Genomic DNA, 62,203 nt, shown 5'->3' with positions numbered 1-62,203 from the left:
AAAGGGATAGCATTAGTGAAAAATTACAGATCTGATATCTAAGCAAGATATGCTGATTCATACAAGAACTCCAAAGAATTACCAGAAATCTTTTTATTTGTTTTCCTAGTTGCTTTCTAGTATGTTAGCTTTACATATATCCCCAACTTTCAGTGCAAGCATTGCTTCCTTTGCTGTGTCGTAGAATCTCTTGCAATTCTTGAGGTCGACAAGGGAGAGTAAGAACCCCTTTCTGATGGAATCCATATTCTTCCCGAGCTTGATCCAGTAGACTTAGAAATTCAGGGTTTGTTAGGTGGTCTAATTCAATAAGAAACCTCTGTGTTTCTTCTCCCTTCACTGCAAAGACAGTTAAAAAATCCTTCCTTAACATCAGCTGGCACGGCTTTACCAACACTCATGTCTTCATCGAATTTGGAATGGTTGAGCGCCGGAGATGCGCTGTATGCTGAACTCGAGAATCCCTTTCGTAGTTTTTGAAAGAAAGGCCTGAACATCATTAACCCTCTTCTGTTTTTTGCCATGTTCTTGATTAACAACTTCTCACTGAACTTATGAGTTGTTGGTTTTTAACTTAGCAACAAGGTTCAAAAACAATCAAAACAATTGTTTAAGTGTTTGAAAGCTTAAAAATAGAAGCAAAACAAGCTGAAAAATGAATGAACAAAGTGTTTTCTTCATTACCCGAATAAGAACATAGTTGCTTACATAAATAGATCAAAACACATAGAAAGAAAACAAAGCTTGCTTGTGCAAGTAACTAAAGGTTTACATCAACAAAAGACAACCTAAATTGACTATTAAATCAACTAAGCACACATTTAACCTTAGCTGATCAAAGCAAATAATGATTACACCATAGGCTAACAAAAGTCAACTGGATAAACAAAGCTACTGTCGAATTACACCATGGACTTTAGCATGCTTCTGCTGAGTTCCTGGTTCCATGCATGCAACGTGAGTTTTGCATGGTTTCTTGCATGTTGCTGCTGTAGTTGCCACCTTTGAACACTCCTCCTTGGCTACAAAGCAGCAAACTCCTATTTCATTCTTCAAATGCTCAAGTCTTTGAGCAGCCAGTGGTTTGGTCAATAAATCAGCAAGCTGATCTTTTGAGCAGCAGTGAACCAAGCTAACTTCTTTTGACATTTCAGCCTCCCTCACAAAGTGATATTTGATTTTAAAATGCTTGGTCTTTCCATGAAAAACCGGATTTTTAGCAATGGCAACAGCAGATTGATTGTCAACCTTAATCACTGTGGCCTTCTTTTGATCAGCATTCAAGTCGCACAACATTTTTCTAAGCCAAATGACTCGATTTACTGCAGAGGCAGCAGGAATATATTCAGCCTCAGCAGTGGATTGAGCCACTGTCTGTTGCTTCTTCGAGCTCTAGCAAAAAACACCTGAACCAAGAGTGAAGAAATAACCTGATGTACTCTTCATGTCATCAGAACCAGCCCAGTCACTGTCTGAATATCCCACCAGCTTCAATTCTTTAGTTCTTTCAAACTTCACTCCATAATTCAAAGTCCCTTTGACATACCTTAGGACTCTTTTTGCTGCTTTAAAGTGAGCAATAGTGCAGCAGTGCATGAATCTCGACAGAAGACCAACAACATACATGATGTCTGGCCTAGTTGCAGTTAGGTAGAGTAGGCAACCAACTAGACTTCTATAATTCCTTTCACCCACTCGATCTTCATCACCATGGCTTGAGAGTTTTTCTCCTAGTGCCACAGGAGTGCTAGCAGGTTTGCAATTTGACATGCAAAACTTGCTCAAAACCTTTGATGCGAATGCTTTCTGACTTATGAAAAAACCTTGCTCATTCTGGTTCACCTCTATGCCTAGGAAGTAAGTCATCAAACCAAGATCAGTCATCTCGAACACACTTTGCATTTGCTTCTTGAAGGTTTCAATTAGTTCACTTTTGCAACCAGTGACTAACAAATCATCCACATACAGAGACACGATCAGCATGGTCTCTTCTTCATTCTTTTTGACATAGAGAGTAGGTTCACTAGTGCTCTTGGTGAACCCAAGCTTTGTCAAGTAGGCATCTATTCGATCATACCAAGCTCTTAGAGCCTGTTTCAAACCATACAAGGCCTTCTCGAGCTTGTAGACCTTTTGTTCCTCTCCATGAACCTCGAAGCCTTCAGGTTGCTCTACAAAGATTTCCTCCATGAGGAATCCATTCAAAAAAGCTGATTTAACATCCAATTGATACCTGCCATTGTTTTTGAGCTGCTAAGGCAAATAACAGCCTTATGGTATCCAACCTTGCAACAGGAGCAAAGGTTTCAAAGAAATCGACTCATTGCTGTTGACTGTACCCTTTCACAATTAATCTGGCTTTGTGTTTGTTTAGTGACCCATCTGCATTGTTTTTAATTCTGAACACCCACTTGACTCCAATGATCTTTCTATTTTCTGGCCTATCAACCAGCTCCCAGGTGTCATTCTTTTGAATCATCTTTAGTTCTGCTTCCATAGCTTCTTGCCAGCATCTTTCTTTTGCAGCCTCATTGTAGCAGGATGGCTCAACCATGGTTACAGCACATCTCTCATAGATGTCTGCCAATGTCCTGGTGCCTCTGACAGGCATATCATCATAATCATCCATAGCTTCACCTTCAGATTCAGCATGCAGTAGATTAAGGTCCTGCAAGTCTTCTTCAACTAAGCTTGCATCTGTCCTATTCCACTTCCAACAGCTTCCTTCATTGAATTTGACATCTCTACTCACAATCACCTTCTTGGTAGATGGATCATAGATCCTATAACCCTTCTTCACACTACTGTAGCCAACAAACACTCCTGGCATGGACTTTTTCTCCAGCTTAGTTCTTTTCTCTGCTGGCACTAATGCATAGCACAAGCACCCAAACACCTTCAAGTGTGACACAACTGGTTTCTACCCAAACCAAGCTTCAAAGGGTGTTTTACCCTTAACTGCTTTAGTTGGCAATCTATTTAGCAAGTAAACAGATGTGCTTCTGCCAGAAATTGTTTGGCATTTTAGCCTCAAACAGAAGGCATCTGGCCATATCGAGGACAGTCCTGTTTCTCCTATCACAAACACCATTCTGCTGTGGTGTGTAGACAGTAGTCAGTTGGTGTAGGATGCCAGCATCATCACAGATTTTCTGGAACTTCTGGGACACATACTCAACTCCATTATCTGACCTTAGGCTTTTAAGCTTGCAGTTGGCTTGGTTTTCTGCCAAAGCTTTGAACTTGCAAAAAAAAATCAGTAACATTTGACTTTTGTTTCAGGAAGTTTACCCAGCAAAACCTGGTGCAGTCATCAATGAACAGGGCAAAATACTTACAACCATTCAGTGAGCTGGTCTTCATTGGTCCACAGATGTCTGTGTGAACCAGCTGAAGTTTCTCTTGGGCTTTCCATGCTTTGTTGACTGGAAAAGGCAGTCTGGTCTACTTGACAAGTTGACAAACTTCACATACTTCTTTCTTTGGCTCAAACTTGGACAATTCTTCCACCAAATTTAGTTTTTGCAACTGCTCGAGTGAATTGTAGTTCACATGCCCCATTCTTCTATGCCACAGACTTGCTTCATCAGCCTGAGTTGCATATGCTTTGGCTTGCAACTGATTTACATCATCATTAAATGTTCTATCTTGCATGGCTACTGCTATCAACACTTGATTAGCAGCATCCTTGATCACACAGGTTTTGCCTTCAAACAAGAGGGAGTAACCCCTTTCCAGCAGCTGACCAACACTCAACAAGTTTTGATCAATGTCATGCACATAAAGAACTTCAGGGATAGTTTTAATACCTGACTTGGTGCAGATTACAGCCTTGCCTTTGCCTTTGGCTTTGAGAAGCTCACAATTTCCAATTCTGACTTGGGACTCAAAGGAGGTGTCGAGCTCCTTGAAAATGCTTTCATCTGAGGCCATATGATGAGTGCATCCACTATCAATCAGCCAAATCTTGCTGACTTTGCTAGAGCTAGCAAAGCAGGAGGCTGTGAAGACATTTTCTTCCTATGCCTCAGTGTCCTCAGCAGCTTGAGCTTGATTTTGATGCTGTAACTGAGCTTTTGGCTTGTTTTTGCACACTTTTTTCAATGTGTCCAAGCTGTTTACAGCCTCTACATTGAATGTCAGGCCTGTACCAGCAATATTTTTCAAGGTGAGTTATTTTTTTGCAATGAGCACAGGGTGGAAATTTCTTCTTGGCAGCTTCCTTCTTCCCTCTTTCTTTCTTTTCTGACCAAGGCTTCCTTTGTAATTTGAGCTCGAGCTTAAGCTCTCTCTGCTCTTGGCTTGAAAGGCACCCTCAGAATACTCCTCCATTCTGTTTGCTCTTCTTTGCTCTTGTGCATAGAGAGCATTTATCATCTCTGTCAAAGGAATGGTTGATAAGTCCCTCGAATCCTCCAGGGAAGATATTTTTTATTCATACTTCTCTGGCAGGGTTGTTATGACTTTCTCAACTACCCTCTGATCACTAAAATCATCCCCAAGCAGTCTTATGTTATTGACAGTAGCCATAATTTTGTCAGCATACTGCTTGATGGTTTCTGAGTCTTTCCTTCTCAGATTCTCAAAATCCCTTCTCAAGTTGATCTGTCTGGTCTTGTCTGAACCTTGAAACTCCACCTTGAGTTTATCCCAGGCCTCCTTTGGTGTGTCACAAGCCATTATCCTTGTGAAGATGACATCTGAAACTCCACTTTGAAGGCATGACATAGCCTTATACTTCTTTGCACAGTCTTCATTGTGCTGCCTTATTTGAGCTATCGTTGGATTAGCTCTCAAAGGTGGTAGTTCTGCATCATTTTGAAGAACATTCCACAGGTCATGTGCCTGTAGATATGTTTTCATTTTTACAGCCCATATGTTGTAGTTTTCACCAGCAAACACAGGTGGAGGTGGTGGTGAAAAGCTCATCTTTATGCAGCTTCTAAAGACTAAGTAGCAAAGGTAGCTCATGTTTCTTTTCTTTCAAGCAGTTGACTTCAACAACCTCAGTCACAACAAGAGGCCCTCAAAGACAGTAGGCTCTCGATACCATTTGTTGGTTTTTAACTTAGCAACAAGGTTCAAAAACAATCAAAACAATTGTTTAAGTGTTTGAAAGCTTAAAAACAGAAGCAAAACAAGCTGAAAAATGAATGAACAAAGTGTTTTCTTCATTACCCGAATAAGAACATAGTTGCTTACATAAATTGATCAAAATACATAGAAAGAAAACAAAGCTTGCTTGTGCAAGTAACTAAAGGTTTTCATCAACAAAAGACAACCTAAATTGACTACTAAATCAACTAAGCACACATTTAACCTTAGCTGATCAAAGCAAATAATGATTACACCATAGGCTAACAAAAGTCAACTGGATAAACAAAGCTACTGTCGAATTACACCATGGACTTTAGCATGCTTCTGCTGAGTTCCTGGTTCCATGCATGCAACGGAAGTTTTGCATGGTTTCTTGCATGTTGCTGCTGTAGTTGCCACCTTTGAACATGAGTTTCTTTGAAATCTATGCTCCTTAATGCCAGACTTGGAGGGTATTTATATTTTTTTTGCCAATAGATGATTGAAATAAAGTAATGCTGTGGAGCCATCTGTTACAGCCTTAATGCATCAATAGACACGGCATCATGTTGGTTATTTTATGAAGAATGGATTGAGATAGAAAGCAAAAAACAAGTTTACACGTACAACAATGCTTAAATAAGCTGAAATATTAAATAATTATAATTTGGAAAGTCTTACAACTTATACGGTAAAACATTTTGTCAAAATTTTATTGTTCCACAAGAAGTTGACAACTTATAGAGTAAGGGTTCGCCTAACAAAGCTCGCACCTTTAGTGACTTTGCAACTTAGGTAAACTCGTACATTTGATGAGCTTGCATCTTTGGGTGAACTCACAAATGTGCGATCTGTGTTCGCCAGTGCATGGATGGTCACTTAGCAACACTCTTCCTTGGCCTCCATGCAGTGAACTCCAATATCATAATGCAACTTCTCAAACTTCATCTTCCTAAGAAGTTTTGTTAAAATGCCCTTTAATTGATCTTGCGAACTGCAGTGAACTAGAGTTACTTCCTTAGCTTGTTCCACTTCTCTCACAAAATGATACTTGATTTTGAAATGTTTTGTTCTTTCATGAAACATTGGATTTTTTGCAATTGCGACAACAAACTGATTATCACACTTTATCATAATACTAAATTAACATAACTTTTGGTTAGTTATAACTTTTCATTTGTAACTATTGAAACACTATATATATTTTGAAAATATTCTAAGATAAGCCTCTTCATTTCTCCACGTTTGGCTGTAATTACTGCAAAATGCCCTTCCTATAGATGAACTTTCCAAGGGAGAGTAAGCTGGGGGAGTAAGCTGGGGGGGGGGGGATTTCGTATGGTTTGCAACTTTCTACCAAGCATCATTTAATGAAATCATTGAAAGTCCTTCTAGACACGGAAATTAATGGAGGTACATGATTTCTTAGCTGGTATTAATGTTTGACTAATTTCAGACAGTTTTTCCAGCCAAGCGTGTAATGAGATGTGATAACCATTGAAAACATACAGATTAATATGAAGGAATCCAGATCTCATCTTTTCACAGGATGACACATATTTACACATTTTCTTTTCTTGATGAAGCCAAGAATAGCAAGAATGCAGCCACGTGAGTACTTTATAGAAGCTAACTGATGATCTGTAGTGTTTATTATACCAAAACTTGGTCTTGTAGATTCTAGAATATGAATTGAAGTAGTAGTTACCTATGAGTTTTTGCCACTCTACTTTTTCTTTTATGATGTAAATAAGTCGAAGAGAAAGAAAACCCAGAATGGCCACCTAGTTTAGATTAAGTTATCTCTTTTCAACTGCCCCACTTGATACAGATCAGTCCAATAATTTCTGAGGCTGGAAGACAAAGTTATTCACATGCATAAACGAAGTAATGCAGGAAGCAATAGACGTTCCTTGTTATTTGCAATTTTCAAGTAAATGAGATCAATAATTTGTTGGAACAGAGTGGTTTTTGCAGCTTTTGCAAACCCTTTAGATTTTTTTCCCAACGCTGGTCAAGATTTGAGAGAAGTCAGAGAATCCAATAATTGCCTTACACAAAAAATAATATATAAAAGTGGAAATTTTCACCGTGTTGTATACTTTATACAATTTGCTACGGTTGTCTGCTGGTTAGGACACAAATAAATGAATTTTGTTAGGACATGGGACCATAAAACAGTAGCATCTGAACCATCCAAAATAGAGAGAAAAGTAGCGTCTGGTTTGTAGGTTTGAAATGACTAGAGCTTTGTATCTATGGTCTTTTCATACATGATATATTCCATAGTTTTTGCAAACATACCTAGACAGTTTTGGTCTTTCTGGTATAACACTGCAGTTTGCGAACATTCCAAATGATTTTCCAAACTATTCTGGAGGCAATCTAATGACGTGTTTCCTTAAAATTTCAGACAACAACGACTTTCAGTATCTGCTTAAGTTTATTTCTTGTAGTGTTAAAGTAGTTGAGGTTTCAGGTGTTGTGAGGTGGAGTTTCTCACATAAGTGATAATCCTGTTGGTTTTGCATCATCCATGGCATCCCAACTGTTAAAACAGTCGAATAGGATTAAGCTCTGATTTAAACACTTGTGGTTGTTCTTCCTTGGAGTTCAAGTTGGCTCAGGTCTAGAAAAAAAAACACAAATTCTGGTTCAAGCCTGAAGGTACAGCAAAAGATTGAGGGCTTCATAGGATATAATATGCATGTAACCAGTAATTACCAGCTTTTCCAAAAACTTTAAGGCAATGAGACACGAGGGGATTGTAGAAAACCAGATACGATTCATGGAGAAGGCAAAGTTAAAGGAACAAAGCTCACATATTGATTTGCATGAGCTAAACCTTTTTATTCAACTTACAAAAGTTTGACATTGCTTGACATTGCACACTAAACCACAAGGATTACATTAATAAGACAAGATAACGTAGCTTGACATTGCACGCTAAAGCCTTAAAAGTTTGCCAACCAAGCAAGACATTAGGGTGCAAATGGATTCGACAGCAAAAATATCACGACTACACACAGCGGGATAGCAATAGTGAAATTTTACAAATCTGACATCCAAGCAAGACACGTTCACTGGTACAAGAACTTGAAAGATTACAACCAATATTTTATTTATCATCCTAGTAGCTTCCCGTTAAGGTAGCATTACCATATCCTGACTTTCAACGCAGACATTGTTTTCTTTGCTGTGTTCAAGAATCTCCTCTAATTCATGAGGCTGACAAGGGAGAGAAAGGACCCCCGTTTGATGGGATCCATATACTTCCCGAGCTTCATCGAGTAGGCTTAGGAATTCAGGGTTTGTTAAGTGGTCCAATTCAATAACAAACCTCTGTGTTTCTTTTCCATTCGCTGCAGAGACAGCAAAAAATCCTTCCTTAACATCGCCTGGCACTGCTTTACCGACGCTCATGTCTTCATCGAATTTGTCATGGTTGAGTTCTGGAGATGTGCTGTATGCTGAACTCGAGAACCTCTTTCGTAGTTTCTGAAAGAAAGGCCTGAACATCATTAACCCTCTTTTGCTTTCTGCCATGTTCTTGATTGACAATTATCGCAGTGAGTTTATGAGTTTCTTTGAAAATCTACATGCCATTCTGCCAGACTTGGAGGTATTTATATTGGTTTGTGAATCAAAGTTTGAAACTATTTTCAAGTAATGCTGTGGAGCCACACGGTATTCTACTGTTCTCAACACGAATATTCATGTTAATATCTTTTTCTTGATTTCGCCTTATCTTTCCACAGGATACTGCAGTAAAGTGGGACTAAATTCAGTGTTTGTTTATGATAAAACCCTTTACTTGATTTGGAAATTGGTTCTTAAGAGAGGGGGGAAGTTACTAGAAGTTAATCATAAATTGATTGATGTAATATTAGGCCATTTGCATTATAGTTTGATTGTTTTCTTAAATAGTAGCCCCTCCAGTACATCTACCATGAATCTGCAGTCACTTGGATTTTAAGCACTGTTACGGATGAGAGTAACTGGCTAAGAATGCCGGTCTTAAGAGGCCTGCGCCGTTAAACGGTCTCTTTCATGCATGCCATTTTCATTTTAATCAGAGACAAAGACCAGTGATTTGAATTTTCAGCTTTCACTACATGATCCTACTCTATTTGAAACAGGACCGCACATTGATTGGGTGTGCATGGAGAAAATATCTGTGTCCGTACATTGAATGGCTATGGCTTATACAATGTCGGCAATGAGGTACAAACAATGCCTTTAGGTCATCTTCAAAAATCGATCAACCTTGGAAGAAAAACACAACATCTCACTGGTATAAAAAAGCTAAAGAAATTAAAAGTAAAGGTGAATTCAATTTGCTGATAATCAAGAAGTTTTTCTACTGCTAGACTGTTAAGGGCCAAACTTGATCATCAAGAAGCTAAGTTTCTTCCTACTTATGATTCTACAGATCTGAATCCAGTGGTTTTGCATCAATTCTACTTCTGGTTTTCTTCCCTAGCCTAGTCTTAAAAGTTGTATAGCCTAATAATATCATTATTACTTAGAAATATGCAAAAATATGAAGAAGCACCATGTTGTCCTTACGCTTGTCTGATGGGAAACAAAGAAATAATTGAATTATGTCGAATACATGGGACCGTATAAGATAGGGTATGGTTTTGGTTCTAAAATGACAGGAGATAAGAATTTCTTGATTTATCTACACCATCATATTCCCAACTTTTTGCATCACTTATCTTGTCACCTATCTCTATCCATGTTTGCAGAATCTGAGTGTAAAATAGGAAAACCACGATGTAGTTCCAACTGATGTGGACGTTTATGAGATTAAGAATTTGAGAAGAAAAGAAGGAAGAACGAGAAGGGAAAAGAGGAACAGAGAGGAAGAAGGGAATTTTCTTGAATTTGGGTGACTGAAATCCACGCCCTCATTCCCTCCTTTATTAACCGCTTTAACCCACAATCAAAACAAGACGCACCGGTTCAAAAATTCACAAAATTGAAAACTAAATGACAAAATATAACCCGTCAATCTTTTTATTTTCAACAATTACTACCTCCCACACTCGATCCTCGTCCTCAAGGATCAAAGGAAGGAAACTGTTGTTGCAGGTCGTAGAGCAGCTCCCACGTAGCATCCTCGGGAAAGGCATTGGACCATTGAACCAGCACTTCAGTCACTGCCCGGTTCCCTCGCTTAGTCATGCAGCGCTCTAGAATTCGCACCGGTTCCTTGACAATAGTCCCATCAGACCCAACCACTGGAAGCTTTGCCTGCACTGGTTCAATTATGACACATGAAAGGTAGGATGGACGCGGAACCCACAGGCAGCTGGAGCGTGTATGCAACCTTGGCAATCTTGGCCAGCACAAGGAACGGACCAAAAAACTTGGGAGCTAACTTGCGATTGAACCTCCTACAGTTTGTTGCCTATAAGGCTGCAGTTTCAAATATACAAGATACTGCGCCTTAAATTCGTGCTCACCCCGCTTTCGATCCACCATCACTTTCATTCGATCTTGCGCCCGTTGAAGATAAAATTTCAGCATGTTCGTGGCAGCTTCCCGTTGCTGTAAGCTTTTATCGACTAGTGCCACTGATTAAATGCTAAAGTTACATATTTTATATAATTAATTTGGTTAATTTATGAGAATGCACCATTAATTTTGCCATATTTATTGAATTTTGTGCAGGAATACAATTTGAGGCTAAATAAAAGAAAAAGGAAACAATTGGGCTAGATTGAAGAAAGAAGCAAAAAAGGAGGGCCAAAGAAGAATTTTTCCAAGATTAATTAGCTGAAATTTTTGACTTAGTGAGAGATTATTTTGCGATTTATTTTATTATGGGATATTTTTCCTTAATTTTCTATGACTAGTTGGCTCCTAATTTAGTAAATCCCCTAGTATAAATAGAGCTTGTATTGTTCATCAATTCATCAATCAAAAATATTAAGTTCTTGTCTTTCAATACATTCTCTCTTTTCTCACGTAGCATTGTTGTTTCTTTAGTTTCCTTTCCTTCAATTTTTAATTTCCAGTAGCTAATCACCAAATCAAGCCATTTGCAATTCCTTTTTCAATTTTTTTCCAAATAGTCAATCACCGCACTTTAATATATTCCAACCCCCATACTCAATCACATCACCCATCTTTTCATCTTTTCTACCTTATTTAATTTATCAAATACCAACATGCCCCAAACCTTAGCCAACTAAATCCATTTTCAGCTTTAGGCTGAAATTAGCCTCGTCAAAACTCGTGAGTTACGAACCTGAGCCATTTAACTCCTAAAATTCCAGTACTTATTACTTCTCCGGATTAAGAGTATGATTTTGTCAACTCATAAAATCAGATCAACATTAAGTCAAAAAAGACGTCGTTTGATTTAGTGTGGTTAGACGTATAGTTGGAATTCCGAAATGAACGTTTCTAATCGGTTTTCTGTGAACACATTGGCGTGCCAAGTGGAGATTGCTGTTTGGTTCCGTCAAGGGAAGTAGTAACCGGATTTAAATGTCACATGCGGTTGAAGGCATTGGTTCGAGCTAGGCTCTTCTAGAACGCAAAGCTGCCGGAGTTCTAAATCACGAACGTTTCGTGGTTGTTCAATCGGTAAGAATTAGTTATTGGACGTTCCATAACTAATTTACACAAGGAAGAGTTGGTGTCCGAGGCGTCCTTGGTAGCTATAACTAGCTTATTGGAAAAGAGGAGTTCATCCAATTTCGAGGATCGGTTCAAAGACGAGGAAAATTCGTGTCTAAAGCTGAGCTCATTCTAATTAATTTTCCTTAATATTTATTTCACGGTTTTTATTATTCTGTTTTCAACTTTTACTTTTGACGTTATTTTTCTGTTAATTTCAGGTTTTCAAATTTTTATCCCCTCGAACGTCTTGGGCACGACAATTGCCCAGACAAAAATCTGGTCAAGCGAGCAACAGTTTACAGTAAACCAGTCTCTGAGGGATCGACTTTACTCCCTATACTGCATAATTTGCAAACTAAGGCGTAGGTTTATATTGGTGGATTCGACACCCATCTGTTTTGGCGCCGTTACCGGGGACTGGCAACACTTATAATTGTTTAAATCATCTTCATGACTAGATCTTCATCCGGATATCTCGAATACGACCCAGAGATCGAAAAATCAGCTCGAGCACGACGTAAAGAGATGAAAGTTCTTTAACGTGTAGAAGCAATTGAACGTGGAAAACAAGTCGAAGTGGTTGAACCTGAGACTAAACCACTTCCTGAAACAAAAGGAGTAGAAGACAACCTCGGTGAACCAGAAAGGATGGCAAACCGAACCATTCGTCAACTAGCCGCTGCTCCCAACGAGCAAACACCGTTATGCATCAACTATCCAGCCGGAGAAACCCTGTTCGAGTTGAAGTCAGGCCTGATCCACCTTTGCCCACTTTTCGAGGCTTGAAGAACGAAAATCCACATACCCACTTGAGAGAATTCCACATGGTCTACTCAAGCATGAAACCACAGGGAGTAACCAAAGATGAAATTAAACTTCGGGCCTTTCCTTTTTCTTTAGTTGATACAACAAGAGAATGGTTATTTTACTTACCCCCTGGTTCTATTACAACGTGGGATGACTTATCTCGTGTTTTTCTTGATAGATTTTTCCCAGCATCGCGAGCAGCTGAACTTAGGAGAGACATAGTGGGAATTCGACAAATGGAGAGTGAATCGCTCTACGACTATTGGGAGCGATACAAAAAACTGTGTGCAAGTTGTCCTCAACACGGTTTGACCGAGCAATCACTTCTTCAGTATTTCTACGAGGGTTTGCTCCCTATGGAAATGAAAATGATTGACGCAGCTAGTGGAGGGGCGCTTGTCAATATGACTCCTCAAAGGGCAAGAGAACTGATATCCACTATGGCGGAAAATTCTCAACAGTATCGACCGAATTCAGAACCCACAAGACGGGTTAATGGGGTAAACGTTTCATCCCTAGAAGATAAATTGGATAAACTTACTAATATTGTTCAATCTATGCTTATAGAAAAGAAGAATCAGACCCAACTGTGTGGAATTTGTACTACATCTGAACATCCGACAGATTTGTGCCCAATCCTTAACGAAAATTCAACGGCACATATTGATGCTGTCGGAGGCTTTCCGGGACCTCCACAAAGACGATATGATCTTTTTTCTAACACCTATAATCCCGGGTAGAAGGATCATCCCAACTTAAATCACGGAGCTAATCCCCGATATAATCCATCGTACCAACCAAGACCTCCGCAACCGCCACCCAAGCTTAGCACATATCTAGAAGCTGTTATGGAAAGACTTGCCGTCGATGTTGCGAAGTACCCACAGAGGACAAACGCATCAATACAAGAGATAACTAATCAAGTTAGTAAACTCTCGATGGCGGTTAATCGTTTGGAATCTCAAGGTAAATTACCTTATCAGACAGAGCCGAATCCTCGGCAGAATGCAAGTGCAATAACTTTTCATAGCAGAAAAGTTCTGGAAACAGTTCCAGACAAAAGTCATGGGCAAGACAACGAACGAGAAAAATAGATCTCTGATCCAAAAGCCAGACCGGAATCAGAAATTCAGAAACCAGTTGTGGTGCCACCTCCTTTTCCAGGGAGACTCGCGAAGGATAAGAAAGAAAATGAGGAAAAAGAAATCCTCGAAACGTTCAGGAAGGTGGAGGTAAATATCCCTTTGCTCGATGCTATCAAACAAATCCCTCGCTATGCAAAATTTCTCAAAGAATTATGTACTAGCAAGAGGAGGTTACTAGGTAACGAAAAAGTAAATGTAGGAGAAAATGTCTCCGCAGTACTGCAAAAGAAAGTTCCGCCCAAATACAATGACCAAGTTATGTTTGCTATTTCTTGTGATATAGGTAATGTAGGCATTAAGAAAGCCATGTGTGATTTAGGGGCTTCCATTAATGTTATGCCTTATCCTATTTATAAGTTGATTAACGCGGGTCCTTTGAAAAAGACAGGAGTAATAATCCAGTTGGCGGACAGGTCAGTCATTTATCCCGAAGGGTTGCTTGAAGACATCCTTGTTAAAGTTAACGAATTAGTTTTCCCTGCAGATTTCTACATTATTAATATGGAGGATGATAACACAACTAATTCGTCTGACATCTTACTTGGAAGACCGTTCCTAAGTACCGCAAGCGCAAAAATTGATGTTCAGAGTGGAACATTGACAATGGAGTTTGATGGCGACATCGTGAAATTCAATGTCTATGAAGCCATGAGTCATCCTAACTCGTTATCAAATATTTCCAGTATCGATAGTATAGATTGTTTAACTCAAAATTATTCTGAATATCATGACTTTGATGAGTTGGAAACTGTCTTTTATAGAAGCATTGACATGGATGTTTTAAGTCGTCTCGAGGAGTTAGCAGTTATAGAAGATCCGTTGCGCGAAATTGTCAAACACTTGGAGACGCAACCATCGTTGACAAGTCAAGGTAACCAATTTGAACTATTACCTTCCCAAACTAAAATGTTGCCTTTGATTTTACAGCCACCAACCTTGGAACTTAAAGCATTACCGACCACCTCAAGTACGTCTTTTTAGGAGAGAAAGACACCTTGCTGGTAATAGTGTCAAACAAACTAACCAAAGACGAGGAGGAAAGTCTAGTTCGAGTTCTAAGAGATTATAAAGAGGCTATTGGTTGGACAATAGCCGACATAAAAGGGCTAAGTCCATCCACCTGTATGCACAGAATTTCCATCGAAGATAACACAAAACCAAAAAGAGATGCTTAGAGGCGCCTTAATCCACCCATGATGGAGGTAGTGAAGAAGGAAATCCAGAAATTGTTGGATGCTGGAATGATATACCTGATCTTCGACAGTGATTGGGTTAGCCCGGTTCATGTCGTGCCCAAGAAAACTGGCATGACAGTGGTGAAAAATTCGTCTGGAGAGCTGGTTCCTACCCGAGTCCAGAATGGATGGAGGGTTTGCATCGATTACAGAAAGTTAAATGCAGCTACCCGGAAGGACCATTTACCACTACCCTTCATTGATCAAATGCTCGAGCGATTAGTTGGTAAGACTCATTATTGTTGTCTCGATGGATATTCAGGATTTTTCCAAATTCCGGTGGCCCTAGAGGATCAAGATAAAACAATTTTCACGTGTCCCTTTGGAATGTTTGCGTATAGACGAATGCCGTTTGGAATCTGTAATGCTCTGGCCACTTTTCAGTGATGTATGGTGAGCATATTCTCCGATTATGTCGAGAAAATCATTGAAGTCTTCATGGATGATTTCACGGTGTATGGTAACTCTTTTAACGAATGTCTCGATAATCTTGCTAAGATATTACAAAGATGCCTAGAATTTAATCTTGTTTTAAATTATGAAAAATGCCACTTCATGGTTGACAAAGGGTTAATTTTGGGTCATATAGTTTCCTTAGAAGGTATTGAGGTCGATAAAGCAAAAACGAATATTATCAACTCATTACCTTACCCCACATTTGTGAGGGAAATTTGTTCGTTTCTTGGCCATGCAGGATTTTACAGACGATTCATAAAAGACTTCTCGACGATGGCACAACCGCTTTGCAGTCTGTTATAGAAGGATAAAGAATTTAAATTTGACCAGACTTGTAAAGATGCATTTGACATATTGAAGCAGAAATTGGCCTCAGCCCCCATAGTGCAACCACCAAATTGGAACTTCCCGTTTGAAATCATGTGTGATGCAAGTGATCGAAGTGTGGGAGCTGTTCTTGGGCAAAGAATAGGGAAAGAGCCTCATGTTATCTACTATGCTTCGAAGACACTAGATGTCGCCCAAAGCAATTACACAACCACTGAGAAAGAATTATTAGCTGTTGTGTTTGCTTTAGATAAATTTAGATCTTACCTGTTGGGAACTAAAGTGATTATTTTTTCTGATCATGCAGCTTTGAAATATTTGATAGGCAAGAAGGAGGCAAAACCTCGACTAATTAGGTGGATTCTACTTCTGCAAGAATTTGATTTTGAAATCCGGGATAAGAAGGGATGCGAAAACTTAGTAGCTGACCATCTGAGTCGATTACCGATTCCAGCAGATGACACACCATTGAAAGACAACTTCCCAGATGAAAACCTATTTTGAGCAAATGTGGTTCATCCTTGGTACGTAGACATAGTAAATTATCTCGTTACAGGTATTATACCTTCAGAATTACCTAAGTTCAGAAAAGATAAGATTAAAAAGGATGCTCGATATTACATTTGGGATGATCCTTACCTATGGAAGCATTGCTCCGATCAGGTAATTTGACGGTGTGTAGTAGAAACAGGGGTACAGTCTATCTTAACTTTTCGTCATTCTTATGCATGTGGAGGACACTTTGGACCTAAACGCACCGCACATAAAATTCTCGAGTGTGGACTATTTTGGCCAAGTATATTTCGTGGTGCATTCTTATTCTGTAAAACCTGTGAAAGATGCCAAAAAGTCGGTAATCTTAGCCGTCGAAATGAGATGCCCCTTACTCCCATCCATATTTGCGAATTTTTTGATGTGTGGGGCATCGATTTTATGGGTCCTTTTATTTATTCTTTCAGTAATTTCTATATACTCTTAGCTGTTGATTACGTTTCTAAGTGGATAAAAGCAAAGACTACTCGCAATGATAATGCTAAGACTGTGGTTGACTTTCTTAAAAGTTCTATCTTTTCCAGGTATGGCACCCCACGAGCATTAATCAGCGACAGAGGAACTCATTTTTGCAATAAACTCATAAGTGCATTTATGGAAAAATATGGAGTGACTCAACGAATTGCCACTGCTTACCATCCACAAACAAACGGACAAGCTGAAGTGTCAAATCGAGAAATTAAGTCCATATTGGAGAAGACTGTTAAACCTAACAGAAAGGATTGGAGCTTGAGACTAAATGACGCACTTTGGGCTTATAGGACAGCTTACAAGGGACCAATAGGCATGTCACCTTATCAACTTGTTTTGGTAAACTGTGCCATTTCCTGGTCGAATTAGAGCACAAAGCATTTTGGGCAGTTAAGCAGTGTAATATGGAGATGGAGACCTTAGGAAGAGCTCGAAAGTTGGACATTCAGGAACTCGAGGAAATTAGAAACGATGCATATGAAAGTGCTCGAGTTTATAAAGAAAAGACGAAGGCATTCCACGATAAGATGATCACTAGGAAGCAGTTTTCAATAGGACAAAAAGTTCTCCTATACGACTCCACCTTAAAAATTTTCGCTGGTAAGCTTCGATCCAAATGGATAGGTCCATTTACTATTACTAAGTTATTTTCAAATGGTGCAGTGGAAATTCAAAGCGAAGAAATCTGTAAGTGCTTTAAGGTGAATGGTCAACAACTGAAACCCTTCTACGAGAATTTCCAAACGCAAACGGTTGAGGAGATTGTTCTCGAGGAGCCCAGAATTTGAATAACAGGTCGTCGAGCTAACGACGTTAAATAGAGCGCTGTTGGGAGGCAACCCAAACTTTCTTTTCCTTTATGCAAATAAATTTTTGGTTAAATGGAAAATGAAAATGCATGTCGAGGATTAGTTCTGTCCAAGGAAAGACTTGGTACTTAAGTATGTCCATTGTGACTCACCTCTCTTTCCTGGGAACTTACTTGGTGCATTTTTCACGACTATTTTACCGAATCTCGTAATCTTGATTTGTTTTTAATAATTTATTTCTTGAGATTATTACTTAGCTATTAAATTTGAAAAAATAAAAATTTTTAATTTTCCTATTATTGTTATTATTTATTTTTACTATTTTATTTTATTTTATTTTCATTTTTATTTTTGCAGGAAAACATTCCAAGACAAAATTAAATTCCACATGTCAACCCACAAAATTCTTTTTATTTCAGCCAAGGCCCACTCTATCTACGAGACCACCCTCCACGACGTTGAAATACATGGGGAGTTTCTTTTTCTCTCTTTCTCCTACTTATCTTTACTTTTATTCTTTAAATTACATTGGGACAATGTAAAATAAGTAGGGGGAGGGAAACATAAATTGGTTCTAATTTGCTTATCTGTCATCGCTATTTTTGCATGTTTTTGGTAAAAGGTAAAATTATTCTTTTAAATTGGGATGGTACACTTATGGTTTGACTTATTTAGCTATTTAATTCTTTACACATGAAACTTTTCAATAACCTAGACTTAGTGGGTAAGAAATTTTTGGGAATTATAAGTTTGATTGACTTCTACTTTTTATCATATGTCAAATTTTTGAATGCAAAAAAAAAAACAAAAAAATGAATAATAATACTCCTCTGATACGAATGTTAAGAGTGAAAAATTGGGGTTGTACATCGGGCTGAGTAACTGGAACTTAGTGCTTGGGTTGTCATTACATCTCGCGTAAAAAGGTTCGTGTGGCTACCCAATTTCTTTGCACTCACTCCGCTAACAAGTTATCATGAATAAGGCGAAATAACCCTCTTAGAGACGTCCGAATTGAGTAACCGAAACATGGTGCTTGGGTTGTCATCATGTCTCGCGTCAAATAATTCGCAAATGCCCTAAGTACAAAAATAATAAAATGAAAGGTAAGCCTATCAAGCTCTCATAAATTCTGAAATATATTTACTTACTTATTAGGCTAGGTTATTTGAGATGTTAATGTGCTATGATTAAATTATTGAATTGTGCAATCTATGAGGGTCAAGTCCTATTTTGGAGGAAATTTTTCCTTTTGTAGAAACATACAAAATGCTCGAGGACTAGCATAAGCTAAGTAGGGGGATTTGATTAAATGCTAAAGTTACATATTTTATATAATTAATTTGGTTAATTTATGAGAATGCACCACTAATTTTGCTATATTTATTGAATTTTGTGCAGGAATACAATTTGGGGCTAAATAGAAGAAAAAGGAAACAATTGGGCTAGATTGAAGAAAGAAGCAAAAAAAAAGGGCCAAAGAAGAATTTTTCCAAGATTAATTAGCTGAAATTTTTGACTTAGTGGGAGATTATTTTGGGATTTATTTTATTATGGGATATTTTTCCTTAATTTCCTATGACTAGTTGGTTCCTAATTTAGTAAATCCCCTAGTATAAATAGAGCTTGTATTGTTCATCAATTCATCAATCAAAAATATTAAATTCTTGTCTTTCAATACATTCTCTCTTTTCTCACGTAGCATTGTTGTTTCTTTAGTTTCCTTTCCTTCAATTTTTAATTTCTAGTAGCTAATCACCAAATCAAGCCATTTGCAATTCCTTTTTCAATTTTTTTCCAAATAGTCAATCACCGCACTTTAATATATTCCAACCCCCATACTCAATCACATCACCCATCTTTTCACCTTTTCTATCTTATTTAATTTGTCAAATACCAACATGCCCCAAACCTTAGCCAACTAAACCCATTTTCAGCTTTAGGCCGAAATTAGCCTCGTCAAAACTCGTGAGTTACGAACCCGAGCCATTTAACTCCTAAAATTCCAGTACTTATTACTTCTCCGGATTAAGAGTATGATTTTGTCAACTCATAAAGTCAGATCAACACTAAGCCAAAAAAGACGTCGTTTGATTTAGTGTGGTTAGATGTACAGTTGGAATTCCGAAAGGAACGTTTCTAATCGGTTTTCTGTGAACACATTGGCGTGCCAAGTGGAGATTGTTGTTTGGTTCCGTCAAGGGAAGTAGTAACCGGATTTAAATGTCCCACGCGGTTGAGGGCATTAGTTTGAGCTAGGCTCTTCTAGAACGCAAAGCTGCCGGAGTTCTAAATCACGAACGTTTCGTGGTTGTTCGATCGGTAAGAATTAGTTATTGGACGTTCTATAACTAATTTACACAAGGAAGAGTTGGTGTCTGAGGCGTCCTTGGTAGCTATAACTAGCTTATTGGAAAAGAGGAGTTCATCCAATTTCGAAGATCGGTTCAAAGACGAGGAAAATTCGTGTCTAAAGCTGAGCTCATTCTAATTAATTTTCCTTAATATTTATTTCACGGCTTTTATTATTCTGTTTTCAACTTTTACTTTTGACGTTATTTTTCTATTAATTTCAGGTTTTCAAATTTTTATCCCCCCGAACGTCTTGGGCACGACAGCTGCCCCGACATAAATCTGGTCAAGCGAGCAACAGTTTACAGTAAACCAGTCTCTGAGGGCTCGACCTTACTCCCTATACTGCATAATTTGCAAACTAAGGCGTAGGTTTATATTGGTGGATTCGACACCCATCAGCCACCCTTGAATCACTAGCCAAATAAGGAGAGTGGAGAAGAGGGTCCTGACCATATAATGCGCAATAGGAGGAAATCCGAATGGAAGAGTGATAAGTTGTTGGTGTTAGAAACAAAGAGCAAACAAGTTTAGCTTGTAGCTTGAGTTACAAGACACGATGCTTGCTGAAGAAACAATAAAACTCGAGAAAGAATGAAAAAGAAAAGAAAGGAAAGCAACGATAAGTGAAGAGCATTGGAACAAAAACTGATAGATTTCATCCAATTTGGACAATGGCATAATGCCAAAACATAAACCAAGCAATTTGGTTGTCAAAATCAGTATGTGGTCACCTAATTGCTACCTACTAACACTAATACATTGAAACTTGTAAAAACAAGCTTGTACACTTAAATAAAGTTGAGTTAACAGCTCAGTCATCAACAAATTATATCAATCAACCTAACATAGTTCAAAATGAACTAAAAAGCATTACATCAACTTAAGATTACAAAATAAACAAAATAGGAACAGTTTTGGTTGCTGCAGCAGCTTCTGCATGGCTCGATCTTCATGGCCAGCTTGTTGTCTGCTTCTTTGCTACATGCTGACCAACCTTCAACATAAGTGGTGTTGTACCACCACTCAGCCAAGGGTAACCAATTACACCAATCTCCTGGACGCTCACCAATCATGCATCGCAAGTATCCCTCCAAACATCGATTAACCACCTCCGTTTGGCCATCCGTTTGAAGATGATAAGCCGTAAAAAGTTTAAGCTGACTACCCAACTTATGAAACAATTCCTGCTAGAAAGAACTCACAAAAACCTTATCTCTATCAGATATGATTGACTCAGGCAGGCCATGGAGCTTGAAAATGTTATTGAGGAATAAAATGCTTGAGTGACTGTAAGTATGGTATAAGGATGAGCAATAAAATGCCGTACTTTGTTAGCCTATCCACAATGACCATGATGGTGTCCTTGCCTTGAGACTGAAGCAAGCCGTCAATGAAGTTCATGGATATCTCAGCCCATGCCTTATCTGGAATCGGAAGTGGTTGCAACAAACCTGAGGAAGCCTTCCAATTCCAAGGTATGGGACTTGGATCCCACGTAGGGAAGTAAGAGATTTACTAGTGGGGTTTATCCATCTAGACTCTCCAATCTTAATAACTAGATTTTGAGATATGATTATCTAAAGGTTCGTATCAATTGGTATCAGAGTAAGTCATTATGTTTCTCAGTTGCAATCTTATGGCGCAGGTGGTAAAATCGGCATTGCAGTGTTTACCCGGGACTAGATTAAGTTAGTGCAAAGTCAGCCGGGGCCTAGATTAAGCTAGCGCAAAGCCAGCCCGCGTGGGCATCGGAGCTGCATAACTTAGTGGATTGTTATACAGGGAAGTAAGAAATTTCTTAGTGAGGTTCCTATGAATCTAGGTTTTCCAACTCAATAGCTAACTTTTGGGATATGATTCTCCAAAACACCGTATCACTAACTTCCATATTTGATGAAATCATTGGCAACAACTAACCATCATTAACTTACGGTATCTTTTCATTGGCTAGAAAATGTCAAATGAAGTTCTTTCATTTCTTTTAATACCACTATTAAAATTAAAGTAATTCCTACCTAATTTATGCGATAAAAATTCGATAAGTCTGAGTTTATATGCAATTTCTTATCTGTACAATGTCGTCACCATTGCCTCATGGTAGACGAACATACATATATATATCAAATACCTGGGGCCATTTTATGATTTGTATGCATGAATATTTTGAAATGACTGAAGCTTAGAGTTCATGGGTTTTATCTTAGTGATAGTTGTTCATTTCCTTTATTATTATTATTATTGTTGTTATTATTATTATTTCATGATACATCTCCCTGTTAGTTAGGAGATCTAAGTGTGAGAAAACGACACGACAGGGAAGTAAACAAGTCCACTATTAACGAAAAGAACAATATGTTCACAACTTTCCTTAAATTTTTGAGAATGACGTTTCAGCTTATGTTTTTGAGCATCGTCCCTCAAAACCACCAGTTTGAAGATATCATATCTAGTTTGTTTAACCTTAAAATAATTTGAAACTTTGTAATGATCATGGGTGGGCCACCCGTCTAAACTCAAAGGCTTGTTCGAAAAGTAAGAGAGTTTAAGTAAAAATATAGGCTCAAAAAATAGGTTTGGATAAAAAAAAGATTTTTTTTTCTAAACAGGTCAGGTCTCAGATAAGATTCTTTTGCCCGGGTCTGGTCCGGCCCAAATCAACTATTTCGTTGTTGTTTTGTTGCTATTTCGCTATTATATTACTACTATTTTATTATTATTTGAATATTGTATAACTCTTGTTTTATTGTTAATTTTTCTATTATTTTAGAGACATGTGTTTGCTAAGTTGCAACTATGTTATTTAAGTATAAAGATTTTTTTAATGTATTTTTATTTTGTTGAGAAACATTTATTTTAATGTTTTTAGTGTGTTTGATATATTATATTTTTTTAAATTTGTTTTATATAAAAAATAATCTAAAAAATTAATACGGGTGGGTCAAGTCGGGCTCGAGTTTAACATTTTTAATTTGGGTTGGACTTAGGCAAAATTATAGGCCCATTTTTCGACCTGACCTAAAAAACAAACCTAAAATTTACATCGACCCGACCCATAGTCAAATCTACTCATAATTAATAACCTTGTACATTAATTTTCAATCTTTAATTAACTAGCAACTTCCTTTTTATATTTAAATTTAGTGCAAACTCATGAAAGAAATGTTGAAACGTTATTTTAATTTACTATCTGAATTGTTCACAAACACGTTCCACTTGTGTTAATTATTTTTTAGCTAAATTATAAAGTAGACAAAAATTGAAAACTAAAATATGCTTCAAGTTTTTATATTTTTTATACATTTTAATTTAGTTTTCATATTTTTTTTAGTAATTTAATCTTTTTACTATTTTAAATTTAAAAATTCAAATTTAATTGTTAATGTTGTTAGAATTCTTTTGTTAAATATGTTAGTGTGATATTTTAAAATTAAAAAATTACTCGCATGATAACTATATAATAAAAAAAATATGATATTGTAAATCTCAAATTATGTAAAAAATTAAAATATAGAAATTAAATTTCAAATTTGAGAAAAATATAAAGATCATTATTATAAAATTAAAAAAAACAAAAAAAAAGTTATTATTTTCTAGAAGCAAATGACAACAAACTTAATAAGTACAAATTGTATCTCAATTCTCAATTTTGGAATTCAGATATATATGTAGAAAGTGTCAAAAGTTTTTTTTTTTATTGCATAAGCTTAAATCTTAAAACAGTATATCAGATAATCATTAGCATCGGCTAACAAAATAGAAATAAGTTCAACAAGTGCTTCATTACAAATAATATAAGCATCCAAAGTAGAAAATCAAATTGATGGAGTTTGAGTTTGAAATTCTTGTAGAAAATGTTCTCAATATAAAATTGTTCTCATTCATATAAAATACTTACAAACTATTTATAGATTATAGATAACCCTTTAAAATAAAATAAAAAACTGAAAATATTAAAATCTAATAATAACCAATGGCTCTTGACCTTTCATTTTCCTAAACAAAAAACTACTACTTTAAACTCATTAAAAACAACATAACTCTTGACCTTTCAACTCTTGACCTTTCACTTACATAACTCTTAACTTTCATTTAAGTTTATTTAACAAAACTCACCTGTAAACTTAAATGCTTCTGCCATCCTTCATGCCGATTAATTTCTTGTAGTTGTCGAAGAGTACCATCGGTAGCGGTTTTGTAAAGATATCTGCGACTTGGTCCCGACTTGCCACATGCACTAATTTCACACTTCCTTCCTTTACATGATCTCGGATGAAATGAAAACGAATGCCAATGTGTTAGCTTCTCTCATGATTCACTAGGTTCTTTGCCAACTCAATCGCTGATTTATTGTCAACTCGTATCTCAGTTGCACCAAGTTGTTGTTGCTCCAACTCGCCCAACAAATTTCTGAGCCATATAGCATGACACACACACCAAGATGCTGCCACATATTCAGCTTCACATGTCGATAGTGTCACGATTGGTTGCTTCTTTGAAAGCCAAGCAAATGCTATGTTACCCATAAAGAACACATATCCCGATGTACTTTTTCGATCATCTAAGTCTCTGCACCAATCACTGTCGGAATACCCAATCAACTTGTAATCTTCCATATTTGAATAGAATAACCCGAGTGACATCGTTCCTTGAATGTACCGTAGGATTCGCTTCAACGCCTTCCAATGTGAATAAATCGGCTCCTCCATGAACTGACTTACAATGCCAACACTTAGCGAAATGTCAGGCCTTGTGCAAATGAGATAGCGAAGGCTTCCCACCAAACTTCGGTATTTACTTGCGTCAACTCGTTCTCCCCCATCAAATTTCGAGAGTTTTACACCTGGTTTCATTGGTGTTGATACCGGGTTGCAATGTGCCATCTTGTACTTCTTCAAAATTTCCTTTGCATATGCCTCCTGTGACACAAAAATACCTGTCCTTTCTTGTCTAACCTCCAAACCAAGGAAAAATTTCATTAAACCCAAATCTATCATCTCGAATTCTTGTGTCATTTTGCTATTAAAATCCAGTATCATCTCACCATTGTTCCCTATAAAAATGAGGTCATCGACATAAAGATCAACAAATAACATATTACCTCCATTCTTCTTCACGTAGAGGGCATGTTCATAAGGACATTGTTTGAACCCATTCTCCTTGAAGTATGTATCGATACGAGTATTCCATGCCCACGGTGCTTGCTTCAACCCGTAAAGTGCCTTATTCAATTTCAGCACCTTCTTCTCCTCTCCATTTTTCATATACCCGGGTGGTTGTTCAATGTAGACTTCTTCTTCGAGCACACCATTCAAGAATGCCGACTTGACATCCATTTGAAATATTTGCCATTTAAATTGTGCCGCTTGTGCAATGAGCAACCGAATTGTCTCCATTCTTACAACGGGAGCAAATACCTCATCATAATCGATCCCCTCCTTTTGCTTATATCCCTTTGCAACAAGTCGCGCCCTGTACTGTTCTAACTTGCCTTGAGCATTCATCTTTTTTTTGAACACCCACTTCACACCAAAGGGCTGACTTCCTTTCGGCAATTCCGTTAACTCTCATGTGTTGTTGCGGTCAATTGCTTTAATCTCCTCATCCATAGCAGTTTGCCACTTCTTGTCTCGCACCGCCTCTTCAAAACTTATAATCTCGGAATCTGCCAAAAAGACATACAATATGTACCTCATTTGTTGAATCATACAAATCTTGCAAACTTCGTATTTTTGGCTGTTGCGGTTCATCTTCATCATCGGTAGTTTCAGGATTTTTCGGTATGATTGTTGGTGTAGCGATTGATGATCCTCCATCTTTGATGATAACCTCCGTTGAGTTATTCCAATCCCACTCGCTTGCTTCATTGAATCGTACATCACGACTTACCACAACCTTCTTATTTATCGGATCGAGTAGTTTGTATCCTTTTGTTTTCTCATCATACCTAATAAAAATAAACATTTTACTTTTGTCTTCGAGCTTCGTTCTTCGCTGATCCGGCACATGTGCATAGGCCTCACTACCGAATACTTTAAGATGAGAAACTGATGGTTTTTGTCCGCTCCAAGCCTCTTGTGGTGTTTGATCATCCAATTTCGCATGTGGACATCGATTTTGCACATAGATGGCACATTGCACGGCTTCCGCCCAAAATTCCTTCGGCATCTTCTTGCTCTTAAGCATTGATCGAACCATGTCGAGAATAGTCTGATTCTTCCTCTCGGCCACACTATTTTGTTGGGGAAAGTACGGTGCGGTTAGGAATCGTCTTATGCCTTGCTCCTCACAATACTTCATGAAAGCCGTCGAAGTATACTCGCCACCTCTATCAGATGTATAGATTTGATATGTCTACCAGTTGCTTTTTCAACCATCACTTTGAACTTCTTAAACACCTCAAATGCCTCGGATTTTTCTTTTAGAAAATAAACCCAAGTTTTTTGTAAGAAATCATTGATAAAAGAAATGAAATACCTTTTACTGCTAAAAAATTCGGGGGTGATTGGTCCACATATGTCGGTATGAATCAATTCGAGAAGTTGCTTAGCCTGATATTCTGCATTCTTTTGAAACGAAGTTCTCGCATGCTTACCGAGCACACATTTTTCAAAAAATTTTCCCTCATAGTCCATGTCTGGTAGCCCATGCACCAAATACTTCTTCGCCAACTCGTTTAGACCACCATAATGTAGTGGCCAAAACGGAGATGCCACAGCGACCCCTTGTCTTCAACATTAACTCGCAAACATTTTCCTCGAACACTTCTCAGATTCAACCTGAACATGCGATTTCTCTCCATTTCAACTCGAGCGACCAAACACCCTTCCTTATCTTTCAAGTGTAACACCCGATCTTTCATAAGTACCGAATAACCTTTTTCCATGAGTTGCCCCATACTCAAAATGTTGCTCTTCAGGTTTGGTACGTAATACACATCATGGATTGACCCAACTAACCCATCATTTTGTAAATAACAAATGGTACCTTGGCCTTTTACCTCAACCTTCGACGTATCTCCAAATGACACATGTCCCGTTTCAACCTTTTGCATCTCTTTGAATAGGTGCTTGAGCCCACACATATGGTTGCTTGCACCTGTGTCAAGGTACCACACCATGTTGTTGTTGGTGTTGACTTCGTTGTGTGCCATCAAGAGAAAACCTTCTTTTGCCTCCTCATTTTCCGTGGTTAGGTTGGTTGTCTCTTCCACCTTTTTTGAGACGTGACATTCTTTCGCGAAATGTCCCGCCTTACCACAATTGTAACACTTATCAGACTTACAATCCTTCGCATAGTGACCATATTTGCCACACTTGTAGCACCCGACATTGGAATAATTCGACCATCTGCCTCTTCCATGACCACGTCTTCTTCCACGCCAATTTTGTTGGTTTGAATGCTCCTTCTCTTCATAATTCCCTTCTTGACCACGACATTTTCCACCATGACCATTCCTCGATCTCCACAACCACGACCTCTACCTCGAAGGCTTTGAGAATAGAGAACCTTTTCGTCTTTGATTGATGCCTTGGTTTGAAATGCTTGCTCGAGTGTCTCCTCTTTCTTCTTCTTCTTACGTTGTTCATGTGCCTCGAGAGAACCGGCGAGTTCATCGACTGTGAGCGTTGCTAGATCTTTTGACTCTTCTATGGCACATACGACATTCTCGAAACTGTCAGTTAATGATCTCAAAATCTTCTCCACAACTCATGCATCGGTTAACGCTTCTCCGTTTCGATTGAGTTGGTTCACCACAGTTTGAACACGCGTGATGTAGTCGGAGACACTTTCCGATTCCTTCATCTTCATGCCTTCCAGCTCGCCACGAAGAGTTTGAAGGCAGACTTGTTTAACTCGGTCGGCTCCTTTGTACACCTTTGCTAAAATGTCCCAAGCTTCTTTTGAAGTTGTCGCACTTGCAATCTTCTCAAAGCCCGACTCATCAATGGCTCGAAATAACATGTACAATGCCACCTTATCTTTCTACCGCATTTCTTTCAATGCCTTGTTTTGAGCCGCCGTATATCCCGCAGTAGTTTTCGGTTCTACGAAACCTTCTTGGACCACCTCCCAACCATCTTGAGACCCGAGAAGAGCTTTCATTTGGATGCTCCAATTCTTATAGTTCACCTTTGTTAGTCGAGGCAATGTCACATTACTAGTCACACTCTCCATAGCTCAGATACCAAATTGTAGAAAATGTTCTCAATATAAAATTATTCTCATTCATATAAAATGCTTACAAACTATTTATAGATTATAGATAACCCTTTAAAATAAAATAAAAAATTGAAAATATTAAAATCTAATAATAACCAATGACTCTTGACCTTTCATTTTCCTAAACAAAAAACTACTACTTTAAACCCATTAAAAACAACATAACTCTTGACCTTTCAACTCTTGACCTTTCACTTACACAACTCTTAACTTTCATTTAAGTTTATTTAACAATTCTCACCAATTCATCCGCACATTAGTTGGCTTCCCTAAAAGCATGGCTCAGCAAGCCTGGAATCGATATAGTAGTCTTGTAATCATTATCCAATGTTTGTAGAAGGGGATTAGAATGCATAGTATTCATAATGAGATTTATTACAGCAATAGCATCTACTTTTACTTTTCTGAATTACAGCAAAGGCAAGATTGATGCCATCTCTGCTCACAGCTCGATCACAACACTCTAGGTTTGTGGGATGTGACTATAAGTTCCTTAAATCCAGTTGCCATTTTGATCTCTAATAATTAGTCTTGATCCTGTCGTGCCAAGGTTGCTTAGTGTAGAACCGTCTGAATTGATTTTGGCCTAACCTGGTTTCGATTTTAACCATTTAACAAGGATTGCCTTAGTTTCACTTGGAAGTTTGAGGGGAAAGGTTAAGGAAAAATATTCAACTGCTTTGGTCATTGCTTAGTCTTGTATTTGATTGAATCTGTAAGGATTGACGAAGGCTTTATCGTTTCTTGCAAGCCATACCTCCCAAAGTGTGAATGCAAAAACCATAAACCAAGCAATCTTTGGTTTTCTACACCAGCTTTGTTCACTCAAGTTGGTGGTTGTAGATATTTAATTTTATCTCTCCCTTAGGACAAAGAATATTATATTTTAGGAAACTGTGTTACCAAGCATATCTCTTTCGAAGCAATGATTCTTGTTTAGAATAGTTGTTCAGAACAACTGTTGTTCGAGAATAACTATGTTCAGAACAGGGTTTTAGTTAGATGAGTTGTCATCTAGTGTAGTTGTTATTTTAGAGCAACTCATGTTGTAAACAACTAAAGTTTGAAACAACTCTTATTTAGAATAATGGCGTTTTAGGAATAGTTATGTTTAGAATAACCATTGTTTGGAACAACTTGTATTTAAAATAATTGTGTTTTTCCAGAAAGGTCATTATTCAGGAAGAACTCTTATTCGAAACAATCTTTACATTGAGAACAACTCACGTTTAAACAAGTCAAAATAACTATTATACAAGAGCAACTCTCATACAGAAACAACAATCGTTTTGCATTTCAAGAGATGTTCCGTGAAAGATATTTCACATGGTACCGCTTCACCAAAAGTATAAGTAGTGGAAGTAACCTGGAAATATGACAAGGTTCTTGGATTATCTTCACTTTTGGGTTGTTCCGTAGAATTTGGCTTGGTGGATCAGATAGGGAGGTAGTTAAAAGTTTTCTTCTTAACATTTTCCTATAACCATTAATGTCATTGTAACTAAAATTTATTCCATTATTCCTATTAATTGTCAACTTTGTAACTCCTATATTTTTTTGAGATACTATAAATAGGAGACTTTCACAACTGGTGAAAGGACTTTTGGCACTTTAGAAGTCGGACTCTCAAAGTTCTCTCAACTTATTTTCTTTGCTTAGCCTTATCATCAACCATGTTTCTCTTTCTTCACCTTACCAATCACCATCTATCGTTATGCTCAGTGTTACCGAATCGTCTCTGGACTTCCTTTCTGCCTTTTCTTAGTACATCTTGTTCACTTATTTGCAACCCTCACTATCTCCATCAAAAGAACCCTCTATAGTGGTAATTCAATCAATCCAATCATTGTTCCAATGTATACCTATATTATTGTGATCTCTTATGATGTTTCAATATTTAATGAAATCAAGCATTCAAGAAGAAAATGTCAAAATTGATTACATATCAAATGTAACCAATTAGCTCAGCAAGCATACATAAAAGTTATTCATAACTCATTTCTTTGTTCACATTCTCACTTTCTCGTTCTAATTGATAATTATTAGACAAAACACACAAATAAAATTCAATAAAATGGAAAATGAGCATTGTATATATATCATACTCCTTATTAACCATCTGTAACACCCCTCGCCTGACTCGATTGTCGGGTCTGAGTTATAGGATGCTACATTTGTTACCAGAGCAACTACAGTCAAATTACAATAATATACATACGTATATGTAATTTAATGCTAAACACATTTATTTATGGATAAACAATCAAAATCGAGTCTTAATCAAGCTTACCAAAGCTCTTTTATCAACCCGAGCACTAAATAAGACCAAAATTACAAGGTTTTAAAAGTTCAGGGCCGACGTCGTGATGTTATTTCCTCCATGTCATGACGTCGCCAAAACAGTAAGACACGTTGTGACCTTAGGCCACTCAATGTTGCAACATGACTTACTGTCGATCGACATTGCGACTAGGGAGGTTACTCGTCGAGACATGAACTCTGATTTCGATTAAAATGAACCATCTGGTACCTATTTCAATACTTCCAACAAACCTTACCATGTATACATCAAGTACCAATTTCAAATGGCTCAAAACATGCCTAAAACATAAAAATCAAGTTCAAACATTCAAGTCCATCATCTTAACAAAACAATCAAGTCATAATCATCAATTGAATATAACATATCAATGTCATTAGGGTATACCAACCTCGAATCATTCAAACATCTATCATTACCTATGCCATACCATTTTGAAATAATCTATTTCATTTTATTTACCTACACTTGTGAGCCTTAGACATAAATATGGCATAAAATCCTCAAGCATATCTATCAACCATCCAAACTAGGCCACATTTTACAAGCATATTTCAAGTTGTCAATATTCAAATGCATTATCATTTCATTCACTAACCAATCAAGTTATCAATTCTAACTCATTTCCTACTATTCCATATGCTATTCATATAATTATAAAACATTACATCTTTAGCATATAAGCACATATATGTCCAACACCATAGGCAATACTAAAACACCAATTTATCATGGTTAAAACAACTTGCCACAAGAAAGCACATTCACATGATAATTTATATACCATGTCACCTATATACATTCCACAACCATTGATTCAAAATAATCAAATAACTACCGAATTGAGGACAGTGTAAGTTCCGAGACGATCCAGCTTGACATGTTCCGTAGAGTGACGATTTAAAAAGAAAAAGAAAAACAACTAAGTAAGCATATAAAATTTTTATTATATGGAAACTAAAGCTTACATTGATCATTTAAGTATAAACAATTATTCTACTAGCTGCCAAATTAACTTTCCTTGGCACTTGAATACATATCTAACCATGTAACATCACCACAAATTGAATATGTTAGTTACGTTCTTGAATCATAATACCTTTAACATTAGAACATAATCACATAATAATATGTATGTCAAGTATCATCAATATCATTTCATTTTCAATTCATGACCTAAATTCCATTTTCAATCAAATGAATATCATCCGATGGAACTATAGTAAAACAATATTAGATGCACAGGAATGTAATGCTCACACAAACTAATAATATTTCAGGGTTGCTCACACAAGCTGACATTATATCGAGGTTACCCATCCGGGCAAAACCTACAATACATATAATTCGAAGATATGCAACAAATGTTAGATCTTGTAATAAGCTATAAAATCATTAATTAACCATGCATATAACCCTAATAACATGTTATATGTATCCCAACCTTTTACTAAGTTCTCTTGGGCATGAATTTCGTATAAATAATATTATCATTTCCTATACACCATTTCATTTCTTATATAAGACATATACTCAATCAACGTTCTCATGAATTTACAATTCAATCCTTTTTTAGTTGTAAGTGTCAAATTCACTAATTCATTTCAATCTAACACAAAAATAAAATAGAATACAAATCAACATAACATAAAATATAAAGTAAAAAGTTTCATATGAACTTGATCAAAACAACAAACAACCAAATCTTCAAGGACTAATCGATAATTTTGGTTTTTCTTCAATTATCACATGTTTGATTCAATTCTTAATCTGTAACACCCTTAACCCATATCTAACACTGGATTAGGGTTACAAGGCATTACCAGACATAGCACAGATCAAAACAGACATTTACTACATTTCTTGTTTCGTAATTCAATCACATCAATACTCGTGCATTTTATATTTAATATCAATATCACACAACTTATAACTCAATATACATTCAAATAAAATTTTTATACATATAGTTCACTCAACCAACTAAAACCCAACCATGCTTACTACTTAAGGTATATAAACAAGTCATGCTTTAAAATTTTAAACATATCAATATTAATAATTTAATCACTTATTTGACCCAATCTAATTTACTACAGATCATTATACATATATCATATAATCTCAATAACCGAACCTTATAACCAAAGTTCATGGCTTTCAGACTTCTAATTAATCATCAAACCTAATTTATTTGACATATACCGCATACATATATCCATCTGTTTTTAAACATTCGTTTCATTAGTTAATTATCAAACATAACGATCTTTGTACTTTTGCAAATTCACTCATTAAGTCAAAACAAAACATATTCTTTATCCTATTTAAAAACCATGTATGAAACATTAGCAAACATTACAAATAATCAAATAGTATTTTGTTCCTTACCAATTCATATGCATTTTTCAATAATAAAATTTATCATATTCGATCATAAATAGGTAAATAATATTTCACCCATCTCACATGCTTATCAAAATAAACCATTTACTAAGGCTGAATTTGCTACCACTTACTTAACACATTTTGAAATCAATCATTAACATTTAAATAACGAACCACAATTAAACATATCATGTATTTGTTTTACCCATCACTAGCCGAATATAACTACATATCACTTACCACTTTCAAGCCTATCCATAAATCAAATTATACATTATAAATGAGTCCATAATAAACCACAACCGAATCATATTCATTACATATCTTGTTGCCGAAACACGTCACACTTATATTACGTGCATAATACTTAAATATTAAATTTATACATATCATTTCTCATTTACCAATCTCAAATTCATACATACATTTATAACATAAAACATACTTCTAAAACAGGCTTAAATCATGACTGAAATTACACATATTTTTCCATATCTTATAATTGAACTTAACTATCATTTCATTAATAATATACTTAATTTTACCCATTTACTCAATCCACATATCAAGACCTTATCACTAAGCATACACCGAACATATATATCACCTACATATGAAATACATATTACTTTCGATACAAGCTTAAACCATGACTTAATTCAATTAACCATAAACAAAACATATTAAACAAGTCACACATAATTATACCATGATCGAATCTAATTACTCAATCATCAAATAAAGCTATTATATTCAAAGGGATAGAAACTAAGCTTAACCAAAAGAATTAAGCCATTTTCGCATGGCTCAATATTACATAACCCAAAATCAAGCATTTCAGCTATGCTATACATGCCATAAGATCGAACTCAAACTTAGCAAAATACCGAAGGGAGTCGATAGTGTGATAGTCTTTCTTGACGATTTTCGAGCTCGAACCAACTTCCAAAATCTATAAAATGAATAGCAAACATACACACAATAAGCTTTCGCAGCTTAGTAAGTCATAAGCAAACAATAATCATTAAACACTAAGTCAATTAACCTAGTCAGTCCAAACCTTAATGAAATATACACATATCACACTCACAAGTTTATATGTTTTCAAATATAATTTAGAATTTAACATCATATAGCTAAATACACCAATACACATAAACATATATAATTATCACTCTTAAATATCACAATATGCCGAATCACTTAAAATATCACAAGTACATCAATTCAAGTATACAATTTACCTTAATTTCATATCATAGTATGAATACATACCTGAACCTTTTAATTCGATTTCACATTCGATCTTTACTTCACATTTCCCGTTGAACCGTTCGGAATTATAAAGGATACGCAGATAATTGAAAAACTCGTACGATGCCAACGTCCCAGACGTGGTCTTACATGTAATCATATATCAATGCTACTATCCCAGACAGGGTCTTACACAAATCAAATACGATGCCGATGTCCCAGACATGGTCTTACACGTAAACACAAATTGATGCCAACGTCCCAGACGTGGTCTTACACGAAAACACATATCGAAAATCATATGTTATGACATATGTATCCTATCTATTCCTAGGGTTCATACGGGACTTTCGGACATTGAATCTCGATCGGATCGAACTCGAAATATAGCTCCTTTGTTCAATACACATTCGGCCGTTCACAAATATATTCACAAAAAAATTCCATTCATCATATAACATTTATATATTATCAAATTTAATGACATTTAAATGCTTATAGACTTACCTCAAGTCATAGATGATTATTCCCCGACCGTATCTTTTCCCCGATTTATAATTAATCTATTTGTGTCACGATCAAAGCATAATAATAAATCAATACATTAACTAACTCAAATATTAAATCAAATTCAAACTCAAACCATTCTATCATTTAATTACAATTAGTAAAAACATATTTATTCCTCACAAATGGTCAACACAAATACAACCATTATCCAATTCATTCCAATTTGGACAACATGAATACAGTAGGAATTTATATTAGTTCATTAAACTTAAAGTCTGAAATGTATATATATATATATGGATGGCATTAAGATACTTTTTAATAAACAACATTAATATACAAAAAATATGGCAGTATAATTACGTACTTAATATCAATTCAAACAGTATTCCAATCCTACATTACAGCAGCCTAATTAATCCACTAAAACCAACTTTGATAATAATTAACACTTAACTTAATGATGCAATACATACTAATTACTAATTACACTCTTCAATAGCTTAATCTGACATCAATTTAGACAACATTAATTAACATTATTAACACATTTTTCCCCTGTTGTAATAAATAGTCCATGAACCGTCCAAACAATATAAACATACAACTATTTATCACTACTTAATCAACTGATTAACTAACACTTAAGACATAATTTCTGTAGCATTTACTCTGCTTTTATTCTCATTTAATAACTTTAATAATGGTTGCATTAACCTCTTTAACATTCAGATTTTTACACCTAAGCTGCAACTAATAAATATCATTAATTTAACACTTTAAAAGGCATTTGGTCATATTTATGCCGCATTAAACTGATCTTTTAATATCTTCCTAGCTACATTAATGACAGTATCAAACACTCATTTTCTCAAGTTCCAGACATAATAAATACATTATTATATGTTTATTGGCAACTTCAACCATTATTAACATAATTTAAAGTCACTCAGACCACATTTATTAACGTCTAAACAACAATTTACTGCTGCATTAATACATCAAATAGTAGTCCTAAAACAACATGCATACACCCTTTTTTAAGCATCCTTATCACTGTAATATTCCACAGCATCAACCATGATCGAACAGTAATAACAGAGCAGCAATTAACAATACTAATAGGTGTACAATTTGAACAGCAATCTAACAGTTTTCCCCAATTCGCAAACACAAAAGAATAAAAGTTCAAGGAATGCTTGCTAAAATTTCCCAACACCGTTTCTATCAATTCAATTTTGTTCCTTCCCTCACACATTCCGTCAAACTTAAATACATAATTTAACCAAAATTCATCAATGGAAAGATATACGCAAAGGAAAGTTTAGAAGAGTTACCCATCCCCTTCAAAATTTTTAACTTCTAAGCAATCAACTTCATGGTTTTCCACTACATGCAGCCGGCCTCCTCTCTAGCTTCCATACTTTCCTTCATTCTTATTTTCGATTGAAGAGAATGAAAAAGATGAACACTATTATGACTTTGTTTTATTTATTTCTTATTAATATACCATTTACTATTTTAACCTTTGTAATTTAATTAGAAAACCATATAACATTAGCCCATAATCGTCCATCCCATGGTTTAATGGCCAAATTACATCATAAGGACCCTATCTTTAATTAATCAAAGCAATTAAGCACTTTAACAATTAGAATGCCACTTTTACACGCTATTAAGTCTTTTTATCAAATTAGACAACCAATCGGTAAAATTAAATCACGAAATTTTCACACATATCAAATAACATGCTGTAATTACCAAAAATAATATAAAAATAATTTTACAATCTCGGATTTGTGGTTCCAAAACCACTGTTTCGATTAGGGTCTAAATCGGGCTGTTACATAATCTATACAATTATTCCATTCAATTCATCAACACCAAACATTTATACACTATTTCATGATATAAATGAACCTATGAAACTTTATTTTTTATACCCCTAAACTTTTACATTTTATTCAATTTAATCCCTGAAACCAAAATAACTATATATTTCAATTTTAAGCCTCGATTTTAAAATCATTTTCAATTACATCTCTCAGGGATTCCCTATTATCTATTATTACTAAAATTTCACATTGATTATACAATTTATTCACTTTAGTTCTTATGATCAAAACTAACAATTAATTATTACAATCTAGTTCTTTTTCACATATAAGCTTAACATCTATCAATTCAACACCAATTTTGTCAAGAAATTAACAATGGAAACTTTTAAAAACTTTAAAAGTTTTACAAATTAGTACATGGGTTAGCTAAATCAAGCTCCCATAAGGGACTGAATGTTTGAAGCTTCCGTAAGAGTTTTCTTTCTTTTTTTGTACGGTGAAGGAGAAGAGTGGAGAAGATGACCATTTTTTTTATTTTAACTTATATAGTTAGATTAAACATTAATTAACATTAATTAGTTAAACCTTAGTTAATTAAATCTTAATCACAATTAACTAAATTTAATGGATGCTAACAACTATTTGATGAAGCAAAATGGTTTAATTACCATTTTGAACTTTTAGCTAATTAGAAATCAATAGTGGTAAAACTTTTACAATTTAGTCCCTAAACATAAATTAAACAATTAATAGACATAACTGAAGGAAAAAAATTTAATATCAACTTCATAAATATTTATATTTAATAATTATGGATTCGATTATGGAAATGGGGTTCCAAAATCGTCTTTTTTGCTCCACTGAAAATTAGGTTGTTACACTATCAGTATTTCACAACCACTTGGCTATTTTATTCTTGAAAGAACTTTATTATGCATAATATATATTATATAGAATGGACTAACTAACCTATTCATATAGCATCATCAAATGTTTGCTTCTTCTCAAATCCAGGGTCTGGATCATCATCGGAAGGGAAAAACTTCAAAACCAATAACCATGGCAGTTGATGGACCACGATGGCACCTATGCTCCATCTGGGAGAAAAGAACTTCCACTAAACCATCCTTCTACCCAACCTTTCAAGCCTAATTGAATAGCATTCTCTACCATCCATTTCTTATAAATCACATTCTAAACCCTACCCTTTTATGACAACCCCTGCTTGCATCGTCACAATCGACAATACATTACAATGAATATAGAGAGGTTGAAACCCCAAATTATAAAAACCAAGAGGTTCTTTACTTGCACAAAGTTAAACTTTGTAAGAGAACATCCAAACGTCATTACATAAAAAAAGGTAATAAATGACATAGAATAAACCCTACTTGGAATAAATTATATTGATACATCTTATAGAGATAACCCATTTTTAATCCAAATCTTAATTTTTGGAAAGGAGAAATAAAACCAAGTATTGAAACCTAAGAGATGTATAATCATGATTAGCATAATCTATATCAATTAGTACCATATACAAAAATTCTAATACCTAAATGTAACTCATGTCAGGGATTTGCAATTGACCCCATTAATTACAATTTAGTGTGAGTGTCTGTGCAAAATACCAATGCAATCTAAAAGAATATATTCTAAAGACAGTAAAGAGAATCATCAAGTATGTGAATGGCACATTAGAGCAGGTGATTTAGCTGTCAAAGGACTATAACATGAGCTTGGTTGGTTATAGTGATGTCGACTAGGTAAGTAATGTTGATGATAGAAGGAGTATGGTCAACTCCTAACAATGTCATAAGTTGACATCCGTCACCCTATCACGACACTCATAGGGTAAGGGATTCAATGGCTATGACTCAGGCCCAACTTTTTTCCTTTATAAATAAAGATATACTATTTACACCATGCAAAAACCTCGTAGATGCGTAACCTCAACCCCTTCCAACCACCAACTCAAGGGTTCTCCGCACCTTCAATAGTGTGAATCAACTCATATCAATGTTCTCCGCACCCTACAGGGTGAACCCAACAGCAAACCACCCAACGTTTGTGTTGTAAGAGTGATGTTTAGCATTTTTGCTTCTAAATTTATGCTATGTCTGAAACAGGACCTACCATCGATGGCAGAGCTAAAAAAGAGAGACCCCACCTCGATGAATGTGCATGGAGAGAATATTTGTGACTGTCAACTATGTTGTAGGTTGAAAGGCTATAGTTTATATATGGTACAGGCAAGAGGCAGAACTTAATGATCATCGTCAGAAGTTGAACTTATGATAGCCGCATACATGTTGCATCGAAGAGAAACTCCACATCTCGGTGGTAAACAGAAGAAGACTAAGGGTGGGTTTGAATGGGCGGTGAGTTTACCTGCGGTTAGTGTAAAAACAGCGGTGGCGGTGAGATTAGATACTGTAGCGATATTGTAGCGTGAGACAAAAAGTAAACTAAACACACCGCACCCAATCGTCCATCCAAACCCACCCTAAGAGATAATAGGTGAACTCAAATTTCTGATGAGTTGTATCTGTGAGAATCAATCTGCGACTATGATAAATCAGAGTTCTTATCTATTGCTGCTGCTAGAGTAGGCTGTTAAGGGCCAAACTTGATCATCAAGAAGCTGAGTTTCAACATACTTGTGATTCTACAAATCTAAACTCACATCTATAAAACTTTCTGATACATGGCATCTTAGAGAAAAACTGATTTTCCATTTCTAGTTTTCTATTCCTCTACTTGTATTGCCTAATAGTTTTGTTATTGCTTAGAACTATACAAAAATATGAAGAATTGCCATGTTGTACTACTGTTCAAAATGTCCCATCGGTAGTCTGATAGCTGAGAAACAACAACAACAACAACAATTGAATTATATGTCGAATACTTGGGACCATTGAAAATAGGGTCTTGTTCGGCTTCTAAAGTGACAGGAGCTCAGTATTTCTTGATTTATCTACGTCATTATATTCCTAATTTTTTGCATCATTCACCTTGTCCCCTTTGCCCTTGTTTACTTCGCAAAATTCCGGTGTGACCTATTTCCATTGCCAATTGATAACTTCAAAATTTGAGAATATGACACTTAGAAGAAGGCTTACTTCCATTGCCAAATGATTTTTAAAACCATTTTCAGAGATACCCTAACCCTATATATACTGTATTTCTGTTCATAAGCAAATTATGGACTGTACCAGAAATTTAAATGAGCTCCTTCCCTTTGTATTCCCTTATATTTGAGTAATAGCTAATAAGGCTACCTTATTATGATTAGATCATCCATTGTGCTCAACATACAAAGGATCCATTATGATGTATATGCAGACAAAAGCATAAAACTTTGGGGTCTGGTCGAGTTCAGGTCTTTGCACTTAGCAAGGTTATTTCTGCAAATGTTAATGTGTTCCAGGACCCACCCCTAAAACAGCTAATTACACAAAATTCTTATGGTTGTTTTGAGAAAGAAGTCCATTTAGCTTGTTTTGTGAAAGAAAAGGAATTCAGATTGACTGCGTAAGACTGGTATTTTGTCCAATTCGTCAACTTGATTCAGTCACACAGATTAACAGACACAGAATACTGATCTGCTGGTGTGTTAATCTCGCTTTCGCGTATCTTTTCACTAAATAGTTGGAGCTGATGAGATTAAAATTTACATATTGAATTGTACGCTGTTGACTTTTTCCTTCTCTCTCCCTTTTTGATGACATTGTGCATAAAGCAATAAAGCTCCCCCCTAATATGGGACATTGGTACTTTACAGAAGAGAAACTGCTGGCGAAGTGACTAACTAGAGACTGAGTTGATGTTGCATATGAACAGTTTGAAGCAGATATGCTACATGCTATCTGTGTTGACGGCTTGAGGACGGTTTTGAAGTGCTTTTCATTTCAATATTAACTTCTCCAACCAAAAACTGTCAAGAAACTTACATTTTATTAACATAAATAATGTTATAAAGTCTTCTTTAGCAGCAAGTTCTTTTACAAGAATCGAAGTGAACTTTGTCACAATAATGTCATTTTGTTTTTTCTTCTTCTTCACACAGCTCTATCGTGATGCTTGATAAATCCATGTATAAGTAATTGGATTTATTAAGTTCTAAAGATTTCATTTTCAATTTACTGTTTAGTAGACCCTGCACATTGTGGCTATTTTATCAAATTAGTCCAAAAAAATATTATATTTATAAGAATAATCCAGGTTTAAAAACAATCATCAAAATAACCTAAAACGAACAGTAAAATTGAGTTGTGGCCTGTCAATGGCCGGAACCCACTCGTATTTTGCACCTATGATTGCCTAATAATTGTGTCAGACTTAAAAAATTAATTTTTTGGGTTTTGGCCTGTCAATGGCCGGAACCCATGTATTTTTTTTTAAAATTGTATAATACTGATATACAAAAAAGGGAAAAAATTAAAAATGAAAAAAAAAATTTGGGTGCTGGCCTGTCAATGGCTGGAACCCAGTACAATTTTTTTTTTAAAAATTCTTTTTCTTTGTGTCAGAGTTAGATATCAGTATACGAAAAAAATAAAAATAAAAAATTTAGTGTTGGCCTGTCAATGGTCGGCACCAAGTACAATTTAAAAAAATATATTTTTTCTTTTTTTTCGTGTCAGAATCAGATATCAGTATACGAAAAAAATAAAAAAAAAAATTTGGTGCTGGCCTGTCAATGGCCGGCACCCAGTACAATTTAAAAAAAAATTCGTGTCAAAATCAGATATCAGTATACGAAAAAATAAAAAAAAATTTGGGTGCTGGCCTGTCAATGGCATGAAAAAAAATTTTAAATTGTACTCGGTGCCGGCCATTGACAGGCCAGCACCAAAATTTTTTTTTATTTTTTTCGCATATTAATATCTAATTCTGATACGAAAAAAAAAATTTAATTGTACTGGGTGCCGGCCATTGACAGGCCAGCACCCAAAATTTTTTTTTTCATTTTTCTTTTTTCCCTTTTTCGTATATCAGTATTATACAATTTTAAAAAAATACATGGGTTCCGGCCATTGACAAGCTAAAACCAAAAAAATTATTATTTTTAAGTCTGACACAATTATTAGACAATTATGGGTGTAAAATACGAGTGAGTTTCGGCCATTGACGAACCACAACTCAATTTTATTGTTTTTTTAGATTATTTTAGTGATTATTTTTAAACTTGAATTATTTTTATAAATATAATATTTTTTTGTACTAGTTTGGTAAAATAGCCGCACATTGTTGTCGACTTAAAGAAACGGTGCATTGATATGGATGAGAGAGGCTAAGTGGATAAGAAAGCTACCACTTTCAAGCCTTTTCATCTTACAACATCAGCTATGAATTAAAACCCAAATTATATGATCAAATACACGGAACCCATGTTTTTAATGGCTTATGCTTCTGCAAAAGTTATAACAGTATGAGACTCCTCCAAGTATAAAGACAGCATACAGTCTATTCACAGCTATCCAATTTGATGTTTTTTTTTTCTTTTGACTTTCTCATACATAGATTAAGAATGTTACATCAATATCAAGTTTCTTTAGTATTTGAATAAAGACGAATTCTAAATGATAATGCTAAAGCAATCAGATAATACTAAGAAGAAGAATCATTACCCTAAAAGCTATCAGATAATGCTAAAATATTCTGCAACTCTTTGGTTGACTAGGGAGGATAAGGACTCCTTCCTGTTGGAATTCATATTCTTCTTTAGCCTGCTCTAACAGCCTCAAGAATTCTGGTTTTCTCAGATACTTTAACTCCAGGATAAACCTCTTCTTTTCTCCACCTTTGACTGTAACTACTGCAAAATGCCCTTCCTTCTTGGGACCATATTTGGTTCTTCTAAATCTTCATCACACTCAAAAACATTGTAATCAGATGGTAAGACTGAGATGAGTCTTAACAGCTTTTTGGTTAAAAGTCTAAGCATCAGAAGCCCTGCATGGCGCTTTTCCCACTTATGAATTGCCAAAGACATTTCACAATATTTAATATGGTTTAAAGTATACTCTTAGTACTAGATTTTTGTTATGTGATAAAATTGCAGACCACTGAAGAATTTGTACAAGACTGCTAAAGATTAAGAAGATGGAAACAATAGATGAACTTTCCAAGGGAGAGTAAGGTAGGGGGGGGGATTTCGTATGGTTTGCAACTTGCTACCAAGCATCTTTTAATGAAATCATTGAAAATCCTTTTAGACACGGAAAATAATGGAGGTACATGATTTCTTAGCTGAATGTTTCGTATTAGTGTTTGACTCGTAATTTCAGACAGTTTTTCCCAACAAGCGTGTAATGATATGTGATAACCATTGAGAACATACGAACTAATATGAGGGAATCCAGATATCTTTTCACAGGTGACACACATTTACACGCTTTTGTTGATGAAGCCAAGAACAGCAAGAATGCAGCCACGTGTATACTTTATAGATGCTAATTGATTATTTGTAGTGTTTATTATACCAAAACTTGGTCTTGTAGCTTCTAGAATATGAATTAAAGTAATAGTTACCTATGAGCAGTCGCCGCTACTTTTTCTTCTATGATGTAAATAAGTCGAAGTGAAAGAAAACCCAGAATGGCCACCTAGTTATTCAACTTTCCTGCTTGATGCAGATCAATCCAACAAATTTTGAGGCTACAAGACAAAGTTATTCACATTTATAGACGAAGTAATGCATGAATCAATAAACCTTCCTTGTTAATTGCCATTTTCAAGTAAATGGGATCTATAGTTTGTTGGGACCGAGTGGTTTCTGCTGCTTATGCAAGCTCTAAGATTTCTTCTCCAAGAGAATCCAATATTTCATCACACAAAATAATAATACATAAAAGTGGAAATTTTCACCGTGTTGTATACTTTGTATAATTTGCTACGGTTGTCTGCTGGTTAGGACACAAATAAATGAATTTTGTTAGGATATGGGACCATAAAACAGTAGCGTCTGGTTTGTAGGTTTGAAATGACTAGAGCTTTGTATCTATGGTCTTTTCATACATGATATATTCCATAGTTTTTGCAAACATACCTAGACAGTTTTGGTCTTTCTGGTATAACATCCAGTTTGCGAACATTCCAAATGATTTTCCAAACTATTCTGGAGGCAATCTAATGACGTGTTTCCTTAAAATTTCAGACAACAACGATTTTCAGTATCTGCTAAAGTTTATTTCTTGTAGTGTTAAAGTAGTTGAGGTTTCAGGTGTTGTGAGGTGGAGTTTCTCACATAAGTGATAATCCTGTTGGTTTTGCATCATCCATGGCATCCCAACTGTTAAAACAGTCGAATAGGATTAAGCTCTGATTTAAACACTTGTGGTTGTTCTTCCTTGGAGTTCAAGTTGGCTCAGGTCTAGAAAAAACAACACAAATTCTGGTTCAAGCCTGAAGGTACAGCAAAAGATTGAGGGCTTCATATGATATAATATGCATGTAACCAGTAATTACCAGCTTTTCCAAAAACTTTAAGGCAATGGGACACGAGGGGATTGTAGAAAACCAGATACGATTCATGGAGAAGGCAAAGTTAAAGGAACAAAGCTCACATATTGATTTGCATGAGCTAAACCCTTTTATTCAACTCACAAAAGTTTGACATTGCTTGACATTGCACACTAAACCACAAGGATTACATTAATAAGACAAGATAACGTAGCTTGACATTGCACGCTAAAGCCTTAAAAGTTTGCCAACCAAGCAAGACATTAGGGTGCAAATGGATTCGACAGCAAAAATATCACGACTACACACAGCGGGATAGCAATAGTGAAATTTTACAAATCTGACATCCAAGCAAGACATGTTCACTGGTACAAGAACTTGAAAGATTACAACCAATATTTTATTTATCATCCTAGTAGCTTCCCGTTAAGGTAGCATTACCATATCCCGACTTTCAACGCAGACATTGTTTTCTTTGCTGTGTTCAAGAATCTCCTCTAATTCATGAGGCTGACAAGGGAGAGAAAGGACCCCCGTTTGATGGGATCCATATACTTCCCGAGCTTCATCGAGTAGGCTTAGGAATTCAGGGCTTGTTAAGTGGTCCAATTCAATAACAAACCTCTGTGTTTCTTTTCCATTCGCTGCAGAGACAGCAAAAAATCCTTCCTTAACATCGCCTGGCACTGCTTTACCGACGCTCATGTCTTCATCGAATTTGTCATGGTTGCGTTCTGGAGATGTGCTGTATGCTGAACTCGAGAACCTCTTTCGTAGTTTCTGAAAGAAAGGCCTGAACATCATTAACCCTCTTTTGCTTTCTGCCATGTTCTTGATTGACAATTATCGCAGTGAGTTTATGAGTTTCTTTGAAAATCTACATGCCATTCTGCCAGACTTGGAGGTATTTATATTGGTTTGTGAATCAAAGTTTGAAACTATTTTCAAGTAATGCTGTGGAGCCACACGGTATTCTACTGTTCTTAACACGAATATTCATGTTAATATCTTTTTCTTGATTTCGCCTTATCTTACCACAGGATATTGCAGTAAAGTGGGACTAAATTCAGTGTTTGTTTATGATAAAACCCTTCACTATTGAAAATTGATGCTTAACAGAGGGGGGAAGTTACATAAATTGATTGATGTAGAATTAGGCCATTAGCAGTACAGTTTGATAGTTTTCTTCAAACAGTAGGCCCTCCAGTACATCTACAATGAATCCGCAGTCATGTAGATTTTAAGCACTGCTATGAATGGGAGTAACTGGACAAGAATGCCAGCCTTGGAGACCTGCGCCGTTGAACCATCTCTTTCATGGTACTAGATGCATGGCATTTTTCATTTTAATCAGAGACAAAGACCAATGTTTTGCGTTTTCTGCTTTCACTACTTGGTCCTACTCTCACTTAAACAGGCCCTCGCATTGATTGAGTGAGCATTGAGAAAATATGAGTGGTTTATACAATGTTGGCAATGAGGTACAAACAATGACTTCAGACCATCTTCAAAAGTTAACCAGCTTGAATTGTTGATAAGTAATTTTATCAGTCAGTTTCAAGCCCAAGGAAAATTTTCAAGCGAGAGAAGTTTTTCTACGGCCAAACTTGATCATCAAGAAATACATACATATATATATATGTGGCTAATAATATCATTATTACTTAGAAATATGAAAAAATATGAAGCACCGTGTTGTCCCTACGCTTGTCTGATGGGAAATAAAGAAATAATTGAATTATGTTGAATACATGGAACCATATAAGATAGGGTCTGGTTTTGGTTCTAAAATGAAAGGAGCTCTGAATTTCATGATTTATCTAACATCATCATATTCCCAACTTTATGCATCACTCACCTTGTCACCCTTCTCTAACCATGTGTGCAGAATCTCAGTGTAAAGTAGGCAAATCATTGATAGTCCTTTCAAACACGGGAAACGAATAGAGAGGTGTTAACAATGGACTACATACGAACATCATATGATGGGAATCACTAGAAGAAACAAGTTTAATGATTTTGGTTTTGTTGATGAAAGCCATAAAAGTTAAAATAAGCAGTTAATAACTATACTAACTGATGATTTGTAGTGTCTTTTTTATGTCAAAAACTGCTCTTTTTCCGAGTTATACTTGCTTTGAGAAGTAGCTACTTAAAAGCTTTAGCAAGCCATATGGTACAGAGCAGACTGTCCATTTTCAACTGCAGATGAGTGAAATGATTGCTGAGGCAGGAAGACTGAGTTAGCTTAGATTCAACATACCAGAAACCAGTTCTTAAATTTATCTATTTTTGTATGGATTTCTCATTAATTTTTTTGCATGCAACGTCTTTTCATGGAACTTCGATTCAACAAGTACAATTAAATGGTAAAATTCTGCAAGATGTATTTACTTTATGCCATTATTAATATTAAGCTGCAGACAATTCATCTCGAATCCGAGATCTAGTCTACAGCTAATTCATGCAATCATCTTATAGTTGAAAATTGACAGGTCTGAGTTCATATCTCTTCACTTGCAATTTCTTCTCCTGATAAACATTTTTTTTTTCATGTTTTATGTCTTTGTAATCAATCATTGAATCAAACGTGAGAACATTAATGAAAAAAGAAAACACCATGTTGTATTTCTGTACAATTTCGCCACCATTGTCTGACGGTAGACAAACAAACATACGCCTGGGCCATTTTCTGATTAGCCATGAATATTTTGAAATGACTGAAGTATAGAGTTCAATGGTTTTATCTAGTATTGCATGATACATCTCCCCATTAGTTAGGAAATCTTTGCAAGGCTATCACTACTGTAACAATACTAATAGGCATAACTTTTGTTATGATATTCATATGTATTAGTATCGGTGTATCTCAATGTATCATTTTGAGTTTATCAAAGAGTCCACTATTAACAATACTAAACACCAGTTTGAAGATTCCTATCTAGTATCATTTAAGCTTAAAAATAATTTGAATCCTCACAATCGAGGACGTTGTACATTACTAATTCAATCCTTCTTTAACTAGCATTCATTGATTTGCATGTGAAGAGTAAACAATCCAAATCACCCAACTTAACAAGTACAAATTATATCTCAATTCCCAATTCAGAAATTCAGGTATGCATGAAGAAACTGTCAAAATTTTTATAGAAGTACACACATCGAAGGTAGCCAATTAGTTGAGCAAGCATACCTGAAGCTATTCATAACTAGTTTCTCTATTCACAGTCTTGTATAGTTGTTTTAAGAATTATTAGACAGAAGGCTCATCAAACAAAATTCAGTTAACTGGAAAAGGACCATTATATATCATACTTTGAAACTCATTAACATCGATACTACTTATTAACCATCAGTATTTCACAAACACTTGGCTATTTTATTCCTCAGAGAACTTGATTATACATAACATATATATTATATAGAATGGGCTAACCTCTTTATATATAGCATCATCAAATTGTAGGCTTCTTCTCAAATCCAGTGCCGGGATCATCATTGGAAGGGAAAACTTCAAGCCCAGTAACCATGGCAGCCGGTGGACCACGACGGCACCTCTGCTCCATCTCCTGAACGGAGTCTGGGCTACCAGAGAAAAGAGCTTCCACTGAACCATCCTTCCTGTTCCTAACCCAACCTTTCATGCCTAATTGAGTAGCATTCTCTATTGTCCAGTTCCTATAAAACACACCCTGAACCCTACCCTTTATCACAGCCCGTACCTGCATCATCAAAACCTCAATTCAATGCGAAGTTAAACTTTCTAAGAGAACATCCAAATGCCATCATAAAAATAAAAATAAAATAAATAAAAAAGGGGTAACAAGTGTCATAGAACCCACTTGGGATGAACTAAATTTGTTGGAACATTTTCAAATATTTATACTGTTCCAATAATTATAAATAAATTGTGTAATTAATCAAAAGTTATATTATTTGATTTTTGAAAAAGAATTATAAATATTTAAATAATATTATTTGAATAGTCATAATATTAAATAAATAATTATGTATTTATTTTAAAGACATTATTATTCAAAAAGACACCTATTGAAAGATGTCTCTATGAAGAGAAATGAAAATTTCTATAAATAAGAATGAGATTTCATTTGGAAATCACACCAACAAATTCTAATATTATTTCTTTTCTTTCTTTATTTTCTAATATTATTAGATTATTTTATAAACTATTACTACAGAAATCTTTTATAGAAATTGAGTTTCTTGTCATACATTGCTCAGTGTTTAGCGGGCTATTCTCGTCAGTGTAAAACGCAAATAGTCATTGGCTTCATTGTTTCCTCGAGGTTAATTTACTTGGAACTCATTTGCACACCGAAAATAGGTGGGGGCGAATATAACCTTAAAAGATAGTGACTTGATACATGCCTTGGAGCCTTATCATATTTCTTCTTTTTCTATTCGAGTTCCGTTTGTATGTTCGAGATTTTCTTCACTGGAAATTCGTACTAACAAAATTAACACATCTTACCCATTCTTAATCCAAATCTGAATTGCTTAAAGGAACAACCAAAACCAATTATTGAAACTCAAGGAAGAGATGTTTAATTCTGATTAGCACATTTTATACCAATTAGTACCATGTACAGAAATTCTAATACCTAACTACACCAAAAAAATCTAGAGGAATAAAAAGATGAATTATCAAATATATACAAAAGAGATTGGGGAGTTTGGTTCAACGAATCTTAGATTATATTCCGTAATAAGGTTACGGGAATGTAACATCACGGGTGAAATATGAAATTACTTTATTTAATTCTTTTGACTGGAATGTAAGTTATGATTAACTGAATGTAAGTTACCTTGAAGCGCATTTTACTCAATTCTCCTTGTTATAGAATTTGTCTTTTTTAACAAGTTTAGTTCCTTTAATATTTCTTAGTGTCAATTTCTATAAAATTATGATAAATTATTACAGCTCTTACTTTTTATTACAATCTATATATTAATAAGTAAATATATTGTGTTGAAATAAATTTATAAATCATAATTATAATAATTCATGAAAAGTTATTGCAATATCAATCATAACTATAGTTATAACCATAATTAATAAATTATTAAATAAAATATGATGATTATAATTGTAATGTATGAAATCTACAGGTTCACTATTAAGAAAAAAAATATTTTATTTTTAATCAGTTTTAAATTTTATTTAAGAAAAAATTTTTAAAATGATTAGAATAATAAAATTAAAGGTGAATTGGTCCAAAATTTAAGTTGATTACGGGATGATTGGAATGGTGAAATCTAAACACCATAATCTTATTCCAGAATATAAAATTATGAGCCCTAATCTTACATTTTGGCGAACCAAACGCCATATATAGATTTCAATATTTTCAGGTAGCTAAATTGCACAAATAAATATAGAAGAAACAGCCAAAACATAACTAGGAACATACATAAAAATTAGCAGAAAATAAACCCTTATGCTATGTGATCACTGATTCAGACTAGAATTATAAAAGCATGAGTCAAAATTAACAAAAAATTCAAAGGAAACAATTAATCCATCACTAAAACCTAAATAGATAATCTTGACAACTATCACTATGGTTGGCAAAAAGAGATCCCTTTTTTTTTATCAAAGACATAATTCCTCCCTATAAAATGAATTTCCAAGCAAAACAATCAAAACCAAATATTTATGCCAATCGATAATACATAATCAGACTAACATTTAAATTAAAAAAATCCAACCTTGAAACCTAATGTTTGTTAAGCGAAGAAATTTTATTTCTTCAAAAAACCCAACATTCAAATCAATTAGAGTAATTCATAAAAAGAGAGATAGAGAAACTCACCGTTTGGGTTTGGGAAGGCTGAGAGGAGTAATTGTCAGCTTGAGAAGTGGCCATTGAAGTTAAAAGAGATGGAAGAGAATGAAAACTGAGTGGGAACAAAGAAGGAAGAGGAGGGTGAGACCGAGAAAAACGAGGGCAAAGCGGAAAAGAAGTCTGGGGAGAAGGAAAATTAGAATAAGAGCGAAAGGGGAATCTAAGAACAAAATAACTACTTGAATACTGGGTCCATCTTTTTGGAATAAGAAAATGAAGATTGTTGGATTCCCGAGATATGAGGAATTTGATGCTTGTTTGATGACTGATAAAGGTTAAAGATGGTGCCACTGTTTGGACTGATAACCCCATTTTTGCTTTTGCATTTTTGAAATGTTTGGATTTTATAGGTGGACAGAATTTGAAGAGTTCTTTGATTCCGTTTGATAAAGCAGGGGAAGCGGACCTGTAAAACAGTGTTTTTTTTGGGTTTATATATTATTTGGTATTTGAGTTTGGCTTTAATATTCAATTTGGTACCTCTGTTTGTTGTTCCAATTTAGTAACTTAGTTTGGTTTCAATGTTCAATTTGGTATCTAAACTAAATGAAATCATGCCTTCCAATGAATATTTGACACATGTGCCCTAGTAAAAAAGAATAGGTACTTAATTACAAAAGAAACTCAGGCACTAAACTGAACAATAAAATTAAACTCAGGTACTTCATTGAGATAAAAAAATACTCAAGTATCAAATTAAAAAACTTAGTAGTAAATTAATTATTGAAGCCAACCGAAATACTTAATTGGGACAAAAAACTCAAATATCAAATTAAATATCGAAAGTATATTAACTTTTTTAAGTTCCATTTTTTCTCTTATTTAATATATCTTAATAAGCTATATGTATATAATTTAAATAATTTTTAATATAATTATAATTATAATAACTTTTATCTATCATTTAGTTGTATATAATTTTAATTTATAATTTATTATTTAATATAGTCATGAATATTTAATAATTTTTTATTTTATGTATACACACATTTTAGGATTATGTTTTTAAAGGTTATTTTTTCACTTTCATCTCTCTATCATCATTATTACATTTAGATCCAAACAGATATTCTATAATTTATTTTAATCGGTAAATAATGAATATTATGGTAAATGTTATTTTTAATCTGAAAAAATGAATTCTAAATTTCATTTCGTTCTATTTTTATTGAACTTTCTTCAAAAATATTACTAAAAATACATTGAAAATTTTCTTACAAGTACTTATGCGTTATGGGTATCTTTTAAGGGATAAAATTAGATGTATTTAATACATGAATCTTATACATTTAGTTACATCAATGAGCAAAATAAACTGAAAAATAAAAACTTATAAATAAATATATGAAATTTTTATTTTTACACAGTTAAAAAATAATTATAATTTTATTTATAAGTCTTCTACTATATTTATTATACATAAACTCATACAGCATCAAACATTATTTATTTTTTAATAAGTCAAAATATAAATTTGTCAATTAAAATTAAATGAATAAATTGACCAAATAAAACATGCATATTAATAACAAATAACATAAAATGGGCTTTCTTAAGAAGAATATAATTTGGCCTTTTTAATTGAACAAATATATGTTGAATAAGGAAAGAAAAGAACAAAAAATGGGACTTACCGTAGGTTTAGAGGATGGAAATTGTGTATGTGATGAGGCAGCTTTAGAGTTGAGGGCAAAGAAGGTCCAAAAGGATGTAAACAATGTCGGAACAAATGGCAAAGAGAAGGGTGAGAAGGAAGAACACAAGGGTTACACGAAAAAGAAGGATGAATAGGATCAAAGCTACGATGGTTTGGAACAAGAACAAGATTGGTGAATCTGATATCAGCATTGTTGGGTTTTTGGTGAATCTGAAGCTTTTTCAATGCTTAAAGGACTGAAAGATTAGGTGAAGTTCATGAGGCTTCTAGGGTCCCGCCATAGTATACATGGACCAGTGAATCAACTCTTTAAACCTTCTCAAGACTTCTTTTGCTAAATAAAACATATACTCCACTTGGGAATCTTTTTAAGCTAAATTGAATCAATATTTTCTTCATGTGACAGTAATCTTGGTAAAAGTACTATTAAAGTTTTTTTTATTAAAAGTTAGTTAGGTTGTATTTCGCTTTAATTACTTATAAAATGAACAAATTAGTTCATGGTTCTTTTTGTTAAAAATTTCATCAACTTCTACTATTAAAATCTAATGTGACTAACAGAATAACTAGATAATTTAGTTCTTGATTCTTTCTATTAAAAATTTCATCCCTACTATTAAAAGCTGACGTCACTGATGGAATAATTGAAGAGTTACAAATAATGTACTATGTGTATCTCATGCTGACATACATGAACCAGTTTTTAACAATGGGAATAAATAGAGCTTTTAGCAAAATGACCATTTTACTCTTTTATCTAGCGCATAATGACTAATATGCCCTTTTTTTTGAGTAAAACAGCAAAATGTAATGAACTCCTTAGAATTTGTACAGTTAAGTTTATTATCATTTGTGATATTATACCTAATTTTGATATATAGACTTTTTCTTTTAACTTCTTTAAAAATATTAATTAAACTACTCCCAAAAAAAAAACTCATCCAATTAAGTTGTCGAACATTAAAAAAATTATCAATTAAGTTTTTTGACCAATAATTTTCATTGTTGACTGTTATTGTGTTGATGTGGTCACTACTATCTATTAAATCAATTGTCATGATGTTAATGTGGCACTACCCCAACAAAGAAAATAAAAAATTCAAAAATAATAAAAAAAATATTATTTAAATTTATTTCAAAAATTCACATATAAAATCAACCTTAATAAATCGTACCAAATTGATCCTAACTTGGTCAGAAGTAATTGATCTTACTAAATTCAACTTAGCTTCCTCCTCTGCATAAAATTTCTAAACCATTCAACTGAACCACCCGTAACATTCGTGTCTTCAATGCCAATTAATTTCTAATAAAACCCTGTAATCTCCTTTGCGATCTTATCAAGCTTGATCCCATTTTCATCGAAAAGGACATCAATTGGCTGTCTTTTATTTTTCACGTTAACCAAGCTATGGAAAAAACTGGTATCATGATCTCCATCATAAAGCCATTTGAGTTTAGCTTTTTGCTTATAGAAATTCTTCTCAGCTTCCTCTTAACTCTTTAAGTTCATTATTTCAAACTGAGTAGAAACTCAACTGGAATCAGGCCTGGATTAGTCAGAACAGCTAACTGCACCGCTTCAAGTCGGCTTCTAGTCTCCCTTACTCTGAGAATTATCACTAATTAATTGAAAGAAAAGTTCATAACAGTCTAGCTTATCCCATATATTTTTGTGAACCAAGCCCAGTAGGACAACTTTAAAAACCATGGGCCGACTTAATGGAAGACAATCCTGAAGCCTGTAAAGACTCTTCCAGATTTCTCTTTTCCTTTTTGTGAACCCAAATCCGATAGCGGCTTCAACTTTTTCATATATCAAATATTTTTAATGTTTTCTTTTCCTCCTTCAGTAATGGTGGCTAAGCAAAGCAATGCTTATCTAATATATGTTTGAGAAAGTCAAAACCATAATCAAACCAACCAACCAGAGTAAGTTTTTTCCCTCAGTCAAACTCTATATTCAATGCACTTTTTTTATCAACCGTTGAATATTTGTCCCTCAGGTTAGACTAAACAGAATTTGAATTGGGGTGCACGTGGGTCCAGAGTACAAACACACGTTGAGAATTTTATAACTGTTTTTACACGTGATCTACATCTTGCAGCTGCTTCATGTGAATATTTTTAGGGTAAATAAATTAAAAAATTTTATTTAAATTACAATTTGGTCGCTAACATTGAGTAGCGATACAGTAATTAAAATGTAATAAATTAAAATTTAGAAATTAAAATATATAGATTTAAATAAATTATACATAAATGAATATTTTTATAATTCACCTATTTTTTAGGTTGCCATAAAGAGGTAAAAAATTGTGACTGCATGAAGGACACGTGTTGTTCAGAGCCATCACCAGCACACGGTGACAGACTAATTAAAGAAAAGTAAAAGCTATATAAAAAGGAACCTATCATCTATTTTAACTGATGTATTTATTAACATGGATGATCGGTTTTATTTCCTTCCTAAACGAAGCCAATATCATTGGATCCGACATTGGACTGCCACTCTAGTTCCATGATTTTGCTTTAATTTATAAGTTTATACAATCTTATATTATATTTTATAGTTTTGAATTAATGGAAAATATTCTTGGATTGATATCTTATCTGAAAATAACTAAAGCTTTACTCTTTTACCAAAAGAATCTTTAATGCTAATATTTCATTTGACATTAATTTATAGAAACTTTAAGAAAGAGACAGATATATTATGAACTCAATCCTCATTTTGGTTTTCTTTAATCATAAAAAATGGCTGCATGTATATACATTAAAAGGTTACATTCTTTCTTCTTCTCTTATCAAAATAGTTGAATTTACCCTAAAAAATAAAAATAGTTGAATGTTACTTTTGAATTGTAAACAAGCCACAATATCTTGACTAGATGTTCAAAGCAAGATCTTGCCTTAATTAATTATAGGAAGAAAAGTAACAAAACTATTTATTACATCAGCAGCAATTGAATAATAAACCTGAATTAGAATCTAAAAATTTATTCTGTGGGATAGTCAGATTTTAAGATTTTAAAATTTTCAATATCTTAGGGGTGGGTTTGGATTGGCGATTGGGTGCGGTGCGGTGCGTTTAGTTTACTTTTTGTCTCACGCTACAGTATCGCTACAGTATCTAATCTCACCGCCACCGCTGTTTTTATACTAACCGCAAGTATATGCACCACCCATCCAAACTCACATTTAATCTTCTCATGATAATCTTTTTTTTTTTTAATTCAATAGAAACCCAAACTTGTCTCGATTAAATAAAGTTTTTATTGAATAATGGAATTTGGAATTAGTTTGAAGTTTATTAAAAATTGAATAAAATTTAATAATAAATAAATAAAAAGAGAATGGGATTAGGAAGGACAGAAGAGAAGGGGGTAGTTGAATGGAGGAAAAAGGAGATGAAAAATTGGCGTGCAATTTCAAACTCCAGCAAGGCGCCATGTGTAACTGACGTGGAATGGGACCATTCATGTCTGGTGGCTAATTTCTTCATTTCACCATCATAGTCAAATCATGATTACGATATTTATGTAATTATGTTCCATCATTATTTATTTTCACATATTTATAAAAAAAAACATTTGAATCTTCCCATTTCTCCCCCACATCAAGATACCCCAAATCCAAACCCTTTTCAAACCCATCATCCATGTCATGCATGTATGTATCATGGATGGCGGGACATTATGCTAACGATGCTCATCATCATGTCGTTGTTGTTGTATTAAAAACAAAAGTGAGGCTCATAGTCAGAGCTGAGTCAGAAAATTAGGACCCTCAACTTCCCCTTGCTCTTAATTTCAACTTTTATAATTATTGATTCATATATTCATTTAGTTTAACTATAATATAAAAAATCATTTTTACTTCAATATAAATTTAATTTTGGAGTCACCCAGGTGGAGGCCACCGATAAAAAAAATATTTTATTGAATCAAAGTCTACATTTATTGGAATGTTTTATAAGAAATTTTATAAATATATAAAAGCTTGGGGGATTTGTTATTTTGGGTACGTATATACATCACCATTTAGTTGTATCCAAAACATAAAAAATTATAAAGTAAATAATCAAATGAAGCGTATAAAAAGAAGATGCCTTCTAAGATATCAACCTATATGCTCATACCTCTATATAATAAGGGTAGGCTTGATTTGGATAATGTTTCATTAAGATCTCCTTATGGAATTACAGTGTTAAAACATTGATTAAACTCAATCATATGGGGGCATTCTCTTCCAATATTTTAATTACCCAATTAATTGGATATATCATTCCCCAAATTGGTGTATGAATGAGTGTAAAAATCATTGAATGATGGAATGCACCAACTGCGTGCCTTATCCGTCGATCCCCCACTAAATTAAGGATAATTTTTGTGCGTTATAAAACCTCCCTTTGACTTGCATTGTTAATTAGCTTAGTTTAATCACAAGAGATGAGATCCGTGATTAGTTCGAAACTCAATTGCATCAACCGTTAATCTGTCATCAACATACAATTAATTAAACAATAATGAATTTGTCATTTTGTTTTCGGCAGGCATGCTTCATGCTTGCGTTGCCATCCATCCAATCCATCTGCTTTTTAGAAGCTTCCCAATCAACTTATATTCAAAAAGTTACTGCTGCATGTTAATGTAATTGGCATTATAATACAAAAGTAATCTATTTAATATATAAACAAATTTTCTGCAGTTTATGGACTAAAGGGTTTTGCCATCAAAATTAAAGCTTTAATTTAATTAATTTTATTATTATTATGCCATAGCCGACTTATTATTGTTTAATAGTCTTTCTCACTCGTGAATCATGATGTCAGAATTAGAGTATGAAGAAGGAATATTATTTATCTTAGTAATTATTATATTATATGATATCAATTGAGGTTTATGCCAGCTGATCATTTTTTTTATTCTTCTAAAAAATAACTCATTAAATAATTTGCTAGGTAACCCCCTCCATTTTTGTCAGGTTCAACAAGGCTAAATGATTAAATCAGCTGATCTCAGGCCTGCTTAATGTCATGTTTTCTTCTTCACTACTAATATAAAACAATTATGATGAGTACAATGTTGAGTTTGGTAGAAAACAAATTTTAGCCATGCTTTAATAACTTCATATTTAAACCCAATCCTATGAAATCATATTAATCATATAATAGTATATGTTTTTGGAGAAAGGGTTTAAAATTTTGTGAAATAATTTGATTGGTATGAAATTGTGGGTGTAGTTAGGTAAAGACTGAAGACTCATAAAACATGACATATAAGCTTACGTGCCATTCCACTAACAACAGGGACTCCATTGTTTGGGTTACTCGTCGTCTCTCAATGGAGGGGTTCATTTGTAATCATCGAATCGCCACCAAGAAAACATGTTGTGGAATGGGGGTGGGTGTGTGTTTTTCTCCATGGAAATCTCATTTCTTACTCGGGTTGCATTGCACTCAAGGAAAGAACATGTAGTGTTTACACATAGTAGAAAGGAAACATTGGGGGTCTTTCCATGAAATGAAATTTGACTTTTGGTGTGGTTGGAAAATGAGAAATCCCTTTTCTGCAAAAATAGGAATTCACTGTAAGGTTTTTGGTAGGAGGAGTCGTCTCATGGGTGTTCAAGAAATTTGGAAAGTTTGTCATATAAGGGGAAGTTGCGTGGAAGGTGGAAAGTAGCAAATTTTCCATTTGAGACAATACTTAAAATTATTCATAATCTCTCCTAACTTATAAATAGGAGGATAATTTGCTTTAGTACAGTTGAACCCCACGTCCTCCTATATTGATAACAATACCTATGCCATCGGGCTAAGACTCAATCGGTATTTCTTCCGTCATTTGACGCTACATCACTTGAATAATTTTCAAGTTTTTTGCATGCACATTTCCAAGTTACATAAGAACCGTAAACATTAGACATGAAAGATTCACCAAACCTATTTATTTTATGAATATGAATTGATATATATTATAACTTTGCCAATAAAATGATACAATTTCATTAAAAATAAACTTACATATGTATAGACAACTTTCTTTATTACAACTCTATTTATCTAACAAAATTTTGAATGTTATACAAAAGTGCTTTGTTATACTCTTATAATAACATTCGAGACACTTATAACAACATTTAAGATTCAAATTATATTTTTTTTAAATTTAAATTAAAAACTACAATATTATTAATTAATGAAATTTTAAAAGTATCTTAATAAAATTTACTAATATAATTCCATTTATTAAATTTTATTTTTATTTAATAAAAACGAATTACTATATTTTATTTGAATTTTTTAAAATTTTAAATTTAAAACTATAATTTAGTAATATTATTATTAATTAATGAGAATCTTTAATAAAATGTACCGATGAAATTCCATCTATTAAAAATTATACTTATTTAATTAATAAAATATATTTTATATAAAATTTAATTATTTTATTGAAATAATAGTTTAACTATTTTTTTTTCGATTCTACATAAAAAAAATTGGTGTAAAGAATTAATTTAATAAAAAAATATATTGTATATTTTATAGTTGTTATAGATGAAAAAATCGATGCTATAGCAAATTAATTGTTATAATGAATGATGTTAACAAAGAGAATGATACAGAAATGGCTTAAAGCATCTATTTTTAATAACTTTTCCTTTGCCCTAAAAAGATTAATTAAATAATATCCTTAACTGTTAAATGATTAAATCACCTTCACTAATTAAAATAAATTATATTATTTAAGTGTATTTTAATATTTTCTATTTGAAGAAAATTAAAATATATATATACTCGGATTTGAACCCAAACCACTCAATTAAAGGTTTATTTTAATACATGTTCATTTTAATTATGTCCCCTCCCCTTTTATCTTTTCTCTTGTACTTCTTAAGAACTAAAGAACTAAACAAGTGGATTTCTTTCTTATAACATAATGATAAATGTAATGATATCTTTTGTCTTTTTCTGTCACTCATTTTTATCAGCATAACATTTTTCCTAATTTTTTTTCAATTATTGCTGGACTCTAGACTCTATATAGTTTAGATAACTCGCGAAAATTTTTGACATATTTGATTGCGATCTTGATATAGACAGGGCACTCCTTCGTCTCAAAATCTGAATAGAACAATCTTTATTATTTGAAGTGGTTCTTTCGGGCAATTATCAAAAGAGGGCAATTGCTTCATATTTGATCAATTGAGATATCTGGAAACAATAACAATATCAATATAACAATAATATATATATTTCATTCGAAATTCTATATTTTGTATTCTTTTTAGATGTTTTATTATTTCTATCAATTGTATATATTAGAGGTGATTATGGGCCGGGCCAGGTCCAGACAAAATTTTAGGCTCATTTTCTTGGCCCGAGCCTAGCCCGGCCCGACTCATATTAAATATATATTTAATATATATAAAATATATATTTGATTAAAAATGAAAAATATATATTTGATTAAAAATAAAAAATATATATTTAATATATAATTCGGGCCGGGCTGGACCGGGCCAAAAAAGTTTTACTGAAGCCCGGCCCATTTTCTAAACGGGCCTCATTTTTTTGCCCAAACTCATATTTCGGGCCTATATTTTTACCGGAACCCTCCCATCTTCGGGCGAGTCGTCGGGCCGGGTTATTAAGTGCTTTACTAAGTTTGTGTTATCCTCATTCGGGTCACTAACTCGATTAGAAAATTATAGAAATGCCATTCCATGTATATGGTGGGATTTGCACCCGCGCTAATTGGATTTATAAAACCTTAAATTATCACTCAACCAAAGCTTCATTTTTATGTATTTAATACATTTTCATTTTAATATGCACAAGTTATTATTCCCATTAGTTGTTCATTTTACTCACAATTTAGTCAATTTTTTAATTTTAATATTGTACATATTTCATGTGTTATTATAATTAATTAATTTCAAACCTATATTGTATATTATTTTTAAACATCCATTCTTATTTTAAATTCGTGTTTAATTAGATTTTTGGATAAAACCTTTAAAAAATGTATTTTTTTAACCTCGAAGTTGGGAGCATATAAACTTCATAATTTAAAACATGATGCACGCTTTTGAGCTTGGCGAGAAAAAGGTGCTTCGTTGGTTAGGAGCTGCGAGAGGAATGTAAATTTCCTGTCAAATTTGTCCTTAATATCAGGTTTTATTTTTAGTATTTTGTAAATGTGCGTATTATACTTGCAAACAATTGAAGTATTTGATAAAAGTTCATACTTAATGCATTGATGATATAACATTTTACATCATCTTAGTGAATTAAAATGATGATACCGGATGAGATTATTAATTGCATTGTCAGTATTTCACTCCCACATCCTTCTGCGGGTTCAAATAGAATTGTTTGGGTGGACACCTCGGCAGGTTCTTTTTCTGTCAAGAGCGCTTATAGGCTGATTAAAGAGAATTCGTAGGGTTCGAGGGATGAAGTGTGGAACCTGCCATGGAAATGCCAAAGTCCTCAGAGGGTTTGACTCTTTATTTGCCTGGCTCTCAAGTAATGTTTTCTTATGCAAGTGGAGAGGCTAAGGCATAGTATTGTGAATGATGATTAGTGTACAGTCTACAGGTTAGTTTCAGAGAATGTAATTCATGCCATGAGAGACTGTAGTGCAGCGAAAGGTATTTGGTCACAGATTGTTCCAATTGAGGAGCATGTTTGCTTCTTTTTCGGGAACTTGCAGGAGTGGCTTGCGTCTAATTTGCAAAAATGTCAAAATTTAGCCTTTGAGGGGAACGATTGGTTGGTTTTCTTTGGTCTAGTTACATGGTGTATTTGGAAGAACAAGAATTTCCTTATTTTTCAAAGAATGCCATGGAGTGCAGAAGAAATTATCAAAGGTTCGTATAGTTGGGCTAAGCAGCATGTGTCTTTTCGCAAGGTAAACTCTATTGTGAGGCAAGTTATGAGGGGCAAGTACAATTGGATAGGTAGTTGGGTGCGGATAAAATCTGATGGTTCGGTTAAGATAGAATCAAGATATGTTGTTGCAGGGGGAGTCTTGAGAGATGAGTAAGGGGAGTGTATTATTGGTTTAAACCGACGGTTGGGGAAATGCTCAATCTTTGATGCTGAATTACGAGGTATTTTAGATGGGCTGTCAATATTGCAAGGAAAGCAATGTGATAGAGTGTTGATGCAAATAGATAGTTTGGAGATTATTGAAGTTATTCATGAATCTAATTCGAGGTCCTTTAACTTGGCATTAATCAGACATATACATCAGCTCCTGAAGAATGTAGAGAATTAGATACTAGAGTACATCTTTAGAGAAGATAACAAAGAAGCAGATCGAATGACTAAAATAACTTTTGGTAGAGAGAATGAGTTACAGTTATTTGCAGAAAGCCCTTTTGTTTTAGTTTAATTAGTCGTAATTTTATTCTTTTCAAAAAAAAATATGATACGATATTAAAAATGAAGTTAAATGAATTTAATTAGAAAATTTTATGATGATTTGCCATCATTTGGTTAATTGATGGCACATGCATAAACAGGTAGCACTGATTTTGACTCAAAAATGATAAATTTGAATTCTTTAAATTTTGTGAAACTATAAGTTAAAATGATAGTGAAATTCAAACATTTATAATTCATTTGTTACCATTGTAAAGCAATTATTCACTTTACCCCTGCATCAAATGTATCGCGTCAAATGTTAATTCTTTTATAAATGGAAAACCACTGGAATTCATAAAGAGGTTAAATTTTAGTTTTTTTTAATAAAATATATATTAATTGATATTTTTTTAAATATAATTATTAGAAAAATACTAATTAAATATAGATAAAAATATTTTTATTAATTAGAATCAAAATTAATTGAATGTCATATATTTGAAATAATACTTAAATCGATGTCTTGTTACGAAATAAAAATAGATATTATTTTTTGGGGTTTAAATATTATTAAATTGATGATGAAACCCCACAAAGTCATAATCAAAGGTTAGAATCTTAAAATACACCAAAAGCATAATGGGGATGATGCAAGCAAAGGCGTGACTTCTCTTATCTTCTAAATGATTGGCGAACCTCGGCTGCCCCATTTTCGTTGAAATTAATAAATAAACAACAAATACGTCACCGTTTCTGAATACAAACAAAAGACTCCACCCTCATCTTTCGTAATTCTACCCGTCCTTTCATTTCACCATTTCATGCGTTTGTATACACACAACCTTTTGTCTTCTTCATCTTTTCAATGGTGTGGCCGTGGACACAGTTTTACTTCTTCTCCAGGAATTATAAAATTATTTATTTGTCCAAGTCTCATCGATGTATCCACCTTGAAAGCCCTCTTTCAATGGCGTAGCTTTTGTCCTTCACCAAAGTGCAATGTTATATATATATGTATGGAACCGCATGCCCACACCTCTATCCTTTCCTTTCTTTTCCAAATGACTTCGCTAAAAAAACCATCATAAAAGTCAATTGGTTGTTCACATTTCATGGATCCATATATGCATATCAATGAGTGAATGAAGTGATTTCTCATCAACATGTTCCAGCATATGTCTTTTTTATTATTACAATAACAATAATACTAATTAAATTAGGACTTAATTTATTATAAGCCGTGTTTATTGAATATATTCAATTCTAATAAATATCGGTATGTGATGTGATACATTAATAACACATACACTACCACAAATACCATTTCAATACATCTCATGTACATGATATATTATTTTAGGGTTTTTTTTTCTCTCGTTAAAGAAAACTATTATGTATGCTTGTAACCATCCAAGTTTACATACACATATGCAT

The 62,203-nt window shown here is 34.3% G+C and overlaps 6 protein-coding genes and 1 long non-coding RNA gene across 7 annotated transcripts; 3 read left to right on the top strand and 4 right to left on the bottom strand.

Moving 5' to 3' along the window:
• Nucleotides 1-130: 130 nt before the first annotated feature.
• Nucleotides 131-524, bottom strand: LOC107892512 (auxin-responsive protein SAUR36). Its single transcript, XM_016817587.1, has 2 exons — nucleotides 392-524; nucleotides 131-339 (listed from the first exon to the last, which is right to left on the bottom strand). Exons 1-2 carry the CDS (start codon nucleotides 522-524, stop codon nucleotides 131-133), a joined length of 342 nt encoding a protein of 113 aa, XP_016673076.1.
• A 3,907-nt stretch (nucleotides 525-4,431) lies between these two features.
• On the bottom strand, nucleotides 4,432-4,929 carry LOC107892513 (uncharacterized). Its single transcript, XM_016817588.1, has one exon. The coding sequence runs from the start codon at nucleotides 4,927-4,929 to the stop codon at nucleotides 4,432-4,434; it is 498 nt and encodes a 165-aa protein (XP_016673077.1).
• A 2,892-nt stretch (nucleotides 4,930-7,821) lies between these two features.
• On the top strand, nucleotides 7,822-11,028 carry LOC121220936 (uncharacterized). The gene is made up of 2 exons (XR_005918210.1): nucleotides 7,822-10,634; nucleotides 10,756-11,028. It is a non-coding gene; the product is annotated as an uncharacterized lncRNA (long non-coding RNA).
• A 2,339-nt stretch (nucleotides 11,029-13,367) lies between these two features.
• On the top strand, nucleotides 13,368-14,839 carry LOC107892514 (uncharacterized). Its single transcript, XM_016817589.1, has 3 exons — nucleotides 13,368-13,485; nucleotides 13,684-14,535; nucleotides 14,646-14,839. The coding sequence occupies exons 1-3, from the start codon at nucleotides 13,368-13,370 to the stop codon at nucleotides 14,837-14,839; spliced, it is 1,164 nt and encodes a 387-aa protein (XP_016673078.1).
• A 1,450-nt stretch (nucleotides 14,840-16,289) lies between these two features.
• LOC107892516 (uncharacterized) lies at nucleotides 16,290-17,493 on the top strand. The gene is made up of 4 exons (XM_016817590.1): nucleotides 16,290-16,345; nucleotides 16,759-17,018; nucleotides 17,075-17,305; nucleotides 17,369-17,493. Exons 1-4 carry the CDS (start codon nucleotides 16,290-16,292, stop codon nucleotides 17,491-17,493), a joined length of 672 nt encoding a protein of 223 aa, XP_016673079.1.
• Nucleotides 17,494-43,951: 26,458 nt separating this feature from the next.
• LOC107891153 (uncharacterized) lies at nucleotides 43,952-51,607 on the bottom strand. The gene is made up of 3 exons (XM_041100844.1): nucleotides 51,368-51,607; nucleotides 49,701-50,139; nucleotides 43,952-47,588 (listed from the first exon to the last, which is right to left on the bottom strand). Exons 2-3 carry the CDS (start codon nucleotides 50,043-50,045, stop codon nucleotides 47,322-47,324), a joined length of 612 nt encoding a protein of 203 aa, XP_040956778.1. The 5' UTR covers nucleotides 50,046-50,139; nucleotides 51,368-51,607; the 3' UTR covers nucleotides 43,952-47,321.
• LOC107892517 (auxin-responsive protein SAUR50) lies at nucleotides 44,293-44,694 on the bottom strand. Its single transcript, XM_016817592.1, has one exon. The coding sequence runs from the start codon at nucleotides 44,692-44,694 to the stop codon at nucleotides 44,293-44,295; it is 402 nt and encodes a 133-aa protein (XP_016673081.1).
• Nucleotides 51,608-62,203: the final 10,596 nt, after the last annotated feature.

Source organism: Gossypium hirsutum, chromosome D09 (genome assembly GCF_007990345.1).
Source record: "Gossypium hirsutum isolate 1008001.06 chromosome D09, Gossypium_hirsutum_v2.1, whole genome shotgun sequence".
Lineage (NCBI taxonomy): Eukaryota > Viridiplantae > Streptophyta > Magnoliopsida > Malvales > Malvaceae > Gossypium > Gossypium hirsutum.
This window is presented reverse-complemented; position numbering and strand designations above follow the sequence as displayed.

Excerpts from the sequence above, each read along its gene's own strand:
- LOC107892517 (XM_016817592.1), bottom strand. The coding sequence starts at position 44,694 with ATGGCAGAAAGCAAAAGAGGGTTAATGATGTTCAGGCCTTTCTTTCAG.
- LOC107892514 (XM_016817589.1), top strand. The coding sequence starts at position 13,368 with ATGGAAAGACTTGCCGTCGATGTTGCGAAGTACCCACAGAGGACAAAC. Across the intron at positions 13,486-13,683 it reads TAATCGTTTGGAATCTCAAG|GGAGACTCGCGAAGGATAAG; the intron begins GTAAATTACCTT and ends CTCCTTTTCCAG. Across the intron at positions 14,536-14,645 it reads ACCATCGTTGACAAGTCAAG|GAGAGAAAGACACCTTGCTG; the intron begins GTAACCAATTTG and ends ACGTCTTTTTAG.
- LOC107892513 (XM_016817588.1), bottom strand. The coding sequence starts at position 4,929 with ATGAGCTTTTCACCACCACCTCCACCTGTGTTTGCTGGTGAAAACTAC.
- LOC107892512 (XM_016817587.1), bottom strand. The coding sequence starts at position 524 with ATGGCAAAAAACAGAAGAGGGTTAATGATGTTCAGGCCTTTCTTTCAA. Across the intron at positions 340-391 it reads CGATGAAGACATGAGTGTTG|TGAAGGGAGAAGAAACACAG; the intron begins GTAAAGCCGTGC and ends CTGTCTTTGCAG.
- LOC107891153 (XM_041100844.1), bottom strand. The coding sequence starts at position 50,045 with ATGGGGTTATCAGTCCAAACAGTGGCACCATCTTTAACCTTTATCAGT. Across the intron at positions 47,589-49,700 it reads AGCCTTCCCAAACCCAAACG|GTACGGGCTGTGATAAAGGG; the intron begins GTGAGTTTCTCT and ends TTGATGATGCAG.
- LOC107892516 (XM_016817590.1), top strand. The coding sequence starts at position 16,290 with ATGCTCGATATTACATTTGGGATGATCCTTACCTATGGAAGCATTGCT. Across the intron at positions 17,019-17,074 it reads AGCTTACAAGGGACCAATAG|AGCACAAAGCATTTTGGGCA; the intron begins GCATGTCACCTT and ends TGGTCGAATTAG. Across the intron at positions 17,306-17,368 it reads CACCTTAAAAATTTTCGCTG|TGGAAATTCAAAGCGAAGAA; the intron begins GTAAGCTTCGAT and ends CAAATGGTGCAG.